The sequence below is a fragment of the Rhinoderma darwinii genome, chromosome 3 (genome assembly GCF_050947455.1).
Source record: "Rhinoderma darwinii isolate aRhiDar2 chromosome 3, aRhiDar2.hap1, whole genome shotgun sequence".
In the NCBI taxonomy this organism is placed as follows: Eukaryota; Metazoa; Chordata; class Amphibia; order Anura; family Rhinodermatidae; genus Rhinoderma; species Rhinoderma darwinii.
In genome coordinates, this window is record NC_134689.1 from 5,781,852 (window position 1) to 5,853,940 (window position 72,089).

General features: G+C 40.4%; 3 protein-coding genes across 4 annotated transcripts in view; all 3 read right to left on the bottom strand.

Annotated features, from left to right (window-relative positions):
• Positions 1 to 5,788: 5,788 nt before the first annotated feature.
• On the bottom strand, positions 5,789 to 33,876 carry TMTC1 (transmembrane O-mannosyltransferase targeting cadherins 1). Its single transcript, XM_075855755.1, has 20 exons — positions 33,652 to 33,876; positions 31,882 to 32,648; positions 29,617 to 29,794; positions 29,334 to 29,407; positions 24,133 to 24,309; positions 23,579 to 23,660; positions 19,552 to 19,655; positions 18,654 to 18,843; positions 17,258 to 17,379; positions 15,919 to 16,086; positions 15,730 to 15,843; positions 14,998 to 15,141; positions 13,878 to 13,986; positions 12,914 to 13,016; positions 12,423 to 12,558; positions 11,946 to 12,090; positions 10,897 to 11,034; positions 10,036 to 10,158; positions 9,744 to 9,821; positions 5,789 to 9,029 (listed from the first exon to the last, which is right to left on the bottom strand). The coding sequence occupies exons 2-20, from the start codon at positions 32,454 to 32,456 to the stop codon at positions 8,739 to 8,741; spliced, it is 3,051 nt and encodes a 1,016-aa protein (XP_075711870.1). The 5' UTR covers positions 32,457 to 32,648; positions 33,652 to 33,876; the 3' UTR covers positions 5,789 to 8,738.
• Positions 33,877 to 34,906: 1,030 nt separating this feature from the next.
• On the bottom strand, positions 34,907 to 44,455 carry LOC142748537 (poly(3-hydroxybutyrate) depolymerase-like). Its single transcript, XM_075855604.1, has 10 exons — positions 44,335 to 44,455; positions 44,161 to 44,280; positions 41,156 to 41,353; positions 40,080 to 40,174; positions 39,562 to 39,672; positions 38,204 to 38,312; positions 36,768 to 36,810; positions 35,579 to 35,704; positions 35,263 to 35,288; positions 34,907 to 34,974 (listed from the first exon to the last, which is right to left on the bottom strand). The coding sequence occupies exons 1-10, from the start codon at positions 44,453 to 44,455 to the stop codon at positions 34,907 to 34,909; spliced, it is 1,017 nt and encodes a 338-aa protein (XP_075711719.1).
• Positions 44,456 to 58,265: 13,810 nt separating this feature from the next.
• IPO8 (importin 8) overlaps positions 58,266 to 72,089 on the bottom strand; it is a 47,469-nt gene continuing 33,645 nt past the window's right edge. Inside the window, exons 24-34 of one of the 2 annotated variants that reach the window (XM_075855756.1) lie at positions 70,703 to 70,819; positions 64,392 to 64,511; positions 64,011 to 64,208; positions 62,913 to 63,004; positions 62,322 to 62,432; positions 62,188 to 62,220; positions 61,337 to 61,445; positions 61,149 to 61,191; positions 60,486 to 60,611; positions 59,273 to 59,298; positions 58,266 to 58,704 (exon numbers count right to left, since the gene is read on the bottom strand). In XM_075855756.1, the coding sequence (XP_075711871.1) occupies positions 58,637 to 58,704; positions 59,273 to 59,298; positions 60,486 to 60,611; positions 61,149 to 61,191; positions 61,337 to 61,445; positions 62,188 to 62,220; positions 62,322 to 62,432; positions 62,913 to 63,004; positions 64,011 to 64,208; positions 64,392 to 64,511; positions 70,703 to 70,819 (1,043 nt within the window). In that variant the 3' untranslated portion in view covers positions 58,266 to 58,636. Of the gene's footprint in view, positions 58,705 to 59,272; positions 59,299 to 60,485; positions 60,612 to 61,148; positions 61,192 to 61,336; positions 61,446 to 62,187; positions 62,221 to 62,321; positions 62,433 to 62,912; positions 63,005 to 64,010; positions 64,209 to 64,391; positions 64,512 to 67,979; positions 69,053 to 70,702; positions 70,820 to 72,089 lie in introns of those variants that run through there. The other variant, XM_075855757.1, reaches the window with a different exon arrangement.

Consider the following 72,089-nt stretch of genomic DNA (forward strand, 5'->3'; position numbering starts at 1 on the left):
TATAGGGGCAGTATTATAGCAGTTATATTCTTGTATATAGGGGCAGTATTATAGCAGTTATATTCTTGTATATAGGGGGCAGTATTATAGTAGTTATATTCTTGTATATAGGGGCAGTATTATAGTAGTTATATTCTTATATATAGGGATAGTATTATAGTAGTTATATTCTTGTATATAGGGGGCAGTATTATAGTAGTTATATTCTTGTATATAGGGGCAGTATTATAGTAGTCATATTCTTGTATATAGGAGGCAGTATTATAGTAGTTATATTCTTGTATATAGGAGCAGTATTATATTAGTTATATTCTTGTATATAGGAGCAGTATTATAGTAGATATATTCTTGTATATAGGGGGCAGTATTATAGTATTTATATTCTTGTATATAGGGGGCAGTATTATAGTAGTAATATTCTTGTATATAGGTGCAGTATTATAGTAGTTATATTCTTGTATATAGGAGCAGTATTATAGTAGTTATAGTCTTGTATATAGGAGACAGTATTATAGTAGTTATATTCTTGTATATAGGGGGCAGTATTATAGTAGTTATATTCTTGTATATAGGAGGCAGTATTATAGTAGTTATATTCTTGTATATAGGAGCAGTATTATAGTAGTTATATTCTTGTATATAGGAGGCAGTATTATAGTAGTTATATTCTTGTATATAGGGGGCAGTATTATAGTAGTTATATTCTTGTATATAGGAGCCGTATTATAGTAGTTATATTCTTGTATATAGGAGCAGTATTATAGTAGTTATAGTCTTGTATATAGGGGCAGTATTATAGTAGTTATATTCTTGTATATAGGAGCCGTATTATAGTAGTTCTATTCTTATATATAGGGGCAGTATTATAGTAGTTATATTCTTGTATATAGGGGCAGTATTATAGTAGTTATATTCTTGTATATAGGGGAGCAGTATTATAGTAGTTATATTCTTGTATATAGGGGACAGTATTATAGTCGTTATATTCTTGTATATAGGGGCAGTATTATAGTAGTTATATTCTTGTATATTGAAGCTGTATTATAGTAGTTATATTCTTGTATATAGGGGGGCAGTATTATAGTAGTTATATTCTTGTATATAGGAGCAGTATTATAGTCGTTATATTCTTGTATATAGGAGCAGTAATATAGTAGATATATTCTTGTATATAGGGGCAGTATTATAGTAGTTATATTCTTGTATATAGGAGCAGTATTATAGTAGTTATATTCTTGTATATAGGAGCAGTATTATAGTAGTTATATTCTTGTATATAGGGGGCAGTATTATAGTAGTTATATTCTTGTATATAGGGGCAGTATTATAGTAGTTATATTCTTGTATATAGGGGGCAGTATTATAGTAGTTATATTCTTGTATATAGGGGCAGTATTATAGTAGTTATATTCTTGTATATAGGAGCAGTATTATAGTAGTTATATTCTTGTATATAGGAGCAGTATTATAGTAGTTATATTCTTGTATGTAGGGGCAGTATTATAGTAGTTATATTCTTGTATGTAGGGGGCAGTATTATAGTAGTTATATTTTTGTATATAGGAACAGTATTATAGTAGTTATATTCTTGTATATAGGGGCAGTATTATAGTAGTTATATTCTTGTATATGGGCAGTATTATAGTAGTTATATTCTTGTATATAGGGGCAGTATTATAGTAGTTATATTCTTGTATATAGGGGCAGTATTATAGTAGTTATATTCTTGTATATAGGGCAGTATTATAGTAGTTATATTCTTGTATATAGGGCAGTATTATAGTAGTTATATTCTTGTATATAGGGGCAGTATTATAGTAGTTATATTATTGTATGTAGGGGCAGTATTATAGTAGTTATAGTCTTGTATATAGGGGCAGTATTATAGTAGTTATATACTTGTATATAGGGGCAGTATTATAGTAGTTATATTCTTGTATATAGGGGCAGTATTATAGTAGTTATATTCTTGTATATAGGGGGCAGTATTATAGTAGTTATATTCTTGTATATAGGGGGCAGTATTATAGTAGTTATATTCTTGTATATAGGGGCAGTATTATAGTAGTTATATTCTTGTATATAGGAGCAGTATTATAGTAGTTATATTCTTGTATATAGGAGCAGTATTATAGTAGTTATATTCTTGTATGTAGGGGCAGTATTATAGTAGTTATATTCTTGTATGTAGGGGGCAGTATTATAGTAGTTATATTTTTGTATATAGGAACAGTATTATAGTAGTTATATTCTTGTATATAGGGGCAGTATTATAGTAGTTATATTCTTGTATATAGGGCAGTATTATAGTAGTTATATTCTTGTATATAGGGGCAGTATTATAGTAGTTATATTATTGTATGTAGGGGCAGTATTATAGTAGTTATAGTCTTGTATATAGGGGCAGTATTATAGTAGTTATATTCTTGTATATAGGGGCAGTATTATAGTAGTTATATTCTTGTATATAGGGGCCGTATTATAGTAGTTATATTCTTGTATATAGGGGGCAGTATTATAGTAGTTATATTCTTGTATATAGGGGGCAGTATTATAGTAGTTATATTCTTGTATATAGGAGCAGTATTATAGTAGTTATATTCTTGTATATAGGAGCAGTATTATAGTAGTTATATTCTTGTATATAGGAGCAGTATTTTAGTAGTTATATTCTTGTATGTAGGGGCAGTATTATAGTAGTTATATTCTTATATATAGGGGGCAGTATTATAGTAGTTATATTTTTGTATATAGGAACAGTATTATAGTAGTTATATGCTTGTATATAGGGGCAGTATTATAGTAGTTATATTCTTGTATATATGGGGCAGTATTATAGTAGTTATATTCTTGTATATAGGAGCAGTATTATAGTAGTTATATTCTTGTATATAGGGGGCAGTATTATAGTAGTTATATTCTTGTATATAGGGGCAGTATTATAGTAGTTATATTCTTGTATATAGGGGCAGTATTATTGTAGTTATATTCTTGTATATGGGGGCAGTATTATAGTAGTTATATTCTGGTATATAGGGGCAGTATTATAGTAGTTATATTCTTGTATATAGGGGGCAGTATTATAGTAGTTATATTCTTGTATATAGGAGCAGTATTATAGTAGTTATATTCTTGTATATAGGGGGCAGTATTATAGTAGTTATATTCTTGTATATAGGGGCAGTATTATAGTAGTTATATTCTTGTATATAGGGAACAGTATTATAGTATTTATATTCTTGTACATAGGGGGCAGTATCATAGTAGTTATATTCTTGTATATAGGGGGCAGTATTATAGTAGTTATATTCTTGTATATAGGGGCAGTATTATAGTAGTTATATTCTTGTATATAGGGGTAGTATTATAGTAGTTATATTCTTGTATATAGGGGCCAGTATTATAGTAGTTATATTCTTGTATATAGGAGCAGTATTATAGTAGTTATATTCTTGTATATAGGGGGCAGTATTATAGTAGTTATATTCTTGTATATAGGGGCAGTATTATAGTAGGTATATTCTTGTACATAGGGGACAGTATTATAGTAGTTATATTCTTGTACATAGGGGGCAGTATTATAGTAGTTATATTCTTGTACATAGGGGGCAGTATTATAGTAGTTATATTCTTGTATATAGGAGCAGTATTATAGTAGTTATATTCTTGTATATAGGAGCAGTATTATAGTAGTTATATTCTTGTATATAGGAGCAGTATTATAGTAGTTATATTCTTGTATGTAGGGGCAGTATTATAGTAGTTATATTCTTATATATAGGGGGCAGTATTATAGTAGTTATATTTTTGTATATAGGAACAGTATTATAGTAGTTATATGCTTGTATATAGGGGCAGTATTATAGTAGTTATATTCTTGTATATATGGGGCAGTATTATAGTAGTTATATTCTTGTATATAGGAGCAGTATTATAGTAGTTATATTCTTGTATATAGGGGGCAGTATTATAGTAGTTATATTCTTGTATATAGGGGCAGTATTATAGTAGTTATATTCTTGTATATAGGGGCAGTATTATAGTAGTTATATTCTTGTATATGGGGGCAGTATTATAGTAGTTATATTCTGGTATATAGGGGCAGTATTATAGTAGTTATATTCTTGTATATAGGGGGCAGTATTATAGTAGTTATATTCTTGTATATAGGAGCAGTATTATAGTAGTTATATTCTTGTATATAGGGGGCAGTATTATAGTAGTTATATTCTTGTATATAGGGGCAGTATTATAGTAGTTATATTCTTGTATATAGGGGACAGTATTATAGTATTTATATTCTTGTACATAGGGGGCAGTATCATAGTAGTTATATTCTTGTATATAGGGGGCAGTATTATAGTAGTTCTATTCTTGTATATAGGGGCAGTATTATAGTAGTTATATTCTTGTATATAGGGGTAGTATTATAGTAGTTATATTCTTGTATATAGGGGCCAGTATTATAGTAGTTATATTCTTGTATATAGGAGCAGTATTATAGTAGTTATATTCTTGTATATAGGGGGCAGTATTATAGTAGTTATATTCTTGTATATAGGGGCAGTATTATAGTAGGTATATTCTTGTATATAGGGGACAGTATTATAGTAGTTATATTCTTGTATATAGGAGCAGTATTATAGTAGTTATATTCTTGTATATAGGAGCAGTATTATAGTAGTTATATTCTTGTATATAGGAGCAGTATTATAGTAGTTATATTCTTGTATGTAGGGGCAGTATTATAGTAGTTATATTCTTGTATATAGGGGCAGTATTATAGTATTTATATTCTTGTACATAGGGGGCAGTATCATAGTAGTTATATTCTTGTATATAGGGGGCAGTATTATAGTAGTTATATTCTTGTATATAGGGGCAGTATTATAGTAGTTATATTCTTGTATATAGGGGTAGTATTATAGTAGTTATATTCTTGTATATAGGGGCCAGTATTATAGTAGTTATATTCTTGTATATATGAGCAGTATTATAGTAGTTATATTCTTGTACATAGGGGGCAGTATTATAGTAGTTATATTCTTGTATATAGGGGCAGTATTATAGTAGTTATATTCTTGTATATGGGGGCAGTATTATAGTAGTTATATTCTGGTATATAGGGGCAGTATTATAGTAGTTATATTCTTGTATATAGGGGCAGTATTATAGTAGTTATATTCTTGTATATAGGAGCAGTATTATAGTAGTTATATTCTTGTATATAGGGGGCAGTATTATAGTAGTTATATTCTTGTATATAGGGGCAGTATTATAGTAGTTATATTCTTGTATATAGGGGACAGTATTATAGTATTTATATTCTTGTACATAGGGGGCAGTATCATAGTAGTTATATTCTTGTATATAGGGGGCAGTATTATAGTAGTTATATTCGGGCAGTATTATAGTAGTTATATTCTTGTATATAGGGGTAGTATTATAGTAGTTATATTCTTGTATATAGGGGCCAGTATTATAGTAGTTATATTCTTGTATATAGGAGCAGTATTATAGTAGTTACATTCTTGTATATAGGGGGCAGTATTATAGTAGTTATATTCTTGTATATAGGGGCAGTATTATAGTAGGTATATTCTTGTATATAGGGGACAGTATTATAGTAGTTCTATTCTTGTACATAGGGGACAGTATTATAGTAGTTATATTCTTGTACATAGGGGGCAGTATTATAGTAGTTATATTCTTGTATATAGGGGGCAGTATTCTAGTATATTCTTGTATATAGGGATTATAGTAGCTACATCACCACATTGACACGCTGTTTAGAAAGAATAAACGTTTCGCTTTATTTGGTGTAACATTGCACTATAACATATAACACAACTATATATTCACAGCCACAATATAGAACGAAAAATCCATTTAACATTCTTCTTGATCCGTACAGATTCCATACTGAACATCGACAATTCCCATGTGTATCAGAAAACGCTGCCCCCCCCCCCCCCCGATACATAAATGATATAAGACAAGCGCTATTAATACCTCATGTATTACAACCAGGCATCACCCATAGCAGCCAATCAGATCCCTCCTTTCATTCTGGAGGTGATTTGCGCTGTTTGATTGCTACACGATTTCTTCAAGGATTTCTGATTATCTCAAGCGTCTTCATATTTATTTGTTTCGGGAACATTTATCCTGATAATGGAGAAAACGCTGAAAAATATTTGGCCGATTTATCGATCTTCTGTTAAATATATAGATGTTTTACCGTAGAAAAATAGGACACTACTCCGTCGTCTTCTGCTATAAAACTCTCTATACCGCCATGGTACAATATATATATATATATATATATATATATATATATATTACATTCAATAATTTACCAGTCGAGCATAATTACTGTTAGGCTGTAGGCTCGGTCTGTGCTTTGAGAACCAATGTAAGGACATTGTGCATATATAAGAAGCGAAACGCGTTTCTTCCCGGTCTGCATGCAGCAGATTCCTTTGCATTTCTGCCCACATACAACATAGTTAAAACGTTTTACAGGATCACGACATGCAAAGATCGATGCCCAGACATACCCACGCGTTTCGCATTACCGCATTCTGATACTGCATGCATATTGCACTAATTTATAAATGAAGCCCAATGAGCGTCATTTGTCCCTGTAGCAGGAGACACTGAATAGAGCACAGCTCCTGTTCACTTCTCACTCTTGTGTGTGTATTTAGCTCTGCTTTATCATAGGAGCACCTAGGAGCTGCGATCAGTGACTCCAGCTCATCCACAATGTTCATTGTAGTCCATCGGAGTTACAACTTCTGCCTCATTTCTGATGTCAGTGGTTCAGGCTGCTGCCTCATCTTTCCCCCATACTTTACACTACAGCTCTACTTGTCCAGATTGGCTGTTTATAATATTGTATGTAAATATTTTGGATATAATGACTCCTAATAAGAGGTGGGGCCAGGCTAATACATAGAGAGAAAGAAGATAATACTATGGAAAAGCAAAGCGAGTAGTGATGATGACATGACCCACGCGCCATATTGTACTGTGCTGCTTTACTGACCGTTTATACAAAGTCAGTGAATTTGTGGGAGGGGCTTGCTGATAATTGGCAACTGCCATAGGATGACTGACAACTGCCATAGGATGACTGACAAGTGTCTAATGGTTATTTACTATTGTCTTATTGGTATATACATCTCTCATAGGATGATTGGCGACTGTTATTGGATGATTGACAGCTGCCAAAACTTGGTTGACAACTGTCATCGGATGATGGTGATTCACTACTGTCTTAGTGTGATTGATAGCTCTCATAGGATGGACAACTTTTTATATGATGATTGACAGCTGATATAACATGATGGACGACTGTCATAGGATGATCAACCGTTGATAAAATATTATGGATGACAACGGATATAAGATGATTGACGACTGCCATAGGATAATTGAGGACTGTCATAGGATGATTGACAACTGTCATAGGGTAATTGACAGCTCTCATAAGATGATTGACCACTGTCATAGTGTGATTGACAGCTCTCATAAGATGATTGACAACTGTCAGTGTGATTGACAGTTGTCTTAGGTCAATAATGTCTTAGTGTTTGACAACTGCTATAGGATGATTGATAACTTTTGATTTACTACTATCTTCACTGGCTATACACATTAGATAAAAGTCAGCTAAACTGCCCATTTCAGCAGGGTCGGATGCCGATTTAGTGTATATGGGGTCCTTCCAACTGTCCCTTGATGGCAGATGTTGGGGAAAGGAGGGATCAGCCATGTTGGAGTTCAACATGGTCGATTCTTTGTTCTTGTAGGATATAAGCCGCTGCCTGAGGTGTCCCCATTGAAATAAACATGAACAGTTCAGCCGACTGCTATCTCACATGTACGGCCAGCTTTAGGACGATGTCATAGGATGATTGACAACTGTTGTAGAGTGATTGAAAACTGACAGAGTCATTGACAACGGCCATAAGATGATTGACAACGGCCATAAGATGATTGACAACTGCCATAAGATGATTGACAACTGCCATAAGATGATTGACAACTGCCATAAGATGATTGACAACTGCCATAAGATGATTGACAACTGCCGTAAGATGATTGACAACTGCCATAAGATGATTGACAACTGCCGTAAGATGATTGACATTCTTCAGCTAACCTTACAATTCCATAAAACTATCCAATAGAAATGAGTAGACCCCGTTGCTCCTCAGTGTTATAGAATAGGAGGTTCTACACATAGGGGAGTAGTTGATGACATGTCCAGGACGTGGTCTCCTACATCTCCACCACTTTCTCCTCTTCTTTCCTTCCCACAAACCCTGTGATTGACGAGGTAGAAACAGGACAGGTTAGACGGTCGCCCGTCGCCCTGATTGCTGCCCACGTTTACAACCTCTAAACTCTCTCAGATGTAACACAGATGTATGATCACTGCCCACCTCCCCTTCCACTCGTGACCCATGGGATGGAATACCGGTGGACCTTGGACATAGAGATGTTGAGTTGCCCTACAGCCACGTTGTCACCATTTATGGATCCAGTGCCGTCCTCTGACCTAAGGATGTTGGGATATTATGTCATTTGTACAGGACTTGTAGGGTCAGTAGGAGTCCCTGGTGTCTCCAGACCGGTCATCATCTCCAGACCTTGACGTTCCTCTGGAGACTCTTCTTCTCCCCAACATCTTGTAGGTCTTCTTCTCCTTCGTACTTGTTGTCCGAATCTTATTTCTTTGGTGACATAGCTGCAGAATTTTCCATTTCTCTGATGGGTTTCTTGGAGTTTTTACTTCCTCCTCCTCCTCCGTGGAGTCTTCTAGAAGCTTTCTCTGGTCTTCCAGGGTTCCCCGCAGATTCCGGTTGGTCCATTGTTGGAAATCCTGCATCTCGCGCCTTAATTCCTTGTAACTTACTTTCTAAGCGCTGAAGTTTAGCGAGATTTTCTTTCAGTAACTTGCTGTCGGGGTCCAGCATGGCGGCCTTCTTATAATAGGTTCGGGCAGCGATATAATCCCCCTAGAAAAAATAGACAGTCAGAAGATCAACAGCAGCTTTTCTAAAAGGAAGGTGTCCTTAAGGATGATGTCTACATAACAGTTCATTTAATATTGTCCTCTATGTTGTATGGATCTTAAGTTACATTACTCCATTCACATCCAGAGCTGCATTCAAAATTCTACTGGCACCCTAAGGCTCTCAAGCAGCATGATAATCTTCCTTCCCCCCCCCCCCCCTACTTGTTCAGTGTCTGTACGCAGCATGTTTTGCTGAAGTGCATTGTGGGAGATGTATTGTTAAAGGGGTTGTAGAAGATAAGAAAAACATGGCTGCTTTCTTCGAAAACCAGCGCCACACATGGTCATAGGTTGTGTGTGGTATTGCGGCTCATCCCCATTCACTTCAATGAAGCTGAGCTGTAATACCAGACACAACCTATAGGCAGCTGCAACATAGTATATAGAAGGGAGCAGCCATGTTTTTCTGTCACTCATCTCCCACAATGCATTGCACAGAGGTAAATTGCATTGTGTGCCTTTCGGCTACATACTAAACCTGATTTTTATTCATAACCCAACGCGTTTCAGTGTTTGGTCTATTTTTCTAGGAGATATTGCCGGATGATGATAGCAGCCAATCAGGTATCCGTTTGTAGAGTTCTAAAAATCAACATATCTGATTGGTCTTAAAGGGATAGACCACAGTTTTCAGGTTAGTTTGCCCTGTGACTACCTGAATGTGCTTGATGCCTCCCATGTTCATCCAGGCCTGGGCTTGTTTGGGGCTCAGATCAGCCACACGACTGTAACTCTGGAGATAAAAGATGAAAAATGACATATGGTCCATTATATACGTGGTCGCCATTACATAAGGCTGTGTTCACATTTCGCTATTCTTCCCGTCAAAACGACGGAAACCTTGAATAAACCGCATGAATCCTATTGTAGTCAACGGGGTCTGTCGAGTTACGGGTGGTATATACATTATATGATTTCACTGATAATTATTCACAATGTTGGGGTACCTGGAAGGCCTCGTCGAGCCGGTTCAGCTCCCGCAGTTGATTCCCTTTGGTGAAATAAAGCTCCGAAATTATTTTAGGATCTTGAGGTTTCATCTGCAGAGCAACGTCAATCATGTCCAGAGCCTACAGCATAGGGGAAGATAGAGGACCATTATGACTCCCGCCGCTTATCTCTGGTGCTGCATTCAAGACAAGAGTCCGTGTCAGAAAATACAGGACGAAACAGACCGGCCCATAAAACCGTAGAATCCATACAGGAACACCGACGCATTTCGGTCTATTAAAGGGGTTTTACCATTTTATAAAGTCATTGCCTATTCCAAAGATAGGACATCATTTTTTTATCGGTGTCGGATCCAACCTCTGGGAATCCTGCCGATCCTGAGAAGGAAGGGGCCTCAGCGCCGATTTAGGAATACTCCTTTAATAGTCCGAAACGCATCAGTGTTAGATATGGTAATTTTGGAGCGTCAGTCGGTTCCTTCCTCTATATAAGTGCAAAAAGGGGTGACGAGGAATAAAAGGGGTTTTCCACTTTTAAAAATCCTTTTGTTAGAAGGATCCCTCATATTTCGCTAATCACAGGGTGTATTGCTGCTTGGATCTTTATTGATCGGCTGTGATCCGTGGAGAAACCGGATAGCAAGTATTCAATTCCCCTGCAGTGCCACCACAGGAGAAATTAAGTATTACATGGTGCCTATAGAAATCAATGGGCTGTCCATGTAATGAATGGACAGGCGGGGTCCTCCAGAGAGAGACGCACTTTGTAGACGTTCTCTGCTCTGGTCAATAAGTGGGGGTCCCCCCCCCTCTATTATCGCAGGTCATAATAACGGTTATAGGTAGGAGAGTCGTCACCTTGGAGTGGTCCTCCAGTTTGCCATAGATTGCGGAGAGCAGCCGGTAACATTCAATGCAGTCAGGAACTTCATCCGCGATGTGACGAGCGAGATCCTCGGCCTCTTGTGTCAGTCCCATCACAGCCTGGATTTGTGCCTATTGAAATCAAGAGGAAAAAATATTGAAAATCCAGAAAACAGGGGGTCTCGCTGAAGAGCATTCCCCTCCCCCACAGTAATAAAAAATTTAAAAAAAAGAAGAAAATCACCAGTAACTTTGAGGCTATGTTCACACAGAGTTTTTTGCAGGCGGAATTTCTGCCTCAAAATTCCATTTGGAAGTTTGAGGCAGATTTTCCTCTCCCTGCACGCCGATTTTCGAGGCGTTTTTCGCCCACGGCCATTGAGCGCCGCGGGCATAGAACGTTGCGAAATGCGCTTTCTCTGCCTCCCATTGAAGTCAATGCGAGGTCAGAGGCATAAACGCCCGAAGATAGGGCATGTCCCTTCTTTTTCCCGCGAGGCGGTTTTACCACTCGCGTGAAAAAGACGCCTCCGCCTCCCATTGAAATCAATGGGAGGCATTTTCAGTCCGTTTTTGACGAGTTTTTGGGCGCGGTTTCCGCGTCAAAGAACTCTGTGTGAACATAGCCTAAGACATTGGGTTGTCGTACAATCAAGATGGCCGCCATTACAGCCCCCATATGGCTGCGTCGGAGGTAGATTTGCACGCAGCGCTATTAATTTTTTCGTCAAAACAACGAAAACCTTGACAAAACCCGACGGACCCCATTATAAGTCGTGGGGGTCATCGGGTGCCAGCGCTATCTGTCATATGACGGACCCGACACTGCGTCTAAGACTTGTCACCCAGCTTTCCCTGACATCAGGATAGCCGAATATTTCAGTACATAACTAGGCTGATTTGCTGGTCAGAAGTCTAGAAAAGCTGAGTGATTTCCCTATAGGATCTGCAATGGCCGCCCTATTGATTGCCACCCAGCTTTCCCAGATACAGACATGACTTTTTAACAATTCTACAGAAGAGGACGACTGCCCACCGCTCACCAGTGACAGGCGTATCTGGACGTTATGCGGGTGCAGCGCCGTCGCCTCCTTGTATAGACGCAGGGCTTCGTCGTATTGTCCCGTGTTATAATACAGCGCTCCAAGAGGGGTGATCACGTCAATATCTCGGGATATCTGCAGAGCCCTGGTAGTGAGACACGAGAAGAGAACGTCATGGTCCCCATGACACATATTTTCCCACAGTAGCAAGTGTGACTCCTCCCCCTCGTGAAAATTCCCTTTTATGTGAACTTCTGTCTGCCTGCAGCCACCACTAGGGGGAGCTTACTGTGTTATTGAGATCATGAATAATCAGTGTTCAGTTAGTTCCCCCTAGTGGTGGCTGCAGGCAGACGGAATTTTATGATTTGGAGCTCTGCTTTTAGAAAAACGAAGCTCCGGCTTGAGACATTTATCCTCACAGAATTTTGTAATCTGGTAACGTTGATATAAGTCAATCCTCCGCTGTGTTCTTACTTCTTGTACCACGTCTCTGCCTCTGAATTTTGGTTGAGGGAACGATACAGGCGACCAAGGTTGAGCATAGCCACGTGATGATTGGGTCGCAGCCGCAGAGCAAGAAGGTAATGAGAGACGGCCTTCTGTGGAACTCCTGGAAAATAATTTATCAAAAAATGTAAGCTCTGTGGGTGAGAAATAATTAGCAGTTACATTGTGTCGTACTACAGTCACAAGCAAAGCTGCATTTACAATTCTGCTGGCTGATGCACCCTTAAGGGCTCAGCTGAGCTCCCATAATTCAGTGCACCCAGAAATGCAGCGACTTTGCCCTGATCCTGACTTACATTCTACCTTATACTCCAATCACATCCAAAGCTGCATTCAAAATTCTGACTGATGTCAATTTATGAATTATTGTGAATGATTTGGTTTGTCTTTTAAGTTTACTGCTGCTCTAACCCCACAGTAATAAATATACAATAAATAAAATAACACAATTCACTTACCCACATCCACCAGAAACACCCCATAATTATTCTGCAGGTCGGAGCTCTCAGGGCAGTTTTTGATTCCGGACAGGTAAACCTCCTCAGCTTCCTGATTTCGCTTCTGGGTAGAGAACAAGAAAGAAGTTGAAATATGTATCAGTAGAGCACGGAAACGGTCTGATTTTGAAAACTGAGGGGGGGAGCATGACACAGATTCACTGTTTTAGGTTAAGTCATGCCCCGCCCCCGAGGCCCTGTGTATCCGTTTTGCCAGAAGTGTTCTTTTAAAAGTGCATCGGGAAAGTGAAAGAAAACGGCAGAAACAACTTTACAACCACTTACTCGGGGGTGGAGTTATCGTGTGATGAACCTCTAGGGAGGTCTTATCCCCAACAAGTCCAAAAATCCTGCAATGTGATTGGATGCTGAGGACTTTCAAAAAGGTAAAGATGAATTGGCAATGGAAAGTGGAATTTTCTGATGGATAGAGTGGGAGGAGTTATGGCTCCCTCCCCGTCCCCTATATTAGGGACTTGCCTTCTTCTGGATCAACATTGTAAGACAACATTTTGAACTTGATGACACTCTGAGACATTTTCATCCTCGTGTCTCTTATCCAATACTGTTCAATAACCCTTAGGTTACAGGTACGTCTGGTAGGAAGTATATAGTGATGTCTCCTCTGCTCCTCAGGGGCGGGCAAACATTAAGCAGGAAATGTCACCACCCTGGAGGACATGAAGTGTAGGTTATAGAGTTTAACCAGTTCCTCGCTATGAAAGAAGGCGTCTTGGAGATCCTGGCCAGCTAGTGATGTCCATGGAGGTCAATGACCTTCTAGACACAATGGCTTCCAGCCTGATGGTTGTCCATCTCTGCTTCACAGGGGAAGGCCAATGATTCAATCACACTGATTAGGAGGAGCAGTCAGCACAAGATACAATGCCAAAACGGCTGAAGATGAAGTTCTTCACAATCTCACCTGATCAGCCAGCAATGACCCCAGGCTGGAATAGGCATCGGCAAAGTACGGACCATGCAGAAGAGACTCCCTCAAAACCACCTGAGCTTCTTCATTCCTGCCCCGAGTCCTGCAGAAGAAATGTATTTACATGAACTGCTGAGTTGGGTATTAACCAAAATTAATTACATTTTAACAGGGAAAAGGTCCCTCAGATAAGGGGCTCCGCGCAGGCACGAGGGTCCAGTGTTGGGCGCATTAGTGGAGTAGTCAATAGGCCTGAAAAACGTTATCATTGAGCAACATTAAGTCCTGCCACTGAACCTGTCTGATGACATCACTAACCCCAGACTAGGGGTGGGGTGCAGGTGCAATGGGAAACTTAGTACACCCCTGGGAAGGTGTCTAAACCTATCTGGATACAACTAAAAATCTGCCAGAAGAACCGTTTATAGAAGGACCTTCTTAAAAATATGAAAACCATTTTTTTCTATTCTGAAATATGAGAGGTTCAAGCTACTGACCCAAAGCCTGAGGCTGCACTACTGAGAGATTCTGACAACATATCCCCCACATGCCCAAAGCCTGAGACTGCACTACTGAGAGATTCTGACAACATATCCCCTAACAAGCCTGAGGCTACATTACTGAGAGAATCTGATGACAACATATCACCTTACAGCCCAAAGCCTGAGGCTGCACTACTGAGAGATTCAAATGACAACATATCCCCTTACCCAAGGCATGCTGTTAGTGTAGCCAGCGCACAGGACCCCAACGGAAGGGATGCCTTCTCTGCCACAATCGAGCTTGGAGCAGGAGGTAACAGTAGGGTCAAAAGAGGACAACCCCTTCTCAATCTTCAGACCCCTCCATGACTTGAGACCTCTCTGTGATCGGCTATTATGGCTTAGAGAACCGTATACTAAATGCTTTATTGTATAGGAAGTGAAGAAGCAGTGCCCGATGCCCAGGGCAGAGAGCGGCCCTTGCCACGGCTCTCTGCATTGCCAAATAGAGGGGGCTCCCAAATAGAAGCCCCTCCCCCAACATTACTTGGAAATGCCCATATAGACCCATTTTTAAAGGCCATGTCTGTCCCCGCATAGGGAAGGATATAATGAAGTGACCACTTCCTTACCTCAGCAAATTGCCCAGATTAAACAGTGCCCGGCTGTGTTGCGGGCTGATCTCTAGCGCCTTCCTGTAATATTCCTCAGCCGCCGTAATGTTGGTAGTCAAGGTGCCGAGGTTGTTAAGAGCGCTGGAGTGTTGCGGATATAACCTATGGAATAGAACGGAACCATCAGCAAAAGAGCGTATCTGATAAAATACATCACATCTTATACTCCAGTCACACCCAAAGCTGCATTCAAAATCCTGCTGGTTTCCTGTTAGCACTCAGGACAAGGAAGCTGTTTAATACATGGGCAGTATGGATTGCGGACTCTCCTCTGTTCATGGTAGGGGCAATGCTGGCTGAATGCCTGCACAAGGTATGCTCAGCAGAGGTGCATTATGGGAAATGCAATGCATAAAACGACGTTTCCTACAATTTACAGCACTGGAGTGCAGCATTGTAGAATATCAGCTAAGCTGTACTAAGGGGTGTATGATGCTGACACATTTCAGACTTTTGAATACAGCTTTGGATGTGACTGCAGTATAAAACATAATAGGTAACCAAATCAAGCTAGATTTAGCCTGAGTCGGACCCCCATTGATCAGAGTATCAGGAATGTTTATCATGGGGAACCTTCTGTATCCAATTATGAAGGAGAATTAGATTGTAAGCTCCATGGGCCGGGGGAGCAACGCAATTATATCATGTGGAATAGCGGAACACTGCAGTAATCACGGAACGTGCTTGTACCTCAGGACGGTTTTATAGTGGTTTATTGCCTCCTCCTTTCGATTCTGGTCCTTCAGAAAATTGGCGTAGTTGTAATGCACTTTGGCGTTGTGCGGCAGCGTCTGAACTCCGGATCTGTGACAGACACAAGAGACCGGTGAGCGCCATTCTATCCCGACCAGCGTTCTAGTTCGCTGATCTAGGCCGTACCTGAATAACGACTCCCGGGAGCGCCAGCACTCGCTCTGCGACATCGACTTACAGGCGAAGAGGACGAGGAGGAGGGGGAAGCAGAAGGTGATGGCAGACGATCCTCTAGGACCGACCCGGGAGGACAATCTCCTCAGTCCGTGAACGCACAGAATACAGAATCCCATGCTGAGGACAGAGAACCACAGACCATAAACCTCTCAGGAAGAGGAGACCTTCTATAGAAGCGAAACAAAAGTATTCACACCCCTGTATGGAGAGAAAACGTATGTACACCCCTGTATAATGTATGGAGACAAAAGTATTCACACCCATCTATACTGAATGTAGGAGAAAGTATTCACACCCCTGTATGGAGAGAAAACGTATGTACACCCCTGTATAATGTATGGAGACAAAAGTATTCACACCCATCTATACTGAATGTAGGAGAAAGTATTCACACCCCTGTATAATGTATGGAGACAAAAGTATTCACACCCATCTATACTGAATGTAGGAGAAAGTATTCACACCCCTGTATAATGTATGGCGAAAAAAGTATTGGCGCCTCCTCTGCTCATCAAGAGCAAAAACATGGCGCCACTCAAGCCAAACCTTAAAATTAGAAGCCCCAGTAACCGGACTGAAGCTTCATCTTGTACTGGACATACTGGGACCCATTAAGGCCGCGTTCACATGAAGTGTTTTTGTCGCAGTTTGTCCCGCGTTATTTTGTGAGCTATAAATCTGGCGTGAACTCTGCCGCCATATTGAAATCATGCAAACTGTCTTCAAGAAAAAACTTAAAATAAATCCTTTGTTCTATATTTTGGAAACCTGAGTGACAACAAATATGGCCGCCACTCCAAGGAGTTGTTACCCAGCTTTCCCAGACGCCTGAATGACAAATCTACCAAATTATCCAGCGATACAACCATTTGTTGTTCAGGGCTCTAGGGAAACCGGATGACCACCAGCTGTGGTTGCTGTAATGTAATGGCGGCTACAATGGCTGTCACCCAGCTTTCCCAGCACCAGATAATCCTCAGAAACCAGTCAATAGAAATTTTTTAACAACTTAACAAAAGAAGATGACTCAAGAATTTATATTCACCAAGGTTTTCTAATGTACGTTGTCTTTCAATTTTACACTATTTGTAAAATCCATGCTTGCTGTCAGTGAACAGAAACATGTAGGGTTAAAGCCTATTCTGACCTAGTCCTGCTCACTCAGCTGTATTATGTAATGAGGCGTGCACGTTTTCAGTTGTAAATAAAGAATGTTCCCATTCACTGACAGCAAGCAGAGTTTGCATTACTTAACTCCCTGTAATCGAAGTAGTAGAGTCAGACGTACCTGGGCATGTAGAGGATCCGTTCAGCCACCACAAAACCAACCCTGAAGAATAGATTGCTGGCCGGTATGAAGGGGAAGACTAAGAAGAGAAGACCAACAACGACTTCCCGGTGCCCCGCCCTCTGCAGGACACACAACATGGATTCCAAAAATATTATTACGTCACAGGACGCAGCGGTTACGTACGAAATAAAGAGGGGGGAGCAACACTGAGAATAATGTAATCCTTATATATATATATATATATATACACACAACACAAAAGTCTTCCACAAGGAGGCGGGGCATATGCAGATTTACACAAAGGGGCGTATCTAGATACTTGGTGGGAGGGTCTTAAAATGTTTCATGATTTGGGATGTCATGTGATACATATGGGTGTGGCCTGTGATTTAAAGAGGTTCCTCCCTCCCATTTCATAGTTATATCTGATTCTGGGAAAGCTGGGTGACCCTCCCTGTGGAAGTTGCGGTGGCTGCCATATTGGCTTCCAAATAACTTTCACTTCCCATAGCAATGATGGCCGGAAAGAATTAGTAGAAATTCTTGCAAAACAGGAGGGATGGGGGCGCCAATACTTTTGCAGCATCGCTGTTAAGCCAAACATAACAAGATTATGATGACGCGGTGACCCAGGGTCACGACTAGTAACACAAACAGCGCGGCGGCAGCGGCGTGAACGCCAATCAGATAAACTCTATGGAAGGTGTTGGAAAAAAAAAAGTTTCCAGTTAATTATTTAAGAGCCTGAGATCTGCTTCCTGCCGGGACGATAACAATCACGTACGAGAAGGAAACGGGGAGAGACGCGGATCATGGTGTCCCGTGGGGTTATTCGCTGGCCCCGGCCCCAGGGTGTGGTGATCACGAACTGTAGAGCTATGCAGCACCTAAAATAGTCTTAAAGGTACAGTAACTCAAAAAATGAACGAGAATATATATATATATATATATATATATATATATATATATATATATTTTAAAAAAACAGCCCAGGAGTGGCCTATCTGTGGGACGGTGCTTATATAAAAGGGTGGGGCTTATTATATTAGGTTTTAATGGCAAACAGAACTGATTTGGACCCGCCTCTTGTCTCAAGAATTACAATTCCCAGCATGCTTAGCCACAAAGAGGCCCAAAAAGATCCCACCAATCCAAGTCCAATTATACGGATGTTTTTGGAATACTATGGAAAGTTTCATAACGATTGTAATCAGCTGCAATAAATATTTGGACTGCTAGGTGGCAGTGTATTATTAACTGCTCACGAGCTTGAACAGCACACCCTGTGGTCAGGAGTAGTACTGCAAGTAACAATGGTTTTATTGTGAAAACATTGACATATATATGACTGTAACTGATGCACTTTACAAGACACCAAGAAATATTTAATCACCTTACTGCCAGTCAAGCAGCGCGCGCCAAGGGACAGGAGGACGGCCGCCAACAGGAGAGTGTGCACATTGCGCATGTCCCAGATGGAGTGGACGAGGGGGATGCTGCCCACCTGCCAGTCATAGCAGAGAGTGACAGGGCCGAGCAGCAGCCACGCATTGAACGCAAGGAGGTAGGAGAAGGTTAAGAATCTGCAACACAGAACAAAATATCAACCATCATTGAGGATCTATATACGATACATAGATAAATAACTAGATAGATAGATAGATATGAGATAGATAGATAGATAGATATAGATATGAGATAGATAGATATGAGATAGATAGACAGATAGATAGATAGATAGATAGATAGATAGATAGATAGATAGATAGATAGATAGATAGATAGATAGATAGATAGATAGATAGATATGAGATAGATAGATATGAGATAGATAGATAGATAGATAGATAGATAGATAGATAGATAGATATGAGATAGATAGATAGATAGATATGAGATAGATAGATAGATAGATAGATATGAGATAGATAGATATGAGATAGATATGAGATAGATAGATAGATAGATATGAGATAGATAGATATGAGATAGATAGATAGATATGAGATAGATAGATAGATATGAGATAGATAGATAGATATGAGATAGATAGATAGATATGAGATAGATAGATAGATAGATAGATATGAGATAGATAGATAGATAGAACATTCCAGATTTTCTGTTTTAGCACTGATGTACATTGAGTCTTTAGAACGTTCCGCACACCATTATACAGAGTGACATTACTAAATTACACTTCCCAGTGTTCCGTTACCAGAACCTGCAGGGACAGGACAGGAACGCTCTCACCCCACACCAAGGTACAATGCTGGAGCACGGCCACGTACCTGCTGAGGATGTAAGGAGAGAAGGAGGCCGGGTTGTCCTGCTCCGAGAACAATGGCATCGACCCTCCCATGATATAGACACGGAAATACAACACCACAATCACCTGCAAGATACAAACACCGTATACAAGCAGGAGAATGAAAGCGGCAAGGAATTCTCATCATTACTGTATGTGACTACGTCTAACCACGGACAAAAGGAAGCACCGCAAATATAAGGAGCAACTGCCCGACAACCGGCAATAACGAGCAACTCCAGTCACAGAACATGACATATAGAGGGGCACATATTCTTTCTACATAGGGGGCAGTATTATAGTAGTTATATTCTTGTATATAGGAGCAGTATTATAGTAGTTATATTCTTGTATATAGGGAGCAGTATTATAGTAGTTATATTCTTGTATATAGGGGGCAGTATTATAGTAGTTATATTCTTGTATATAGGGGCAGTATTATAGTAGTTATATTCTTGTATATAGGGAGCAGTATTATAGTAGTTATATTCTTGTATATAGGAGCAGTATTATAGTAGTTATATTCTTGTATATAGGGGCAGTATTATAGTAGTTATATTCCTGTATATAGGGGGGCAGTATTATAGTAGTTATATTCTTGTATATAAGGGGCAGTATTATAGTAGTTATATTCTTGTATATAGGGGGCAGTATTATAGTAGTTATATTCTTGTATATAAAGGGCAGTATTATAGTAGTTATAGTCTTGTATATAGGGAGCAGTATTATAGTAGTTATATTCTTGTATAAAGGAGCAGTATTATAGTAGTTATATTCTTGTATATAGGGGGCAGTATTATAGTAGTTATATTCTTGTATATAGGGGTCAGTATTATAGTAGTTATATTCTTGTATATAGTGGGCAGTATTATAGTAGTTATATTCTTGTATATAGGGGGCAGTATTATAGTAGTTATATTCTTGAATATAGGGAGCAGTATTATAGTAGTTATATTCTTGTATATAGGGGGCAGTATTATAGTAGTTATATTCTTGTATATAGGGGGCAGTATTATAGTAATTATATTCTTGTATATAGGGGGCAGTATTATAGTAGTTATATTCTTGTATATAGGGGCAGTATTATAGTAGTTATATTCTTGTATATAGGAGCAGTATTATAGTAGTTATATTCTTGTATATAGAGGGCAGTATTATAGTAGTCATATTCTTGTATATAGGGGGCAGTATTATAGTAGTTATATTCTTGTATATAGGGGCAGTATTATAGTAGTTATATTCTTGTATATAGGGGGCAGTATTATAGTAGTTATATTCTTGTATATAGGGGGCAGTATTCTAGTAGTTATATTCTTGTATATAGGGGGCAGTATTATAGTAGTTATATTCTTGTATATAGGAGCAGTATTATAGTAGTTATATTCTTGTATATAGGAGGCAGTATTATAGTAGTTATATTCTTGCATATAGGGGCAGTATTATAGTAGTTATATTCTTGTATATAGAAGCAGTATTATAGTAGTTATATTCTTGTATATAGGGGCAGTATTATAGTAGTTATATTCTTGTATATAGGGGCAGTATTATAGTAGTTATATTCTTGTATATAGGGGCAGTATTATAGTAGTTATATTCTTGTATATAGGAGCAGTATTATAGTAGTCATATTCTTGTATATAGGGGCAGTATTATAGTAGTTATATTCTTGTATATAGGGGCAGTATTATAGTAGTTATATTCTTGTATATAGGAGCAGTATTATAGTAGTTATATTCTTGTATATAGGGGCAGTATTATAGTAGTCATATTCCTGTATATAGGAGCAGTATTATAGTAGTTATATTCTTGTATATAGGAGCAGTATTATAGTAGTTATATTCTTGTATATAGAGGGCAGTATTATAGTAGTTATATTCTTGTATATAGGGGCAGTATTATAGTAGTTATATTCTTGTATATAGGAGGCAGTATTATAGTAGTTATATTCTTGTATATAGGAGGCAGTATTATAGTAGTTATATTCTTGTATATAGGGAGCAGTATTATAGTAGTTATATTCTTGTATATAGGAGCAGTATTATAGTAGTTATATTCTTGTATATAGGAGCAGTATTATAGTAGTTATATTCTTGTATATAGGAGCAGTATTATAGTAGTTATATAGTTCTACATAGGGGGCAGTATTATAGTAGTTATATTCTTGTATATAGGAGGCAGTATTATAGTAGTTATATTCTTGTATATAGGAGCAGTATTATAGTAGTTATATTCTTGTATATAGAGGGCAGTATTATAGTAGTCATATTCTTGTATATAGGGGGCAGTATTATAGTAGGTATATTCTTGTATATAGGAGCCGTATTATAGTAGTTATATTCTTGTATATAGGGGCAGTATTATAGTAGTTGTATTCTTGTATATAGGGGCAGTATTATAGTAATATTCTTGTATATAGAAGCAGTATTATAGTAGTTATATTCTTGTATATAGAAGCAGTATTATAGTAGTTATATTCTTGTATATAGGGGCAGTATTATAGTAGTTATATTCTTGTATATAGGAGCAGTATTATAGTAGTTATATTCTTGTATATAGGGGGCAGTATTATAGTAGTTATATTCTTGTATATAGGGGCAGTATTATAGTAGTTATATTCTTGTATATAGGGGCAGTATTATAGTAGTTATATTCTTGTATATAGGAGCAGTATTATAGTAGTTATATTCTTGTATATAGGAGGCAGTATTATAGTAGTTATATTCTTGCATATAGGGGCAGTATTATAGTAGTTATATTCTTGTATATAGAAGCAGTATTATAGTAGTTATATTCTTGTATATAGGGGCAGTATTATAGTAGTTATATTCTTGTATATAGAAGCAGTATTATAGTAGTTATATTCTTGTATATAGAATCAGTATTATAGTAGTTATATTCTTGTATATAGGAGCAGTATTATAGTAGTTATATTCTTGTATATAGAAGCAGTATTATAGTAGTTATATTCTTGTATATAGAAGCAGTATTATAGTAGTTATATTCTTGTATATAGGGGGCAGTATTATAGTAGTTATATTCTTGTATATAGGGGCAGTATTATAGTAGTCATATTCTTGTATACAGGGGCAGTATTATAGTAGTTATATTCTTGTATACAGGAGCAGTATTATAGTAGTTATATTTTTGTATATAGGGGCAGTATTATAGTAGTTATATTCTTGTATATAGGGGGCAGTATTATAGTAGTTATATTCTTGTATATAGGAGCAGTATTATAGTAGTTATATTCTTGTATATAGGGGCAGTATTATAGTAGTTATATTCTTGTATATAGAGGCAGTATTATAGTAGTTATATTCTTGTATATAGGGAGCAGTATTATAGTAGTTATATTCTTGTATATAGGGGGCAGTATTATAGTAGTTATATTCTTGTATACAGGAGCAGTATTATAGTAGTTATATTCTTGTATATAGGGGGCAGTATTACAGTAGTTATATTCTTATATATAGGGGCAGTATTATAGTAGTTATATTCTTGTATATAGGGGGAAGTATTATAGTAATTATATTCTTGTATATAGGGGTAGTATTATAGTAGTTATATTCTTGTATATAGGGGGCAGTATTATAGTAGTTATATTCTTGTATATAGGAGCAGTATTATAGTAGTTATATTTTTGTATATAGGGGCAGTATTATAGTAGTTATATTCTTGTATATAGGAGGCAGTATTATAGTAGTTATATTCTTGTATATAGGGGGCAGTATTATAGTAGTTATATTCTTGTATATAGGGGCAGTATTATAGTAGTTATATTCTTGTATATAGGAGCAGTATTATAGTAGTTATATTCTTGTATATAGGGGCAGTATTATAGTAGTCATATTCTTGTATATAGGGGCAGTATTATAGTAGTCCTATTCTTGTACATAGGGGCAGTAAAATAGGCTAATGATTTTTTCTATAGTAAAATCATGGACACTTGCGTTACTTTGGCTCTCAGGGGGGGCGACTGAACAGAAACCAATATTCCACCTTCCACTTACATGGCAGGAAATCAGCAGAGATCTCTTCAGGAAAGGAGCTGCCACATCCCACATATTCCTGTAGTATTCAGAAGATGAGGGCCTAGAGGTCAAGGAAACAAGGAGAGGTAACTATGGAAAGCAGCGGCTGTGAACCCTGACGATGCAGGTATAGAATAAACAGAACATTCCCCCTAAAGTGAATAATACTCCAGTAAATCAAAGTCCTTGAGTCGTCCGCTTCTATCTGTTCCGTACTTATATCTGTAGCTTGAAAAGCTGGGTTAAAATTAATATGGCCGCCACTTCCACATCCATGTAATCCAGCTTTCCTAGAGAGTAGAGTGAGGAATATATCACTGCAGTTTTGCCATTTAGGTCTCTATGAAAGCTGAGTAACAACCCCTATGAGATCTATAACGGCGGCCATATTAGTAGTTGTCAATATTGGCCAATAACGCAAATATAAATGTATTGATTCCTAATCCCCCCACCCAAGATCAGTGACGACTCCTATACATTAAAATCCAGAGATCCCGTCCCAGAAAAATACCCAAACAACTTCTCTGACAAACCTTAAAAATCTTCTTAGACACAGGATCTGGAGATCGTACACCACACAGACCCCAAACACCGTGACACCCGTTTCCTTGACCATCATAGCGCAGGTCCCCAAGAACAAACTGAGCAGCAGCAGAATGGGAGAAGTAGTACCAGGGAAACAATCAGGGGGAGGATTCACATCCACACTCCTAGAAGAAATGACAGGCACTTTTATAGTAGTTATATTCTTGTATATAGGGGGCAGTATTATAGTAGTTATATTCTTGTATATAGGGGCAGTATTATAGTAGTTATATTCTTGTATATATAGGAGCAGTATTATAGTAGTTATATTCTTGTATATAGGGGGCAGTATTATAGTAGTTATATTCTTGTATATAGGGGCAGTATTATAGTAGTTATATTCTTGTATATAGGAGCAGTATTATAGTAGTTATATTCTTGTATATAGGAGCAGTATTATAGTAGTTATATTCTTGTATATAGGAGGCAGTATTATAGTAGATATATTCTTGTATATAGGGTGCAGTATTATAGTAGTTATATTCTTGTATATAGGAGCAGTATTATAGTAGTTATATTCTTGTATATAGGGAGCAGTATTATAGTAGTTATATTCTTGTATATAGGAGGAAGTATTATAGTAGATATATTCTTGTATATAGGGTGCAGTATTATAGTAGTTATATTCTTGTATATAGGAGCAGTATTATAGTAGTTATATTCTTGTATATAGGAGCAGTATTATAGTAGTTATATTCTTGTATATAGGGGGCAGTATTATAGTAGTTATATTCTTGTATATAGGAGCAGTATTATAGTAGTTATATTCTTGTATATAGGGGGCAGTATTATAGTAGTTATATTCTTGTATATAGGGGGCAGTATTATAGTAGTTATATTCTTGTATATAGAAGCCAGTATTATAGTAGTTATATTCTTGTATATAGGGGCAGTATTATAGTAGTTATATTCTTGTATATAGGGGGCAGTATTATAGTAGTTATAGTCTTGTATATAGGGGGCAGTATTATAGTAGTTATATTCATGTATATAGGGGCAGTATTATAGTAGTTATATTCTTGTATATAGGAGCAGTATTATAGTAGTTATATTCTTGTATATAGGAGGCAGTATTATAGTAGTTATATTCTTGTATATAGGGAGCAGTATTATAGTAGTTATATTCTTGTATATAGGAGCAGTATTATAGTAGTTATATTCTTGTATATAGGAGCAGTATTATAGTAGTTATATTCTTGTATATAGGAGCAGTATTATAGTAGTTATATAGTTCTACATAGGGGGCAGTATTATAGTAGTTATATTCTTGTATATAGGAGGCAGTATTATAGTAGTTATATTCTTGTATATAGGGGGCAGTATTATAGTAGTTTATATTCTTGTATATAGGGGGCAGTATTATAGTAGTTATATTCTTGTATATAGGGGGCAGTATTATAGTACTTATATTCTTGTATATAGAAGCCAGTATTATAGTAGTTATATTCTTGTATATAGGGGCAGTATTATAGTAGTTATATTCTTGTATATAGGGGGCAGTATTATAGTAGTTATAGTCTTGTATATAGGGGGCAGTATTATAGTAGTTATATTCTTGTATATAGGGGCAGTATTATAGTAGTTATATTCTTGTATATAGGAGCAGTATTATAGTAGTTATATTCTTGTATACAGGGGGCAGTATTATAGTAGTTATATTCTTGTATATAGGAGCAGTATTATAGTAGTTATATTCTTGTATATAGGAGGCAGTATTATAGTAGTTATATTCTTGTATATAGGGGGCAGTATTATAGTAGTTATATTCTTGTATATAGGAGCAGTATTATAGTAGTTATATTCTTGTATATAGGGGACAGTATTATAGTAGTTATATTCTTGTATATAGGGGCAGTATTATAGTAGTTATATTCTTGTATATAGAGGGCAGTATTATAGTAGTTATATTCTTGTATATAGGGGCAGTATTATAGTAGTTATATTCTTGTATATAGGAGGCAGTATTAGGCCTCATGCACACGACCGTGTTTTTGCGTCCGCAATTCCCCCGCAAATCCACGGGAGAATTGCGGACCCATTCTTTTCTATGGGGCCGTGCACACGACCGTAGTTTTTGCGGTCCGTGCACGGCCCGGGAACCCGGACCGCAGAAAGTACGGACATGTCCTATTATGGTCCGGAGTTGCGGTCCGGGCTCATTGAAAACAATGGCTCGGCCATGTGCATGTGCGGGCGGCTTGCGGCTGACAGTCCGCTGACAGTCCGCAGCCGGCCGACACGAAAATCACGGGCGTGCACACGGCTACGGTCGGGCTACGGTCGTGTGCATGAGGCCTTATAGTAGTTATATTCTTGTATATAGGAGGCAGTATTATAGTAGTTATATTCTTGTATATAGGGAGCAGTATTATAGTAGTTATATTCTTGTATATAGGAGCAGTATTATAGTAGTTATATTCTTGTATATAGGAGCAGTATTATAGTAGTTATATTCTTGTATATAGGAGCAGTATTATAGTAGTTATATTCTTGTATATAGGAGCAGTATTATAGTAGTTATATAGTTCTACATAGGGGGCAGTATTATAGTAGTTATATTCTTGTATATAGGAGGCAGTATTATAGTAGTTATATTCTTGTATATAGGGGGCAGTATTATAGTAGTTTATATTCTTGTATATAGGGGGCAGTATTATAGTAGTTATATTCTTGTATATAGGGGGCAGTATTATAGTAGTTTATATTCTTGTATATAGGGGGCAGTATTATAGTAGTTATATTCTTGTATATAGGGGGCAGTATTATAGTAGTTTATATTCTTGTATATAGGGAGCAGTATTATAGTAGTTATATTCTTGTATATAGGATGCAGTATTATAGTAGTTATATTCTTGTATATAGGAGCAGTATTATAGTAGTTATATTCTTGTATATAGGAGGCAGTATTATAGTAGTTATATTCTTGTATATAGGAGGCAGTATTATAGTAGTTATATTCTTGTATATAGGAGGCAGTATTATAGTAGTTATATTCTTGTATATAGGAGGCAGTATTATAGTAGTTATATTCTTGTATATAGGAGGCAGTATTATAGTAGTTATATTCTTGTATATAGGGGGCAGTATTATAGTAGTTATATTCTTGTATATAGAAGACAGTATTATAGTAGTTATATTCTTGTATATAGGGGCAGTATTATAGTAGTTATATTCTTGTATATAGGGGCCAGTATTATAGTAGTTATATTCTTGTATATAGGGGGCAGTATTATAGTAGTTATATTCTTGTATATAGGAGCAGTATTATAGTAGTTATATTCTTGTATATAGGGAGCAGTATTACAGTAGTTATATTCTTGTATATAGAGGCAGTATTATAGTAGTTATATTCTTGTATATAGGGGCAGTATTATAGTAGTTATATTCTTGTATATAGGGGCAGTATTATAGTAGTTATAGTCTTGTATATAGGAGCAGTATTATAGTAGTTATATTCTTGTATATAGGGGGCAGTATTATAGTAGTTATATTCTTGTATATAGGGAGCAGTATTATAGTAGTTATATTCTTGTATATACGGGCAGTATTATAGTAGTTATATTCTTGTATATAGGAGCAGTATTATAGTAGTTATATCCTTGTATATAGGGGCAGTATTATAGTAGTTATATTCTTGTATATAGGGGCAGTATTATAGTAGTTATATTCTTGTATATAGGGAGCAGTATTATAGTAGTTATATTCTTGTATATAGGGGCAGTATTATAGTAGTTATATTCTTGTATATAGGAGGCAGTATTATAGTGGTTATATTCTTGTATATAGGGGGCAGTATTGCAGTAGTTATATTCTTGTATATAGGAGCAGTATTATAGTAGTTATATTCTTGTATATAGGGGCAGTATTATAGTAGTTATATTCTTGTATATAGGGAGCAGTATTATAGTAGTTATATTCTTGTATATAGGGGGCAGTATTATAGTGGTTATATTCTTGTATATAGGGGGCAGTATTGCAGTAGTTATATTCTTGTATATAGGAGCAGTATTATAGTAGTTATATTCTTGTACATAGGGGACAGTATTACAGTAGTTATATTCTTGTACATAGGGGACAGTATTACAGTAGTTATATTCTTGTATATAGGAGCAGTATTATAGTAGTTATAGTCTTGTATATAGGGGGCAGTATTATAGTAGTTATATTCTTGTATATAGGGGCAGTATTATAGTAGTTATATTCTTGTATATAGGAGGCAGTATTATAGTAGTTATATTCTTGTATATAGGGGCAGTATTATAGTAGTTATATTCTTGTATATAGGAGCAGTATTATAGTAGTTATATTCTTGTATATAGGGGGCAGTATTATAGTAGTTATATTCTTGTATATAGGGGGCAGTATTGCAGTAGTTATATTCTTGTATATAGGAGGCAGTATTATAGTGGTTATATTCTTGTATATAGGGGGCAGTATTGCAGTAGTTATATTCTTGTATATAGGGACAGTATTATAGTAGTTATATTCTTGTATATAGGGGGCAGTATTATAGTAGTTAGATTCTTGTATATAGGGGGCAGTATTGCAGTAGTTATATTCTTGTATATAGGGCAGTATTATAGTAGTTATATTCTTGTATATAGGGGGCAGTATTATAGTAGTTATATTCTTGTATATAGGGGGCAGTATTATAGTAGTTATATTCTTGTATATAGGGGGCAGTATTATAGTAGTTATATTCTTGTATATAGGGGCAGTATTATAGTAGTTATATTCCTGTATATAGGAGCAGTATTGTAGTAGTTATATTCTTGTATATAGGAGCAGTATTATAGTAGTTATATTCTTGTATATAGGGGGCAGTATTATAGTAGTTATATTCTTGTATATAGGAGCAGTATTATAGTAGTTATATTCTTGTATATAGGAGCAGTATTATAGTAGTTATATTCTTGTATATAGGGGGCAGTATTATAGTAGTTATATTCTTGTATATAAGGGGCAGTATTATAGTAGTTATATTCTTGTATATAGGGACAGTATTATAGTAGTTATATTCTTGTATATAGGGGGCAGTATTATAGTAGTTATATTGTGGTCCATAGGGGGCACTACTTTTGGTACAACATACAAAGTACATTACCCAATAGGGGGACAGTGAGAAAGCTCCTCCTAGGAGACGTCATACCTTATATAACAGAGGAATGCCAGTAGGAAGAGTAAACAAGACATGAGATCCGCTCTTCCAACAATACCTGCCACCTGTACAAAAAAATCAACACATTAATGACATTGTTGTTATATTTAATCATCATTGTAGTTTACATATTTGATATACGTGACTATTCAGGAGTCTGGGAAAGCTGGGAATGAATCCCTGTTGGACCTGTCATGGCGGCCATATAGTTTGTTACCCAACTTTTCCAAGAACAGATATAATGAGGTGGTCAGATAGCTCTTACGGTACTTACGGCCTCTGTGTGAACGGGGTGTACAGCGAAGAGCAGGGCGGAGGCCGTGGCTTGCTTCCTGTCTGTGAACGCGGCGGTGCTGCAGATATAAGCCAGCAGTGCGGTCACCATACAATGTAGCGCCACGTTCACTGCATGGAAGTAAAACGGCTCCAGGCCGGACCAGTACACGTTGATTCTGGTGGAAAGATGCAAAGAAAAGTTATTGGCTATTGGACAATGAACGAGCTGGCGTTGTGGCTCTCCTGCGATGTGATTGGCTGGGCTAAATGTCAATCAATCTGCATTTAAAGGGTCGTTCCATGACTCGTCATTCAGACATGTCATTAAAATGTGACTGGTGGGGTCTCAGCTGCTGACACTGCTATTAGTCCACCACTGCATTGGGAACCCCTTGTTCTTAGGATTAGTGGGGTTCACACCGTTATTACCTATCTGATTGAGATCTCAAGTGTTTAAATGGAGAACCCCTTTAAATATTTCCTGATTCGTGTTTTTTGGCTGACAGCTGAGGAGGCGCGGCTAAGAAAAGAGGGTGGGGCTTCATATTACTGCTCTCCTATTGCAGACAGAGCAGTGGGGGAGAGCTCCTGCAGCAACAGTTGCTTTACAGTGAAAGTCATGTCTGATCTCAGGTTTCAGGAAGGAGGAGGGGAAAAATTTCTCCTCACCTGTTCTGATAGGTTGTTACAATGTTTCAATCCGGGGTCAACAGAGGATCATCCAGCCTGGATACATTGCAACGAACCCTCAGCTGTGAGAAGAATTAGGTTTTTGTAGCCTAATGTAAACAAGAATGTTCCCATTTACTGACAGCAAGCAGAAAACTTTTCTTGATACGATGATTTATTTACTTATTTACAGGAAGGGCCGATCCGGTGACCGATACCTCGTACGAAGAGGGTGTCAGCTTTCTCAGAGTGGCGGCTGGGGGATCGTGTTACAAACTACGCAGAGCATAAAACACGACAGCATGTGAGCCACACACCGTCCGGAATAGCAGAGCAAAGCCAGTAAAACGTCTGCTGTTTATGGCAGCCTGTAGTCTGCGTCTGCTGCAGAAGACACAGGTCATATGATATAAACAATAGTAGGGAATTGCATAAAGAACAATTCCCCAACACAGCGGCCTGCAGCCTATTGTGAAACTACAAGTCCCAGCATGCTACACACCTGCTGATGGTCAGAGCATGCTGGGACATGTAGTCTCAGAACAGACCGCAGTTTAGGGTATTGCTGTTTACGCGGAGGGTTAACCGGAGGGATATTTCAGAAATGTAAGCATGGCGGACGCTGGCGTTCCATAGTGAAGGGCTCGGCCACTTCTACAAACAAACGCCACATTTCTACTAGTCGATAACTGGACTGCGCCGCCCCTTTAAGTGGTTGCAGATGTTTTGTCTTCTCATATAAACAATCTCTGTTCTCCAGCGGACAAGGTTCTGCTTCTGGCCTGGACTCCCCTCCTCCGCCTGCAGGACGGCGCCGCCCGCGGCTCTTTCACGGTTGACGTTTATAAAGATTTTATACAGAGATAAGAGATTTAAAGGGCAACGTCGCTCACTAAGAACATGTGAATCGCCGGTAAAAGGCGTTGTCCAGTCTTATGTTGCCTCTTAATTTTTCAATTTTCAACACCTCTGCTTGCTGTCTGTAAATGAAATCGGATAAAAACCCAACTTGGCATAGTCAAACTCACACAGTATGGTCTAGGCAATCTTCTGTACGTTAGACAGCCTGAACTTTAGATTGATACATTTTACCTGCGCTGATACATTGTAACAAAATATCAGGACAGAAGAGAGTTACGTGCTGTAGATGTGTTTAGCTCCCAGAGGATTGTCAAGAGTGGATACCCCAGCAGTGAGACGTATTAGATCTAGGTGTAAATAAGAATGTTGCCATTCACTAACAGCAAGCAGAGAAGGTGAAAATGAAGGTAAAATTCAAAGTCAATAGAAAGTTGCAGAACTTTCTATTACACAACGTTAAAGCTTTGTATAATGCGCCTCAACTTTTTAATCTACATTGTGTTGTAGTTCTGCAACATTTTCAAGATCTCTGCTTGCTGTCAGTGAATAAACCATTTTTATTTTTTACATCCAGGTTCTAAAAATCCCAACAAACACATAAAGTTGTCATGTAGCCCTATGACATATATGGTGGGTACAATAAAGGGATGTCCGTCAGATGCCTCCAGACCAGATGTTCTCTAGTTCCCACCATCATATTATACGGTGTGCCCACCCCACTGCCCAGAATTACCTGAAGCTCAGGACACACAGAGGTCGGTAGGACTTATGGCTCGTGTTGTCATCCATGGCCTTGCCCCAAAAGTCATTCTTAAAGATGGTGCTCAGGTTGGTCTCTCCCCGGCTGTCAGGATTATTGAGTATCGCCCAGACGTCATCATGGACAAACTCACCCATCACAGATCGTGCAAAGCATAAACCCGCCACAACAGCTGGCACAGCGAAAACCCAGGCGCCAAGATGGTCCACCACAGGAGGGTCTCTGGGCCTCCGGGACACCCCTTTGATATTGCCATTTTGAGGTGGCCCCGTACATTGGGTCTTGGATGATCCATCGGTGGTGCTTTTTGGTGTCATTCCACCATTTGAATGGGGGGTGTTGGTGAAGTCGTGCCCGTTTCCATTGCCCAGGTCCTTGGGTAATGTTCGGAGGGTCTTCTGACTTTTGTGGTTGGTGCCATTGCTGGACACTTGTCTTTGGCTGTTGGATCGTCCACCATCGGCCATGATGCCAGGTATCTCCTTGCCAACATCTTGTCCTTGGTCATAGGAGACATTTTCGAGGATGACTTGACCAACGCTTCTCATACTCTCCAATGAAGGGGGCGTCTTACATGTTGTGGGGGAAATGCCCTTCGCCCATCTTGGCTTCTTCTCATCTGTGGGTCTACTGCTCCTCTGTGGGACAGAAACCCAAACATCTCATCCTCATCAGCGCTGGAGATGTCTGGTGCCCGTCAATTCCCACATTACCCGTTACTGGCATTCCAGAATCTGTGCCTGACAAATAGAACATATCTTATTATAACGTCTCTTAAAGGGGACTTCCACATGTATTAATCTTCTGAGGTCTCGTAAGCCGGGACACCTCCCCCCATGGATTCCCAGATGTGAAGGGCTTACAGCTCGTGATAAAGTTTATGAACCCCTTCAGGTCTAGTTAGAGATTCACACATCTATTATTCTGTCTCTCCGACTACAACTTTCTAAAAGGTTGTCACAGCCCCGCCCCTTTCATATTCGCTGCTGAATAACTTGTTGTATTTAAAAAAAAAAAATCTTAAGTCAAAGGTCTCATTTATTTCCTGAGAGGTGAATTAGACTGTCAGCTTCCATGATCCCCCTCCTCCAAGTTACATTAGAGCGTCTCAAGCCCATAAGTCACCACAACCGCAGCAGTGTCATAGAGCGGCTATCTATAGAGCGGCTATCTATAGAGCGGCTATCTGTGGGGCGGCTATCTGTGGGGCGGCTATCTACGGGGCGGCAGTCTACGGGGCGGCTGTCTACGGGACGGCTATCTATCAGCAGAAATAACCTGCCTCTTTACACTGTATACAGTCAGAGTCTCTACATACACTGGTCACTCTAATCCTGTCACTCTCTGTCATTACTGTAACTGTCTCTTTAAATCAGCTGTCAGCTGTCAAACTTCCATAATACAGCCGTCTCTTCAGAGAACCAGAATATATTGTAACTGTTCTATATATACAATGTATCAGAAATACAGCGGTCTCTTGTAGCATCACCTTGACAGGTCAGCAGTCTCTCTCTCATGTGCTATCCCTGCAGTCTATAAACAGTCACTAGATCGGTGCCGTCTCTTGTATATGAGCAGTCTCTCTACATCACTATTTCTTTACATAGGTGAAGTCTCTATTGCAGTCTCTATACATCATCACTAGCTAGGCGCAGTCTCTTGTATATAAGCGGTCTCTTCCTATAGGCGCAGTCTCTCTCCCGACAGTCACCTCTCTGTACTCTCCCCCTGCACTGTCAGTACCTGCAGTCTCGGTGCAGTCAGCGGGTGTCTCGGCGCGGTCAGCGGGTGTCTCGGTGCAGTCAGCGGGTGTCTCGGCGCAGTCAGCGGGTGTCTCGGCGCAGTCAGCGGGTGTCTCGGCGCAGTCAGCGGGTGTCTCGGTGCAGTCGGGCGTCTCTTTCCTCGGCTGTTGCGTCTTTTCTGTCTCTTCTCCTCCCCGCAGCTGCAACTACAACATCAGCCGCCTCCTCCCCGAGCATGCGCACTGCAGCCGCCGAGAAACCGCGCATATACAGCAGCCGAGGGGGAACTACACGTCCCAGCATGTGCCCCTCACCCAACTACACGTCCCAGCATGTGCCCCTCACCCAACTACACGTACAAACATGTGCCCCTCACCCAACTACACGTCCCAGCATGTGCCCCTCACCCAACTACACGGCCCAGCATGTGCCCCTCACCCAACTACACGGCCCAGCATGTGCCCCTCACCCAACTACACGTCCCAGCATGTGCCCCTCACCCAACTACACGGCCCAGCATGTGCCCCTCACCCAACTACACGTCCCAGCATGTGCCCCTCACCCAACTACACGGCCCAGCATGTGCCCCTCACCCAACTACACGGCCCAGCATGTGCCCCTCACCCAACTACACGTCCCAGCATGTGCCCCTCACCCAACTACACGGCCCAGCATGTGCCCCTCACCCAACTACACGGCCCAGCATGTGCCCCTCACCCACTGACAGTAACTACAAGTCCCAATTTAGAATATTTCCTGACCTCACTAAAGTTCAAAGTCAAAGTGGTCCCAGAGGAGTGGAGGGGGGGGGGCTCTATGTAGTTATTGCCATGTGACGAGAGGTTCGCAGGTTCTTCTGGTCGGGATGTTTGGGGTGTACTTACTTTTATATGTGAACTTCTGTTATATCTGCAGCCCTCACTCTTCTATGTGAGATCCTGTATATGTCATACATGGAGGAGCTCTGGGGGCGTGGCCAGCTTATTCTGGGGTGGGGCTTAAGGTTAAAAAAAAAGTCATGCAATATTATTCTCCAGAAGTTCCTGCGACAAAAGTAAAACCAGACACAAGAACTGGCGAGTAAAGAGGTCAAATAGTTCAATCCCACAGCAGGAAGAGAAATTTATTGTAAGACTGAAGATCCCGAATATGAGAGTTATTATGGGATGACAATTACTAAAAAATCACTTTATTTACAAGTATAAATGTAACAGTCCGTTCTCCAGCCGCAGACCCCCCCTCTCCCCTCTTCTATATCAGTAGAGTCCCAGGGTCCTGAGCATCATCCTCTCCACTCCGGTCATCTGATATCCGTTCTTATTAGCTGCAAATATAAAACATGGAAATGTATAGATGAAGATTACAGATATCCGGGGAGCTGGGTGACTACTATGTGGCCGCCAGTGCAGCTCCAACAGAGGATGTCACTCAGCTGCCTACGAGGTGCCTGAATATGTGATGTCATAGGTGGGCGGAGCTTGAGCTCTAGATATATATAGTCCAAAGGACAAAAACATTTCCTCCACCTCATCAGCCAATCAGATGTAAGAATGAGAGGAAAGAAAGGACCTTTTTATATTGCAGTTTATAAAGTGTTTTATTAATGTCTTACCGTATGCGTAACTGCTGAATCCCCACCTGCAGAGGAAGAGGAGGAGGAGGAGGTATTAATAAAAGTGATAGCGCGGAATACAGTCATCTGAGACTATCATACACCAGAGGCTTAGATACACCAGCTCAGCAGACAGTATCACACATGATAGGATTAGATACATGGTTCAGCAGACAGTATAACACATGATAGGATTAGATACACAGCTCAGCAGACAGTATCACACATGATAGGATTAGATACATGGCTCAGCAGACAGTATCACACATGATAGGATTAGATACACCGGTTTAGAATTATCAGGTTCTGTACTCACCAGTCCCAGCATCCATTGGGGTTAGATAAATTAGACTTGGCTTGAGGATACAGGATGATGAAGTTATTCAGATCTGCGACCTGGTTGTATCCGGCATTCGCTGCATATTTGTCACCCAGCTTCTCCCTACAGACCGTAAAGAAATATAAATAATCGTCCGATCCTCGGAAATTCTAGGTAAATTGTAATATGACATCAGAGAAGAAGGATTGGATCCAGCGCTGGTGTAGGTAAAACGGAAACTTGTTCCAAGTTTTATTGGGTCATTTTAAAACGGGATCAATAGGATAATATCCTGGAGTGCAGGGAGAGGTTTCAACGATATGAAGAGCCTACGCGTTTCAGACACCTACGTCCTTATTCATGCCATGAATAAGCCATGAATAAGGACGCAGGAGGCGTCTGAAACGCGTAGGCTCTTCATATCGTTGAAACCTCTCCCTGCACTCCAGGATATTATCCTATTGATCCTGTTTTAAAATGACCCAATAAAACTTGGAACAAGTTTCCGTTTTACCTACACCAGCGCTGGATCCAATCCTTCTTCTCTGCTGCCTTTCCATCGTGTGCCGACACGAGGACCCGTGCGCAGTGAACAGTACAAGTCTACATACAAGGTGAGCTGGAGGTTTCCTCTTTTTCCTCTGTAATATGACATCTATGACTCGCTGGCTGGAAACTACAACTCCCAACATATCTAGACTGACAGGGGCTTAGAAGCCACAGGCTGCAGATCACCGGGCCACACTACACCTAAGGGGCCACGCCACTCAACACCGGCTTTAATATAGATCTAGCGAACTGACGATCAAATGATCGACTATCCAAAATATATCACCCCAAAAACATAAGGATCCAACAGAAAAAAAACATTTGGTAGACATTGTTGCTGATCCCATCAGTGGTTTGCACCACTATTTTCCCGGCTTCCTTCCCCCTTTTATTGAGAGCTCCGCCTCCTGGCTCTGGCCCCACCCCTAAAACATATACAGCCACATACAGAACCCGACTATCTCTTCCCATTCCCCACAAAGGATGGTGACAACACTATTAATACTCCCAGCATCCTCTGCAGGATTGTATATGATCTCCCTAGTATCACAGATCTTCCGTCCTCCTTGTGTCCCCTCTCGGGAAATGCCCTACAGGATTGAGCAGGGGCAACCACAATGTCCCGTACGGTTCTCACCTTCCTTGCTGGCAGCCGTGGAAAACGATATGAAGTTTGCAAACTGAAAAAGAGATCAATAACTTAGAAGAACGTATAGTAATAAAACAAAAACGTCAGAAGTTTGGGTATAGTTAATCTAGAGACCACCACCCGTGCTTGTCTCCTAGGATCAGAAGCGCTGGTGGGGGCCTCTAGCAGTAGAATTAGGGGACCAGTCTGATCAGGCTGTGGGCCCTTCCTGTCTCCTTGAGCCAGTCTAAAAGAAAATGAGGCCCTGGGCAACAAGGAAAGTAGTTCTTCCCCTCCCCCACTTGCCATTTTTTTACGTTATTCTCTTAATTTAAGCCCACATAATACCACCATGTAGTACAAAGCTGCCACTTACTTCAAAGACCACTAGATATTACCAGGACCACTAAAAACTGTCATTGGGCATCATATTCTGTCTGGACTACTAGATGTCCCCAGAACCACCGGAAACTTCCAAAACCGCCAGCAACTACCAGGACCACCAGATCCTGCTAGGACCAGTAGAAACTACAACGACACCAGATACTACCAAAGCCATGAGATAAAACCAAGACCATCATATACTACCAGGATCACCAGATACTGCCGTGTTTGCACCTGATAGTGCCAGGTCTACCAGATACAAACAGGGCCATGAGATATATCAGATACACCAAGGCCACCAGATACTCCCAGGGTTACCAGAAACTGCCTAGGCCAACAGATACTACCAGGGCCATAAGATAATTCCATGACTACCAGAAACTACCTGGACCAAAAGATACACCAAGGCCATTAGATACTCCCAGGAGCACCAGAAACTGACAAAGCCACCAGATAATACCAAGACCACCAGCTACCTGGACCACCAGATACTACCTGGGCCACCACATACACCAAGGCCACCAGATACTACCAGGGCCATGAGATAATACCAAGACCACCAGTTACTACCTGGACCACCAGATACTACCTGGGCCACCACATACACCAAGGCCACCAGATACTACCAGGGCCATGAGATAATACCAAGACCACCAGTTACTACAAGGACCACCACATGTAACCAGGATTACCAGATACTGCCAGGACTAGTAGAAACTACAAACGCCATCAGATACTACCAGAACTACCAGATACAGTTGGGGTACCTGATACTGCCAGGACTACCAGATACAACCAGGACCATGAGATAAGACCAAGACCACCAGATGCTACCAGGACCAATAAAAACGACCAAGGCCACCAGATACTACCAGGGCCATGAGAAAATACCAAGACCACCAGATACTACCAGGACCACAATGTGCTGCCGGGACCAGTAGAAATCACCAAGACCATCCAATACTTCCTGAACCACCAGATACAGCAAGAGACACCAGGTCTACCAGGACCAACAGGCTCTACTGGGTGGGCAGATCCTACAAGGAACACCGATCACTTACTCGCTCCACTCTGGCATGATGAAGGAACGTAGATGTATCCAGCAGTGTCCATCCCATAAGTTGAAGGAACAGCCAGTTTAAAGAATTCAGCCTGGTCAAACAATATCAGCTGAAAGACAAAACACAATACACTGAAGATGGTGAGAACTAATGAACGTCTCATGTATTCGAAGGTCCCTTAGATCTGGACCAGATATAAAAGAGGTTTTCCACCTGCATTTGTTAGTGTGGCAGGAATGGTTTAAGTCCAATCGAGACCCTTTGCCCCTTCTCTGCCCTCAGTACGGTGACAATTCTGTCTTGGAGACCTGAGAAATCTGGGACAGAGTGGTTACTAGGGACTCACTGCCTGACAACCACATAGAAAAGGCCAGTTGTTAGGCAGTGTATCTCTAGCAACCAGACCAAATTTTGTCAATTCTTTAGGACCTTTATATATGTAAATATTGCAGGACATTTAAATCAATAAAATTGTATACAATTTTTTAATCTATATTATAATTTCAAATCCTCCAGTCTTGGGCTTATTCCATTTTTTTGTAAACTTTTTTTTTTTTGTTTATTTGTTTTACTAGATTTGTGGTTAATGATTAAGAACATTTGAAGTGATCATGTTTTCTAGTCGTCCACGGCTTGAGATATGTGTCATGAATAAAGATTACTGGATGTCACTTGGGGACCATATTATCTATAGGAGATGGTCTTAAAGGGTATTTCCAACCACAGGATTCCACGGGATCCGCACCCATCTAAAAAACGGGGGTCAAACCCGTCCCACCTGGTGAGCTGAAAACTTCATCCAATAGACATTTATGTTCTGCAGTCCGGACTCCTAAGAAACAGGAAGAGTCCTTTTCCTTAGAAGTTGGGGGCAGGGCTGACTTATTTTCGACTCCTACTCTGGACTTGTATAAAGGAATGTATTAGATATAATTGTGCTCATAAGTTCAGGTTTATTTTGATGTCTTGGTGCCAAATCTCCTTTAATAGAAAAGGGGCGTGGCTGTGACAACCAATCATTTATTTAAATGAGAAAAAAGGAGTGGTTTATGTTGATAGAGAAAATAGTGAAATAAATTACTGTGAAATAAGTTCAGCAGATCTCATGAACACTTGTTCAGGGCTAGACAGATAAGCCAGGGATAAAATAAACAAGTGATAGGGGACCTAGGTATTTTGGCTGGAGTTACCCTCGAAATGAAACGTTAGATAGAAGAAGCTCCCATTACTTTCTACCTGTCCAGTGCGTCCGGCGCCGCTGCTTGGCTTCTGTGAGGAAAAAGTGCAGGAATATAAGTATTACAGCTTTGTCTTAATATATTCATTCCAATTATACAGATATCGAAGACCCGGCTCACCTGAAGCCCCCCATGGATGTGATTGAGAGCCTCATAGGCCCCATTGTAGTTACAGTTGTTGATATATTCCAGGTTGGTTGATCCGCAGGCCCCTCCATAGCTGTCAGTGGGCTGTAACGACCCATAAATACATAATAAATGGTCACACAGTGATGTAGACATTGAAAACACTAATTACATTACGCAGCAGGGGGCGACGATGAGCACAAGAGAAAGCTCCTCCCATTGTGTAAAAAGAATATGAAATCTGTGCTCCATCCTGAGGCATGATGGGAGCGACATTCAGAATAAAAAAAATGGAGGTGCCATTGGAATTGAGAATTTTTACTTTATCATTTATGCGAATCTCAGCCGTGTATGGAGTTGCTCTTTAAATTTTTGCTCTGCAGATTGGCACAAGCTACTGCTCACTCTGAGAAGAAGGCTACCGGCAGTGTTGCTCTATAGGATTCCCCCCAAATATCCAGTTAACCCACTGTGGTGTGAACTTAGATTTGGGAATATGACGTCCTCCTCACCATTCCGTGCTCGGCTGGGACGTCATACTCAGTCTTGATGGCTCCGGAATTGGTAATGTAAGATGCGTAATATTCTTCCTGCTTTTTTACGACACCTACAATGGAGAGCAAACTGGTTGGAGGACCACTGTCACCCACTGAAACCAATGGCCACCCACCAATTTGAATTTGCATCATGTGATGCTTCATCTTCAAATGAGGTTCCTCCATCCAGAACCCACCAACACCACCCAGGATCAGCTTCACTCCCGGGGACCTTCAATCTAAAAAAGGGGTTGTCAAAACCAGACAATCCCCAATAGAACAAGTTTTGTAGATATTGGATAACCAACATATTATATAGCAGGTACTACTACTTCAATATCTACTCTTCATGTTCCTAAAATTCTCATAATTCAGGAAAGATTTTGGTAGAATTTTTTTTTTTTGTAGAGAGGGTCAGGTGCATAGCTGGGGTGGGACTGGTGCTGGGTGCCAGAGGGGGTGCCATCCAGCCACTCTGCTTTGGCCTTTGATTTTCGATTCAGGGGTGGGCGCAGAAAACTGAATTTTTGCCCTGGGTGAAGGGAAGCCAAACTACGACTCTGTAGAGGGTTAGTAGGAACTCTATGCTCCGTACCCCCATGTTGAAAGAAGATAAACCTGGACTGATGTTTTTTTCAGGGGTCTATATAGACTTACATACAGGACAATCCTCGACTGTCCCCTCATGGGTGCTTCTACTATTGTAGTGGTTGGTAGGGGGCCCTGCAGCTGATGGGGCCAATCTCCACTGTAAAAGGCTTGAAAGTAAGGGATAGTTAACGAAAAAAACAGTTGACGCCGATGGTCATGGTTGACTGGGCACCATGCCAAGATTTGCTGTGGGCCCCTATGGACACTTGACATGGCCTTGAGTCCTCTGCTCACCATTAGATGAAGCCTGAGTGGTTAGACTATCGGGCAGCGTCAGGGTGTCAGGGGCCGCAGGTTAACACAACCTTTTCACTACATGTAGAAAGTAGAGCTCAATGGTTGGCCATACATGGCAGGATCCAATACACCCGTCAGAACTTGGTCTATAGTATTTAACTCACCTGGAACTACAACAGAGTCACGAGTTCCAGAAAAGATGTAGACTCTGCCACTGGCGAGATTGGATAAGGGATCGATGAGCCCACTGTTGGCGTAGCTCTGAGTCTGGGTCTTCAGGGAGGCGACATTGATGCTTGTGGGGAGTTTCATACAAGCATTAGTTGCGGTGAGCATGCTTCCTTGTGCACAGTAGTAGGGTCCTGTGGGGGCATTTAAAGAGAATGTATTATCAGTAAATTACCTACTATTTGGATCAGGATCATACCATTGACAATAGGTGATGGGGGACAGCTCAGCTCCTCCTCCCTGCACAGTGACCTTTGCACAAGTCACAGAGCATGCTCACTACAGTCTCCCATAAAAATCAGAACCTCTTATTATTAATTTGGATTAAATATGTATTTTTATTAAAGAAAAAGAATTGTGTAGTCATTTAAGGTAGAATTTTATTTAATAACTTCTGCAATGAATTCACATTTCTATAGATGGAATGAATTTTGGGGACAATAAATCCCAAAATTAAATTTCTGAAAAATATGAATCTAAAACAGTTTTTCTCTGAAATATGAATTTATACCAAATTCATTTAATTCAGTAATAATATAGTGTTTAAAAATTTTGGTAAAATTTTTTTTCTTCTATTTCATGTTTTGGTTTTTCGTATGATTATTATCTTCGAGGGAGATATTATTTTAGTTTCAAAAGGTATTTATTGGAATAAAATGAAGCAGAAAACGTAGATACATAACATGGGACATCCCTACGCAGGGGGACAAAATAATAGACAATGAAAATGGTAAAAATACATGGGAGCGGGGATGAGGGGGGACATAGGAGAGGATAATACAGATTAAATGACAAAAAAGGAAGAAAGCGAGCCGTGGTAATGACGGTCTACATACAGTCACGTATTCAGAGAAAGTAAAATACATCATCACACAAAAATGTATACAGAATCAAAAGTTGATATCAAAATAAAATATCACAAAGGAAATCGGGTGCGTGGGAGGAGGGAAGCCATGGGTCCGAGACCTCACGGTAAAGATCCATAGAGTCTGCTCTAAGGGTAAGTTCACACGGCAAACCAAAAACGGGCGTAAAATATGGAGCTGGTTTTTTTAAGCAACTTGCGTTTTTTGATGCGTTTTTTACGGCCGTTTTTGGAGCTGTTTTTCTACTGAGTCAATGAAAAAGGTGCGGCTCCCAAGAGACATATGGGCAGGCGGGCTGGGACCTTAAACCGAGAAATGTCAGGAATCAAAGAACAGACACTTTTCCAAATAGCCGCCATGTGTCAGCAGACGTCCCTGGTAAGAAGGGTATGTACCCCAGTAAGCTTCTTAGACGACCACCAGCCAAAATTAGTACCCGGTAACCCCGGGGGGAAACATGGGTTACCTAAAATACAAGTCACTGGTGAGTGACGAGACTGAAGACCGTGCTTCAACCGAACCTTACGCCAGAGGAGTAACGAGTGATGTGGCAGTAGGGATAGGTTTTTTCAAGGAGGGTGGCAGGGGTGACGTCATCCACATCAAAGCCCCCCAGGAGTAAGGAGAAAACTGGGCCAATTCGAGAGAGACCCATAACGGTGCATTGCGTTGCAATAGAGGGTTCAGACCTAGACTGGTTTATGGAGACCACGAAGAAGGAATTCAAAGCTTTCAACAAATTTCGGAGGGAGGTTAGAGGTTCAAGGGTGAGGACCAAATCATCTGCAAAAAGATTCCATTTATATTCACGATTTCCAACATGCCAGATATATTAGGATTTCCCCGGATGAAAATGACCGGGGGCTTCATTGCTATTTTAGCTTTATAAAGTAATTATTTTATGTAATAATTGATTTAATAAATATTTCAATTAAGTTATTAAGTAATAAAAAAAAGTGTATATTATTGCCTATATATATATTTCACATATTAAAAAAAATAGTCATTTACCAAAAAATTATAATGTATTTTATAATTAATAATCTAATGTATAATGTAATATAACAATACTTGTCCATACTAATATGTTTTATACTAATTCTAATATTTGTAATTAATCATATAATAATTTTAAAAATAATAATAAAAAATAATTAAATAAAAAATATTCTGGAGTGATTACAGGAGATTTAAAATGGTATAATTTCATATCATTTAAAGATGAAGTCACTTTTACTCCATTTATATCGAAATAAATTGGAAATTGTGCCTTAAATTCAAGTGAATCCAATGTATAACCAGTATGCAGTAAGCTCCTGAGCTCCCCCTAGTGGTTACGGCAGGTAAATAGAACTTTATCATGTAACTATGTAAAATACTTTTTTTTTTAATTATGTTTTTGTGTCGCTCTATGTGAGGGCTTGTTTTTTCCGGAATGAGTTGAAGTTTTCATTGGTACCATTTTAGGTTACATATGATTTTACAATCGCATTCTAGTTCATTTTTTCGGCTGGCAGGATTAGCAAAAAACAGCAATTCTGGCATTGTTTTTTTACGCCATTCACTGTGCTGGTGACCATTTTATAGCTCAGATCATTACAGACACGGCAATACCAATTATGTATAATTTTTGTAATAATTTTTCAACGTTTTATTTTTAAAAAAAAATTATGTTTTTTTCAGTCCCAGTAGGGGACTCGACAATCCAATCGCGTAACACCGCCATTATTAGGCCCCCTGCTCTTCATAATAACCCAATGTCACCACAAGATGGAGTTGGGTGGGCTGATGGGGTGACAGAGGGAGCTGCTCCCTCTGTCTAACCACTTAGATGTCGTGGTCGCAGTTGACCACGGCATCTAGGAGGTTAGACATGGGTTTAAGATAGTTCCCATCCTGTATGTTACAGCTGACACCCCGCTGATGATGGCTCGGGATCAGCTCCTGAGCCTGCGCCATCACTGCGCTATAAATGTACGTAAGTTTGGGTAGTTAACCCACCAGCTGCACCTGTTTATTGCACATTTGTGGTGCAGGGCTTAAAGCTATTACAGAAGCAAAGTAATTCTATTTACCTCCGGCAAAGAGGCCGGCTCCGATGATCCTCTTAGACTGGGCAACATGGAACTGGTTAGCCATGTATGATCCTGAGGACAGTCCGGAGACAGACACAGCACTTTCAAGATTGTATTTGCCTGTAAGGAAGAAATATTGCTTTTAGGATAAATTTTGCATTAGATCCAATTCACTGGTGTTGAACATCACAATGGATTTTTCCTTTTTGCTAAACATGAGGAAATGTATCCCACCAAGCTTAGACTGTCCATAGCAGAAGCCAACCAAGGAAAGCAAGACGATGAGAGCCTTCATGTTTCCTTCAAGAGCTTTAGGATACTATGAGGAGAATGTCCTGACTAGCATGGTAGGTATAAGGTTTTATATAACGGTATAAACAAGTCTCAACCTTGTTTGGATAAGGGCCTGATTTGAAGGCCTTGAAAAACATCTGCGTGAACAGCTTTAGCTTTAAAAATAGGGTGAGTCTAAATATTAAAAAAAGATTAAGCAAAGCAAACAAATATTCCGCATTCATTAAAGGCACATTAATCTTCTGTCAGGGGGATGATAGATTGATTCCGAGAGTGGAGGAACCATAAAATTCCACTTTTACTTAGACAAAATATTTTGAGTTCTTGGCTGGTTGTATTAGACTATGTGACTTTGCCAATACATTTTCTGAATTAATCCTTCTTAATGTCACATTATATCCACTTAAGCACCATAAAACCACACAAAAGCTGTTCAGAAATTGGATTTTATTCATAATTGGCAATAGAGTCTTGTTATAAGGATTTGTTGTACACATAAAGTGGTTTGATTTGTTATTTAGCTGTCATTTTGTCGTTTTAGCAGAACAGGCATGTGGTCTGATCCCACTGCGGTTCCCTTTTAGCATTTCATAACTAATATTTATTAATACATAATGTCTATAGGAAAAAGCTCATTACAATCCAATTTTAAATTATCTATAACCACATACATTATGTTATATTATATATATGAAAGTCTTCGCAGGATTGATTATATTTTTATAGTGCTATCTTAGTAGCACAACATGCTTTTCTAGTCTTGTTTGGTCAGACTATGGAATTTTGTTATTTTCAATGGTGGATTAATGTACCAATGAATGTTTTACCCACCACATTGTGATTCTTTTCCCTTGAGTGTAATTTTTGCTGGAAAGTCATTGTTTTTTAATGTTGTTGATATACTTTATGCATATAAAGTCTCCAGTCATGAACTCAATATCCCTAAGCTATGATCTTCACCGTGGAGCTTTCCTACTTTGGCTGCCCTTACATATAGGGCTCGTGAAGCCCCTTTTATGCTAGTCGATCGAATCAACTGCCAATACAACACAGTCCATTAATAGCTACTCAACCTTGTGTCTAAAAATACAACACATTATATAGTGCATTATATACTCAACACAGATATCAACATCACGGGGGACAAATATATCTTTGGTGACAAATTAACTAGTCTCACCAACACACAGAGAATTATCTGATCGCCATATTTCCTAAAATAGCCATGATACGCTTGATTAAAAACGACGTATAATTATAACCATGCCTAGCAGAAAAGAGGAGCCAGACAGGCACTCGGGTTGGGTGTATAGTACTCGTCTTTCCTCTGCCAACACTTTTGACACCTGTTATGAGTTTTAATTTGAGATTTTTAGGTCTTAAGGTATGTTCACACGGCATATTTTCGACCGTTTTTTAGGCCGTAAACGGCCGAAAAATCGGAAGCTGAACGCCTCAAACATCTGCCCATTGATTTCAATGGGAAAAACAGCTTTCAGTTCCGACGGGCCACGTTAAAAAACGCCCGCGAAAAAGAAGTCCATGTAATTTCTTGAGCCGTTTTTGGAGCCGTTTTTCATTGACTCTATAGACAAAAATGCCCGTTAAAAACGCTGCGAAAAATGGCAGTTGCTAAAAAAAACGGCTGAAAATCAGGTGCTGTTTTCCTTTGAAAACAGCTCCATATTTTCAGAAGTTTTTTTAGTAAGCTTGTGAACATAGTTACTGTTTTTGTCAATTTTTGGAACTTCCTCATTACTTTTGACTACTGTTCACATTTTGACTGCAGCTTTCAGTGTCTATGTTGCACTATTATAAAGGGGTCTGTACTTTATTACAGCCTTGAGGTGTCTTAGTGGCCGATAATGTTGTATGACTCAACCATACATACCTATATGGACATTATGTACACATATAGACATAACATGAACGCTTCATGCAGAAGTCCAGGGGGTGAGGGGTACATACTAAGACCCTTGCTTTGGGTACCAAGAGAGCTTGTCCCATCTTGTGTGGGTATATGTGTCGCCACTCTACATGCAGGATGTTATGACCAGCAGGTTGTGGACGCACTGGGCTACTCCACCAGTTTGGCTTAGGGCCACTTCTATAGGCGTTATCTATGTAGCCTCCTTGATCTTCACACTTTAACCCCTTCGCTGCGGGGAGGCTACCAGGTCGCTGCCTCTTGAGGTGGTCTTGGCGGAGGAGCTGCTGACCAAGCGGAATAGAAACTGGCACGGGCAGATGGTACCTTGATGGATGTAAGCTGATAGCGGGTCACTGGACACAGGCAGGTAGCGGACAGCTGGACACAGGCAGGGAGGGGATAGCTGGACACAGGCAGGGAGGGGATAGCTGGACACAGGCAGGTAGCGGGTAGCTGGACACAGGCAGGTAGCGGATAGCTGGACACAGGCAGGTAGCGGGTAGCTGGACACAGGCAGGTAGCAGATAGCTGGACACAGGCAGGTAGCGGGTAGTTGGACATAGGCAGGTAGCGGGTAGCTCTACACGGGCAGGTAGCGGGTAGCTGGACACAGGCAGGTAGCTGGTAGCTGGACATAGCCAGGTAGCGGGTAGCTGGATACAGGCGGGTAGCTGGACAAAGGCAGGTAGCGGGTAGCTGGACACAGGCAGGGAGGGGATAGCTGTACACAGGCAGGTAGCGGGTAGCTGGACACAGGCAGGGAGGGGATAGCTGTACACAGGCAGGTAGCGGGTAGCTGGACATAGCCAGGTAGCGGGTAGCTGGACACAGGCAGGTAGCTGGTAGCTGGACATAGCCAGGTAGCGGGTAGCTGGACACAGGCGGGTAGCTGGACACAGGCAGGGAGAGGATAGCTGGACACAGGCAGGTAGCGTATAGCTGGACACAGGCAGGTAGCGGGTAGCTGGACACAGGCAGGGAGAGGATAGCTGGACACAGGCAGGTAGCTGGACACAGGCAGGGAGAGGATAGCTGGACACAGGCAGGTAGCTGGACACAGGCAGGGAGAGGATAGCTGGACACAGGCAGGTAGCGGGTAGCTGGACATAGGCAGGGAGAGGATAGCTGGACACAGGCAGGTAGTGGGTAGCTGGATACCACACCCAATTATAAAGATTTTGACAACTTTCTACATTTCATATTTTTACATTCGGTGGTTTAGGGGTTAGTGATAGAGTGGATTAGGAGATAAAACATGCAGGATGTTATGACCAGCAGGTTGTGGACCCACTGGGCTACTCCACCAGTTTGGCTTAGGGCCACTTCTATAGGCGTTATCTATGTAGCCTCCTTGATCTTCACACTTTAACCCCTATACAGGGATCTGGACTTCGCTGCAGGGAGGCTACCAGGTCGCTGCCTCTTGAGGTGGTCTTGGCGGAGGAGCTGCTGACCAAGCGGAATAGAAACTGGCACGGGCAGATGGTACCTTGATGGATGTAAGCTGATAGCGGGTCACTGGACACAGGCAGGTAGCGGACAGTTGGACACAGGCAGGGAGGGGATAGCTGGACACAGGCAGGGAGGGGATAGCTGGACACAGGCAGGTAGCGGGTAGCTGGACACAGGCAGGTAGCGGATAGCTGGACACAGGCAGGTAGAGGGTAGCTGGACACAGGCAGGTAGCGGATAGCTGGACACAGGCAGGTAGCGGGTAGCTGGACACAGGCAGGTAGCAGATAGCTGGACACAGGCAGGTAGCGGGTAGTTGGACATAGGCAGGTAGCGGGTAGCTCTACACGGGCAGGTAGTGGGTAGCTGGACACAGGCAGGTAGCTGGTAGCTGGACATAGCCAGGTAGCGGGTAGCTGGATACAGGCGGGTAGCTGGACACAGGCAGGTAGCGGGTAGCTGGACACAGGCAGGGAGGGGATAGCTGTACACAGGCAGGTAGCGGGTAGCTGGACATAGGCAGATAGCGGGTAGCTGGACACGGGCAGGTAGCTGGTAGCTGGACATAGCCAGGTAGCGGGTAGCTGGACACAGGCGGGTAGCTGGACACAGGCAGGGAGAGGATAGCTGGACACAGGCAGGTAGCGTATAGCTGGACACAGGCAGGTAGCTGGACACAGGCAGGGAGAGTTTAGCTGGACACAGGCAGGTAGCTGGACACAGGCAGGGAGAGGATAGCTGGACACAGGCAGGTATCGGGTAGCTGGACACAGGCAGGTAGCGGATAGCTGGACACAGGCAGGTAGCGGGTAGCTGGACACAGGCAGGTAGCGGGTAGTTGGACATAGGCAGGTAGCGGGTAGCTCTACACGGGCAGGTAGCGGGTAGCTGGACACAGGCAGGTAGCTGGTAGCTGGACATAGCCAGGTAGCGGGTAGCTGGATACAGGCGGGTAGCGGGTAGCTGGACACAGGCAGGTAGCGGGTAGCTGGACACAGGCAGGGAGGGGATAGCTGTACACAGGCAGGTAGCGGGTAGCTGGACATAGGCAGGTAGCGGGTAGCTGGACACGGGCAGGTAGCGGGTAGCTGGACACAGGCTGGTAGCTGGACATAGCCAGGTAGCGGGTAGCTGGATACAGGCGGGTAGCGGGTAGCTGGACACAGGCAGGTAGCGGGTAGCTGGACACAGGCAGGGAGGGGATAGCTGTACACAGGCAGGTAGCGGGTAGCTGGACATAGGCAGGTAGCGGGTAGCTGGAGACAGGCGGGTAGCTGGAAACAGGCAGGTAGCGGGTAGCTGGACACAGGCAGGGAGAGGATAGCTGGACACAGGCAGGTAGCTGGACACAGGCAGGGAGAGGATAGCTGGACACAGGCAGGTAGCGGGTAGCTGGACATAGGCAGGGAGAGGATAGCTGGACACAGGCAGGTAGCGGGTAGCTGGATACCAGACCCAATTATAAAGATTTTGACAACTTTCTACATTTCATATTTTTACATTCGGTGGTTTAGGGGTTAGTGATAGAGTCGATTAGGAGATAAAACCTGGTATCACCGGGGGTCTAGGCTGGTAAAGGGCTTAGTATCTAATATCCCCGGAGGTCTAGGTTGAGGAAGTGGTTAATGCTAATATTGATATCTACTATCCATGGTGGTCTACCAGGTTTGCAAACGGTTCGTAAAATTTACGGACAGCCTGCAAAAAAACCTGTGTTTTTTCCCGTCCATCAGAAAAAACCACCGTCCAGGATTTATCCTCCAACCCCTGAAACGTTGCATTGCGAATGCGCCAAAATATATGTGCAGATGGAGCCAAGTGAATGACGGACTGAGTGAGGATGGTGCCGGGAGTGGACCAGTCCAGTCTGTGACGTAAGGTCAGGTGACACAGGTCAGGTAACTGGACAGGTCCTCTCCCGGGCTGGCACTGACCTCATTCAGACTGCCGTCGCATCATTCACATAGTTCCCAACAATCCCGAATTTACAGAGACAGTCCCGGCAACTTCCATATTCAATTGTATCTGCCTCCTCAGGATACAGATACAATTGAATACTATGGCAGGGAAGGAAACCATCCGTTCCTGGCTCTGCCATTCACTTCTCGAGCGGAATTCCCGGCCAGAGCCAAAGGGAGCCCCAATGGCGCTATCTACAGGCGGGGGTCACTATCTAGAGCACTGTGGCATTATCTACAGAGGGCACTGTGGCAGTACCTATAGAGGGCACTGTGGCATTATCTAGAGGGGCTGTGACACTATCTACAGTGGTGTGTGGCACTATCTACTGGGGCAGTGTGGTGGAGTGAGTGGTGAGTGAGTCGGACTCACCAATCACAGCCCTGCTTGGAGCTTTCCCGCACTAAGCTAGCGCGGGAAAGCTACAAGCGGGGCTGTGGTTGGTGAGTCACTCCTAGCACACTGCACAGGCAAATGATTTTGTAATGTGTCTGTAAAAATTTTAATCTGTCTGTGATTTTTAGCTCAGTCGTCCAGAAATGACTGATGTGGAGGTTGGTAACCCTGTGGTCTACAATGGTTATGGGTCACTATCTAATGTACCCGGTGGTCTAGAGTGGCTTAGCGTTTAATACCTAGTATCTCTAGCGGTCTAGGCTGGTGAACTGGTTAATATTGATATCTATTATCCATGGTGGTCTAGGATGCTTATGGGTAATATCTTGTATTCCTGGTGGCCTAGGATTATTTAGTGGTTAACATAATATAATTGTATGGTTGTTAATATTATATGCTCAAGGATGGTGAAGGGGTTAATGGTGGCCCAGAATTCTTATAGTGGTCATGATACAATTCTGTCTGCCTGAAGCCACCACTAGAGGGAGCTCAGTGCATAGCGATTTATACAGCTTCCATTGAGCTCAATAAATCAGTATGCAGTGAGCTCCCCCTAATGGCGATGAAAAGTTTTAATTTAACTCACGCTTTCTCCTGAACTGCACAGAGGTGGAAAGGCGGTTTCTAGGTCCTATGAACCCTAGCCCTAAGTTTATTCTTAGCAGGTGTAGACTGACCATTGAAGAACATATCCAATGGAGAACCAATACTTTGCATTATCCCAGAGCCTAGAAGCCTCAGTAGTGGAGATGCCCTTTAAATCTTAGAATTTAGCCGAGTGCTATACAAATATTCCCATGTGAATAATTCCATAGACGAGCAAATAAAGAGCAGGTGTAACGAGGCCTCCATACATTATAACTAATCTGCACAATCCAGCCTTGACGGCCTCATTAATGAGATACCAACTCCATAAACAGATTATAGGAGTCAAGATTGTTTTGGTTCTTTTTTCTGGGAGTACGTGATGAATAAAAAAACCTTATCTCCAAAAATTACAGGGGAGGAAAAGATAAAGAAATTCCATTCGAAACAGCTGTAGAGAGCGGAGTCGTGACCGAAATATCCAACAGTGATTGGACGAAGGCCGACAATCCCAATACAGACCTCGAGCATTTCTGAAAAACATCCCATAATGCTAAAAAAAAAAAACCTATGTGGGAAATTAAACCATTACATTTTCAGTCAACGACCCTAATTTTGAGGGTCCCTGTTTTGTCCTATCAGCAAATTGTCCTTCGTTAAGCCTTTTGACACCAACTTTTTGTATATGTATTGCTCGGTCTGGCAGGCTGCTGTACATGGTGGAACCCCATTCTCTATCACGGTAGCTGGCAGCGAAATGTTAGTTTCTCAGCTGTCAGTACAGGTCCAGAAAGAGCCTGGCACTGATGTAGGTGTGTCAGGTTTCTCACCCGGAAACCCTTGTGCCCCAGGCACTAATTCGTCGTATTGAGCCACTGGTGCTGTAGGCAGCTCCAGTGCTGGATTTAATGTCTAGCTTCTCATAAATCCTTGCCTTGATTTGTCTCACCATTGTGGCTCTTATATCAGTTTGGACCTGGCAGTACCTCCTTGCTAGACTATTGAGCTTCCTGCTTTTGGTCTAGTTCCTCTCTGCCTCATGTAACTATCTATTGTTTAACTGTGTACCAAACTAGGATTGTTTCCTGACCACGGCTCTGCCTCACGTAACTATTGTTTACCTGTGTACTGAACTAGGATTGTTTCCTGACCACGTATCTGCCTCACGTAACTTCATATTGCTGTTTTTCTGCGTACCAAACCTAGACCATTACTGGATTACTCATGCTGCTTGCACCCTCCTGCTTGATTGTTTCAGCCACTGGACTCAATCTGCCACAGTCGATGACAAGTTGTTGGTGTTGTGGCACTGGAACGCTGTGCCGCAAAACTGATAGGAGGGTAGAGAGCAGCTTAAAAAAGGCAGTAGTTTGGTGCCAAGGCATTGAGTGTGGATGGTACACATGTGGTGCCTGAAAGACCTGTGATTGGCCTATGTAATTCTTAGACCTGGGGGTAGTCCATCAATGGTGTGTCAGTGAGCTGGAGGCCAGACCGGCTTGCTCATCGTGGGAGTTTCAGGTGCAGTGGCGTAACTACCACTGTATCAGCTATAGCGGCTGCTACGGGGCCCGCGGCATGAGGGGGGGCCCATGCCGCCCACCACCACGGTTAGGGGATACATGTGTGATCGCTGGGACCCCCAGCGATAAGGAGAACGGGGGACCTAAAATCCCCCGAAGTTCTCCATGAGAGACCTCAGACTTCCAGGGTCTGTGTCCAGCAGCCCCATAGAAATGAATGGAGCACCAGTCGCCCTTGTGCGCATGTGTGATCGGCGCTCCTTTTATTTTTAGTAAGCTGCCGGACACAGACCCCGGAAGTCCAAGGTTTCTCATGTATATATAACTACAATAATACTGCTCCCCTATATACAAGATTATAACTACTATAATACTGCCCCTATATACAAGAATATAACTACTATAATACTGCTCTCTATATACAAGAATATAACTACTATAATACTGCCTCCTATATACAAGAATATAACTACTATAATACTGCCTCTATATACAAGAATATAACTACTATAATGCTGCCCCCTATATACAAGAATATAACTACTATAATACTGCCCCCTATATACAAGAATATAACTACTATAATACTGCCCCTATATACAAGAATATAACTACTATAATACTGCTCCTATATAGAAGAATATAACTACTATAATACTGCCCCCTATATACAAGAATATAACTACTATAATACTGGCCTCTATATACAAGAATATAACTACTATAATACTGCTCCTATATACAAGAATATAACTACTATAATACTGCCTCCTATATACAGGAATATAACTACTATAATACTGCCCCCTATATACAAGAATATAACTACTATAATACTGCCCCCTATATACAAGAATATAACTACTATAATACTGCTTCTATATACAAGTATATAACTACTATAATACTGCCTCTATATACAAGTATATAACTACTATAATACTGCCTCCTATATACAAGAATATAACTACTATAACACTGCCTCTATATACAAGAATATAACTACTATAATGCTGCCCCCTATATACAAGAATATAACTACTATAATACTGCTCCTATATACAAGAATATAACTAATATAATACTGCCCCTATATACAAGAATATAACTACTATAATACTGCCCCTATATACAAGAATATAACTACTATAATACTGCTCCTATATAGAAGAATATAACTACTATAATACTGCCCCCTATATACAAGAATATAACTACTATAATACTGGCCTCTATATACAAGAATATAACTACTATAATACTGCTCCTATATACAAGAATATAACTACTATAATACTGCTCCTATATACAAGAATATAACTACAATAATACTGCCTCCTATATACAGGAATATAACTACTATAATACTGCTTCTATATACAAGTATATAACTACTATAATACTGCCTCTATATACAAGTATATAACTACTATAATACTGCCTCCTATATACAAGAATATAACTACTATAACACTGCCTCTATATACAAGAATATAACTACTATAATGCTGCCCCCTATATACAAGAATATAACTACTATAATACTGCTCCTATATACAAGAATATAACTAATATAATACTGCCCCTATATACAAGAATATAACTACTATAATACTGCCCCTATATACAAGAATATAACTACTATAATACTGCTCCTATATAGAAGAATATAACTACTATAATACTGCCCCCTATATACAAGAATATAACTACTATAATACTGGCCTCTATATACAAGAATATAACTACTATAATACTGCTCCTATATACAAGAATATAACTACTATAATACTGCTCCTATATACAAGAATATAACTACAATAATACTGCCTCCTATATACAGGAATATAACTACTATAATACTGCCCCCTATATACAAGAATATAACAACTATAATACTGCCCCCTATATACAAGAATATAACTACTATAATACTGCTCCTATATACAGGAATATAACTACTATAATACTGCTCCTACATACAAGAATAGAACTACTATAATACTGCTCCTACATACAAGAATATAACTACTATAATACTGCCCCTATATACAAGAATATAACTACTATAATACTGCCCCTATATACAAGAATATAACTACTATAATACTGCCCCCTATATACAAGAATATAACTACTATAATACTGCCTCTATATACAAGAATATAACTACTATAATACTTCCCCCTATATACAAGAATATAACTACTATAATACTTCCCCCTATATACAAGAATATAACTACTATAATACTGCCCCCTATATACAAGAATATAACTACTATAATACTGGCCTCTATATACAAGAATATAACTACTAAAATACTGCCCCCTATATACAAGAATATAACTACTATAATACTGCCCCCTATATACAAGAATATAACTACTATAATACTGCCCCCTATATACAAGAATATAACTACTATAATACTGCCCCTATATACAAAAATATAACTACTATAATACTGCCCCTATATACAAGAATATAACTACTATAATACTGCCCCTATATACAAGAATATAACAACTATAATACTGCCCCCTATATACAAGAATATAACTACTATAATACTGCCTCCTATATACAAGAATATAACTACTATAATACTCCCCCCTATGTATAAGAATATAACTACTATAATACTGCCCCTATATACAAGAATATAACAACTATAATACTGCCCCCCTATATACAGGAATATAACGACTATAATACTGCCCCCTATATACAAGAATATAACTACTATAATGCTGCCTCCTATATGCAAGAATATAACTACTATAATACTGCTCCTATATACAAGTATATAACGACTATAATACTGCTCCTATATACAAGAATATAACTACTATAATACTGCCCCTATATACAAGAATATAACTACTATAATACTGCCCCCTATATACAAGAATATAACTACTATAATACTGCCTCTATATACAAGAATATAACTACTATAATACTTCCCCCTATATACAAGAATATAACTACTATAATACTTCCCCCTATATACAAGAATATAACTACTATAATACTGCCCCCTATATACAAGAATATAACTACTATAATACTTCCCCCTATATACAAGAATATAACTACTATAATACTGCCCCCTATATACAAGAATATAACTACTATAATGCTGCCTCCTATATACAAGAATAGAACTACTATAATACTGCTCCTATATACAAGAATATAACTACTATAATACTGCCCCTATATACAAGAATATAACAACTATAATACTGCCCCCCTATATACAGGAATATAACGACTATAATACTGCCCCCTATATACAAGAATATAACTACTATAATGCTGCCTCCTATATGCAAGAATATAACTACTATAATACTGCTCCTATATACAAGTATATAACGACTATAATACTGCTCCTATATACAAGAATATAACTACTATAATACTGCCCCTATATACAAGAATATAACTACTATAATACTGCCCCCTATATACAAGAATATAACTACTATAATACTGCCTCTATATACAAGAATATAACTACTATAATACTTCCCCCTATATACAAGAATATAACTACTATAATACTGCCCCCTATATACAAGAATATAACTACTATAATACTTCCCCCTATATACAAGAATATAACTACTATAATACTGCCCCCTATATACAAGAATATAACTACTATAATGCTGCCTCCTATATACAAGAATAGAACTACTATAATACTGCTCCTATATACAAGAATACAACTACTATAATACTGACCCCTATATACAAGTATATAACGACTATAATACTGCTCCTATATACAAGAATATAACTACTATAATACTGCTCCTATAAACAAGAATATAACTACTATAATACTGCCCCTATATACAAGAATATAACTACTATAATACTGCTCCTATATACAAGAATATAACTACTATAATACTGCCTCCTATATACAAGAATATAACTACAACAATACTCCCCCCTATGTATAAGAATATAACTACTATAATACTGCTCCCTATATACAAGAATATAACTACTATAATACTGCCCCCTATATACAAGAATATAACTACTATAATACTGCTCCCTATATACAAGAATATAACTACTATAATACTGCCCCCTATATACAAGAATATAACTACTATAATACTGCCCCCTATATACAAGTATATAACGACTATAATACTGCTCCTATATACAAGAATATAACTACTATAATACTGCCCCCTATATACAAGAATATAACTACTATAATGCTGCCTCCTATATACAAGAATATAACTACTATAATACTGCTCCTATATACAAGAATATAACTACTATAATACCGCCCCCTATATACAAGAATATAACTACTATAATACTGCCCCCTATATACAAGAATATAACTACTATAATGCTGCCCCCTATATACAAGAATATAACTACTATAATGCTGCCTCCTATATACAAGAATATAACTGCTATAATACTGCTCCTATATACAAGAATATAACTACTATAATACTGCCCCCTATATACAAGAATATAACTACTATAATGCTGCCTCCTATATACAAGAATATAACGACTATAATACTGCTCCTATATACAAGAATATAACTACTATAATACTGCCCCCTATATACAAGAATATAACTACTATAATACTGCCCCCTATATACAAGAATAGAACTACTATAATGCTGCCTCCTATATACAAGAATAGAACTACTATAATACTGCCCCCCTATATACAAGAATATAACTACTATAATACTGCCCCTATATACAAGAATATAACTACTATAATACTGCCTCCTATATACAAGAATATAACTACTATAATACTGCTCCTATATACAAGAATATAACTACTATAATACTGCCCCCTATATACAAGAATATAACTACTATAATGCTGCCTCCTATATACAAGAATATAACTACTATAATACTGCTCCTATATACAAGAATATAACTACTATAATACTGCCCCCTATATACAAGAATATAACTACTATAATGCTGCCTCCTATATACAAGAATAGAACTACTATAATACTGCCCCCTATATACAAGAATATAACTACTATAATACTGCCTCCTATATACAAGAATATAACTACTATAATACTGCCCCTATATACAAGAATATAACTACTATAATACTGCCCCTATATACAAGAATATAACTATTATAATACTGCCCCTATATACAAGAATATAACTACTATAATACTGCCCCCTATATACAAGAATATAACTACTATAATACTGCCCCCTATATACAAGAATATAACTACTATAATACTGCCCCCTATATACAAGAATATAACTACTATAATACTGCCCCCTATATACAAGAATATAACTACTATAATACTGCCCCCTATATACAAGAATATAACTACTATAATACTGCCCCCTATATACAAAAATATAACTACTATAATACTGCTCCTATACACAAGAATATAACTACTATAATACTGCTCCTATATACAAGAATATAACTACTATAATACTGCCCCCTATATACAAGAATATAACTACTATAATACTGCTCCTATATACAAGAATATAACTACTATAATACTGCTCCTATATACAAGTATATAACGACTATAATACTGCTCCTATATACAAGAATATAACTACTATAATACTGCCCCTATATACAAGTATAACACGACTATAATACCGCCCCCCATGTAGAAGAATATAATGTGGGGTATAAACATACAGGCAGTAAATTAAAATGTTCTTTATTGCCTTCTGTGGTCAAAAAGTGTACTGCAATTTGTTACGTATTGCTCAACACAAACCTGACCATTGGTCCTGATGAAGATACAATAGATCAGTTTCTTTATTTTAATGATCTCATCCACTACGGTGACATTTTTGAGAACCTCTTGTTGTTTCATTTATTTCAGAATTAACTCAGATTAATCCGTGTTTGATTATTTTATTGTGGTTTGGTGTTTATACTGGAGATAAATAAATGCTACAATGCAGTCATAGAACGGGTCGGGATTAGGAATATGCATTGAATAACAATATTACAGTATTAATTGTACACAGAGAACAAAGAAAACAAATGAAATGACAAAAACAGGTTACAAATTTTATTATCAACTCTATAAAACTATTTTACAACGGGGAAGATGAAATCCCCTTCAGCAGGGTCAACTTACGAGTCCTAAACAGAAGGATCCTATTATTGAGGAATTGATATTTAAGCGATTCCCTAATATATTTTTTAAAGTAGCTTTAAAGGGCAAGTACAGAATCCTTATAGACATATTACACGTAGACGTCACGGTTGGATCATAGTCAGTGGTCTTCTTCCTCCGGGGATCCCTTAGTATTGCCCCATAGATCTCAGCATCATTCTCTGCACCCCGCTCACCTGGAAGGAGTTCTTGGTAGCTGAAAAACGTAGATCAATTATTTAACATACTCATATGGCTACAATTATTAGCTAAAATATTCTCAATTTTACTCCAAACCAAAAAAATTTAACCCAGAGGGGGATCAGATCTTTCAAATAAGTTTGATTGTAGGAGTGATATAACTGGCGCCAAGGCATTATAATCCAAGAGCTGTGCAGCTTAATAGGACTAAGCTTTGGGCTTTAGATAAAGTGATGATATATTGATCCGGGACAAGCTTATGTCATGGGGGGGTGTTTAGTATTCGCTGTACAATCCTCTCGAGGTCGCTGGGACACCCCCGGAACGGCGCTTCTTCCTGCCATTGTGTATCGGGGTTAGTAAGGTCTTGACTGGTCTAAGTATTCTCATGGAAGTCCCTCCAACTATTGAGGTCGTGTCCCGAGAGAATACCTTGGTGAAGTTGGCATGTGTAGGGCAGGAGGACGCGCCAAACCATGCCAATCAAAAATGAGCCCCTATGATCAGAACTAAAAAATTTTGGTAAATTGATTTTTACATTGCATCTTGTTTAAATACCAAAAAATAGTGAGAAGTCATCTTACCGTAGGCCAGACCCGTGTATCCCCACCTGAAAAAAGGCGTAAAGGATTTTAGTAATGATTCATTCTCAGCTCCAACACCAGCAACTTCCGTAAGACGGGTACCAAGATTGTACCGATCTCTAGAGCAGGGGCCAGCAACCGCCAGCTGTTGTGAAACTATAACTCCCAGCATGCCCTGAGAGACTTGACAGGAATAATAAAGCGTTGGACTGTCAGGGCATGCTGGGAGTCGTAGTTTTACAACAGCTGGCGTGTAGTAGGTTGCTGACTCCTGCTCTAGACTCTATGTGATATGTTAAATGAAAAGAGTTCAGAAATGCAGTAATAATAAAATAAAAATATGGAAAAGGAGGAAGAAGGAAAGAAAAGAAGGAAAGAAAAGAAGGAAAAGAAAAGAAAGAAGGAAAAGAAAAGAAAAGAAAGAAGGAAAAGAAAAGAAAGAAGGAAAAGAAGGACAAGAAAAGAAAGCAGAAAAGAAAGAAGGAAAAGAAAAGAAAGAAGGAAAAGGACAAGAAAAGAAAGCAGAAAAGAAAGAAGGAAAGAAAAGAAAGCAGAAAAGAAAGAAGGAAAAGAAAAGAAAAGAAGGAAAGAAAAGAAGGAAAGCGAAAAAAAAACAACAACAAGGAGGCAGAGACAAAAAAGGTGAGAGACAGATGAAGGCAACGATGAGGAGGACGATGACGTCATGAGAAGGAGAAAAGAAAAAAGAGAAAGAAAGAAAGGAGATGGAAAAGACAAAAGAAGATGACCGTTAAGAAGAAAAAAAGATGAAAATGGAGGAGACAGAGACTAAGACAAGAAAGAGGAAGAGTGGAAAAAAATGAAAAAAGAAGAAGACAAAGTAGAAACAAAAACACAAAAGACAGAGAAGAAGAAAAGTGAAAAGAAATACAACAAAAATGGAGGAGACAGAAGCGAACTAAGAAGAAAATGGTGAGCCAGAAGATCCTCAAGGGGCAAGGACAAGTGACCTCCACCTCACTGAATCTTATGGTGACCCCTCCTGGTGTCTGTCTTGATTGAACCCTGGGGGGTCCTTGGACAGCAAAGTCTAAGTTTGGCTCTCCAGAAGGGGGACACAGGGATGGAGGGGATAATAAACCTTAGGGCCACTTACCCTTCCCCCAAACCATTAGATGAAACATCCCAAAGCGGCTCCACGCCCTGTAAAGTCCTTGTGATAAAGCGAACGTTCCGCATAAATTGTAATTACCAGTCCCAGCATCCATTGGGGTTGGTCATGATGGTTCTGGCTTGAGGGTACAGGATGATAAAGTTATTGAGATCGGCCACCTGGTTGTATCCGGCATATCTGGCAAACTTGTCGCCCACTTTTTCCCTGCGAAACAAAGGAAGAGAGTCAAGAGAGCTCCGGATGAAGTGACCAGAGAATGGCCGCCGGTTTTGATTGGTTTAGAACTTCTTGTAATTTTTTCTCAACCATCTCAATTATACGCTGGGATCTCAACAGTTAATCAGTAAGTAGGACAAGTCTTCCAGAGGGACAAATTTTTTTGGGGTGTCTGCCCCTTTAAGAAATAGTGCCCTCCCCCCCAATATCAGAATACTGGTTATATTAGGGTAACGTTGATACGACTTGGTGTCAACTTAAAGGGGCTCTCCAATTTTTCCTCTTCTTAAACTTGTGGACGCAGCCATGTAACTAACTGTGCAGGGACTTCCTGTCATGTGACCTCCATTTGTGAAGGTGCTCTTAAGAGAAAAGGTCACATGACAGGAAGTCCATGCACAGAAGTCTATTGGTGTTACCATGGCAACCCAGAGTCTTTAATTAAAAGCTAAACCGGTCGTATCTCTTTGTGCACGCCCCACCCCCATTCCCAAGAGGTTCTGCGCATAGAGAGGGTATTATTACCTGCCCTGGAGACAGCCGTGGAACGCAATATGGAGTCTGCACCCTGCAATGAATATCACACGAGGGTTGTAAAAGTCTCAGTAAATTACAGCGATTTTTTTTTATTCAACAATGGAATTTTCAGAATCCCTTTACTTTTAGGGTCACTGTCCCTTTAATTTAATGCGTTATCTGACCACAGCACTTACTCGCTCCATTGGCACAAGCTGTGGGAACATAAACGTATCCCGCTGTATCCATCCCGTAAGTAACAGCAGGGGCCAAATTGAAGTATTCCGATTGGTCAAAAAAAATCAGCTGAGAATAAAACAGAAAATAGAGTCACGAACTTGAGCTGGATCGTCTTTTAAGTAGCACTTCCCCTTTAAAAAAAAAAAAAAAGTTACAAATTCTATTCAGCTATTAGTTGTGTATGTTCCTGGGATAGCGGAGTGACAACCAATATGGCCGTCATTATAGCTCCGATAGGGGTTGTGATCCAGCTTCCTCTCAAACCAAATTGATATTCTATCAGTTGCTCTTCACTTGCTCCGTAGCAGCGGATAACATACTAATACTTTTTCCGTCTCCGCTTGCTGTCAGTGAATGGGAACATTCATAGTTTACATCCAGAGAGGCTGACAACCTGTGCGAATAGTGTTCAACTGACATCCTCTGGATAAAAACAATGAAGGTTCTGTTCACTGACAGCAAACAGAGATCTTGAAAATGAACCCATATCAAACAGGCTCTTGGCTCTAGCGGACCACAGGAGAAATCAATAGTCCGCAGACTTGTATTAATTTCCCGGCAGCTCTGCCATGTTTTGTATTTCTCGCAGCCACATCCTCGACGAGCCAGCGATCTGAGATCGCTTGCCCACCTGCATTTGTAAGCCACACCCCCTTTCAAGGCACCATTTGACAACATTTTGTACCCCGCCCTTTTTGCGGTTTGGCTTCCGAAATGTCTGAATAAACTTTGAAATGTCAGCTTAGAAAAACAATAGAGGAATTAAGGATTGAGGGTGGAGTTCCCCTTTAAATCCAAAGAATCGTACCTGTCCAGATTGTCCTGCGCTGCTGCTTGGTTTCTGAAAAAAAAACAAAAAAACAATAAAATAAAATTGAACCCCAGCGCTTTCGTTAAATGTGTAAAACAATTCCAGCATCTCCCCTCCCTCGTAGCTCTTACCTGCAGACCCCCGTAGATGTGGTTCAGGGCCTCATAGGCCCCGTTATAGTTGCAGTTGTTAATATAATCATTGTTTAATGTTCCGCAGGCTCCGCCGTAGCTGTCAGTGGGCTATAAAAAGATACGTCATTGATTTAAGCACATGTATCACTGATTAACCAATTAGAATCTTTCATTGCTCCTCATGGGCGGAGACTTAAAAATCATGTGATTCAATGGAGTAATAAAAACAGGACTGTAAAGTTTATGGAAAACTCCACTTTTGAACACTACTATGCAAATACTTGGCTTTTCTTCTACTCATCTAATGTTATACTCCAGTCACATCTAAAGCTTTATTCTGAAACCTGCTGGTTACTGGAGCACTCAGTGCTGTGGAGGTTCAGGTGAAAGTTACAATAAATCTATGCTGTGAGATCACATGGCTGCCAATAAGGGAACACCGCAGAGCCTTTTCAAGGGCAGTCAGCAACATTTTGAACACAGCTCTGGATGGGACTGGAGTATAAGATATAAATTAAGATTAAGTGAAGCAAAGTATATGGAAAGTAGCTCAATGTTATATGCAGATTGTGAAGAAGCTCAACTCACCATACTGTGCTCTGCCGCAACATTAAATACGGTTTTAATCGCTCCAGAAGTTAAATATGAGGCGTAAAACTCCTGCAGTTTTTGGGATACACCTAAAATACAAAAAAAGCAAAGAATAAAATGAAAAAAAACTGCAGTAATGACACAAATTAATCCATTGTGTTCTCAACACAAAGTTTCACACATAATAGGATTAGATACACAGCTCAGCAGACAGTATCACACATGATAGGATTAGATACACAGCTCAGCAGACAGTATCACACATGATAGGATTAGATACACGGCTCAGCAGACCGTATCACACATAATAGGATTAGATACAGTGGCTCAGCAGACAGTATCACACATGATAGGATTAGATACACGGCTCAGCAGACAGTATCACACATGATAGGATTAGATACACAGCTCAACAGAAAGTTTCACACATGATAGGATTAGATACAGAGGCTCAGGAGACAGTATCACACATGATAGGATTAGATACACCTGATCAGCAGACAGTATCACACATGATAGGATTAGATACACGGCTCAGCAGACAGTATCACACATAAAAGGATTAGATACACAGCTCAGCAGACAGTATCACACATGATAGGATTAGATACATCAGCTCAGCAGACAGTACCACACATGATAGCATGAGATACACAGCTCAGCAGACAGTACCACACATGATGGGATTAGATACACCACTCAGCAGACAGTACCACACATGAAAGGATTAGATACACAGCTCTGCAGACAGTACCACACATGATGGGATTAGATATGCAGCTCAGCAGATCGTATCACACACCATAGGATTAGATACACAGCTCAGCACAGTATCACACACACCATAGGATTAGATACACAGCTCAGCACAGTACCACACATGATGGGATTACATACGCAGCTCAGCAGACGGTATCACACACACACAATAGGATTAGATACACAGCTCAGCAGATCGTATCACACATGATAGGCTTACATACAGCGATTCAGCCGTCAGTATCGCACGTGGTAAGCTTAGATACACGCTCAGCAGACAGCATCACACGTGATAGGCTTAGATACCCCGGCTGAGATTATGGGTTTGTATCTCACCCTGAACCACGACAGAGTCTTTAGTTCCAGAGAAGATAAACACTCGACCACGCGCCAGATTTGACAAAGGATCTATTAACCCTGTATTGGCGCAGGTCTGGGTATAGACTTTTAGGGCCATAACGCTGATACTGGAAGGATATTTCATACAAGCGCCGGTTGCGGTCAACATGTTCCCAATGGCGCAGTAATAAGGACCTGCAAGAAAAGATGAACGGGCCGGTCATGGTGTATACAGTTCAGGGCTGTGGTGTAGACAGGCGACGGGAAGGGTCGCGTAAAAACGCAAACATATTGGAAATAGACGGTGTCATGTTCTACACTGTTAAAAATGACGCACATGATACGAGACTCGCCGCGTCGCCGTGAACCCCCCATTACCTCCTGCAAACATCGCAGCTCCCACAACTCTGCCGGAATGGGAGACATGGAACTGGTTGGCCATGTAAGCCCCGGAGGATATGCCCGAAACCGACACGGAACTGTCCAGATTGTAGGAGCCTGAGGACGAGACTCAGTAACAGTAAAACTAGAAATAACAATAAAATTATGAAAATAAAATAGTAACAAAATGAATCATAAAAAACAGCAACAAATAATAATAATAGTAAAAAACAATAACAAATACTAAAAATGTAATAACAAAAAAGAACAAATATCAATAACATTTATAAGAAAAATTATAACGCAAATACAACAATAAAAATATGAATAAGAATAAAAGGTTAATAATAATGGAAATATATTACAACTAATAGTAAAAAAAGAAACAAAAATATAAATAATAACACAATATTTAAAAAAAAAGTGCTACTAGTAATAGAGAGTAGCAAATTAGTCAAATTATATATTGTCGGCTTCTCGCTGTTGCGCAAATTTTCTATTATGGAGCTGCATTTGCCACATTGTCTGGCAGGAGACGCTTAACGCAGACGTAAATTCTGGTAGATCTTTATTCCGGCAATTCAGCCTCCATTGGTTTATACGGTTCTGGAATAGAAAATCCGCACAACGAAATGTGGTGAATTTTCACTGATTCACTCATCTCTAATAATAATAATAATAATAATAATAATAAATAAATAAAAAAAAATAATAATAATATTATATAAAAATAATAAAAACATCTAAAAATAAAAATAGTACAAATATATTAAAAAATAATAGTAAAATTATATAAAAAATTAAAATATTTACAAATAATATTAATAGTAAAAAAATCTATAAAAATAACAATAGTAAAAACATATAATAATAAAATAAAAATAATATTCGTAAAAATCTATAAAAAGAATAATAAAAATATATAAAAATAATAATACAATTTGATCCTGGGATAACAAAGTTTGGGCCCCTGAGTTTTGAGTAAGGACCACAGGTTGAGAGATTTACAGGCATTTCTTCCATAGAATGTGTTCATCCCATACAGCGGCCGGCACAAAAGAAGTAGGTGAACCCTCCCTGCACCTCAGGCAGAGGGACCAGTGCTCTGGGATCAAATGTTCTTTGATTGATATTCACAATAAGCTCCTATTTCATAACATACAAAACAGAATATCACTTTGCAACACAACGTAAAGTGAGAGGCGCTATGTTCCCACCGAGTCGCGACTGTCCACTGCAGAAGCCGATCAAGGCCAGTAGGAAAAAATACCGCTCCATTGTTGCTAGAAGAAGGTTCCCTGGTAGAAGCGTCCCGGGTCCTATCCCGCAGGACCCTGGTTTTATACTCTCACAAATACACATTGTAATCTCTCCGAGCAGCTGGTTACAGGACCTTGTGAAAACCAAGAGCGCAGCAGCTTTTCTGGTTTGAGGTAATGATTGATCACGATCAACCTTCATTATATGTCAATTAGATAAAGTCCTCCAATGTGCAAACGATCCATGCGGACCCTCTGCGAAACACAAATCAAAGGGGGGGGTCAAGGATTAGAAAAACATGGCGGCTCTATTGACAAAACCGCGCCAGACCGGTCGTTGGGGGTGCATCTTTTTCGAAACTGCAATTCCACAAACAACCTGTGGACAGATGTGGCGCTGTTTAGAAAGCAGCCATCGATTTTGGGCAATCCTGCTTTTCCACCGGGACTGGACAGTGGCCCCTTTCAGCTTTGGTTGAGGGCAGGTAAGGGACGGGCTGTACACTTTTTGCAGGATGGGAGGTGGATGTCGAGCGCTCAACTACAGTCTTTGTCGGACCCGGTCCCTTTCTCGGCGTGGCAGGTTACCCAGTTGCGACACTTCCTGGCGTCATTAGAACATCCAACGGCGCAAACGCGAGATTGCTCCCCGTTTGAACTCCTGTGTACAGGCACGGGCACGATCAGTCACTCGTTGTCCAGACTTTATACTCTCTTGATCTCACCCTCCAATCTGCCCCCACCTTCTTACCTGCTTAGCTGGGAGAGGGACTTGGGCGTGACGTTTACCCCTGAACAAAAGGAGCGCCTGTTCACCATGACGCATAAATCCTCTATGGCCAGCAGATTTCAGGAGGCCGGGTTCAAGATTCTGTCCCGTTGGTATAGGGGGCCTTCCAGATTGCATGCAATGATCCCGGCGGCCTCGCCACTATGCTGGAGATGTGGGGACCATGTGGGTACAATCATGCATATTTTTTGGGACTGCACACTCCTGGCTGACTTCTGGTCTGAGGTGTGGCGCATTTCCTCGAAATGTACAGATTTCCCCCTCCCACGATCCCCGGGCCTTTTCCTGCTCCATCTGTGTGAGGTCCCTCCGTCTACGTATAGACGCTCGGTAGTTCGCCATTTGGTGAACGCGGCTAGGGCGTGTGTTCCCGCGTTGTGGAGACAGTCCTGTCCCAAAAGTGTGAAGCAAGGACAGGCTGGATTATAGGGAGGGCACGTGGGGCATTTTGCCCTGGACTTCACCACCCACCAGGTGTTTTGTAGGCGGCAGGTGCAGACTAATTTGAGTACCAAGCGCCCTCATTACACTCAGGCGGACGTGATCACGCCCAATTGCATGGCGCCGTAATGGCGGTTTCAATGTGTGGCACTATTTGCTCATATCTGGGACCCCCACTTCCCTGTTTTCACAGAGATCTCCCAATGGCCATTCAGCATCCTATCCAGCTGGAAAGAGGAGGTCACTCAGGTCCGTGGCTCTCTCTTTTGAAGCCTAAGGGTATGTTCACACTGCTTATTTTCAGCCGCAAACGCCCTGAAAAACGGATGAAAATACGGAGGCTGAACGTTTCCAAACATCTGCCCATTGATTTTAGTGGGAAAAACGGCGTTCCGTTCCTACGGGGCGTTTTTTTACGCGGCTGTTTTTAAAAATGGCGCGTAAAAAAAACGCCCAGTAAAAAATAAGTGCATGTTACTTCTCGAGCCGTTTTTCATGGGGTCAATAGAGAAATAGCTCCAAAAATGTCCGTAAAAAACACGCGACCACAAGGGTTTTTACCGTCCGCAAATACGGATGCACAGCCGCAGCCGTCCGCAATTGCGGAAGCGCCCATAGTCTTGTCGTCTGCAATTGCGGAAGCGCCCATAGTCTTGTCGTCTGCAATTGCGGACAGGAATAAGACAAGTTCTATATTACGCGGATCATTCCCGCGGTCCGGACACATATCCGTAAGTAACCCGATAGGTGTCCGTGGCCTGTAGAAATGAATGGGTCTGCAATTTCCGGATCCGGAATTACGGATGACAACTACGGCCGTGTGCATGGGGGGCCCTAGGGGGTTGCTGGATAGGATGTTTCCTATAGACTTCAGTGGAGAGGTCCACCTAGAGGAGAGAGGGGGTCATTGGGCTTCCACCCTAGACATTCTCAGTACTCTTAATATTGAAATGTGTTTGACAATTATAAGGACATACATTAGTTTATTAAAATATAAAAATAAAAAAAATGCAAATTTAAAAATGCTAAATTCTATTTAAAAAAAAAATTACGGTAAATTAAAAAATAATATATTTTTTTTCTAAAATTGTAAGATAAAACATTGCGGTCCCAGGTATGAGGACTCCATCAGGGGCGTATGGGAGATGGAAGACATCATTGCCCCATAAGTAGGACAGTCCTGGATTTGGCGACGTTTACTTCCGATGTGATCAGTTTGATCCCTTCTGTAGGGCAGAAGAGTACGTTTATATCGGAGGTGCCGGATTGGCCGATCATATGCGACTTCCTCCTAGTGGAGAGCGGCTCGGGAACATGGAGGGGCAAGTAGCTGGCTTCTGTATGACGTGGCCAGCAGGACACTACACGGGGTCTCAGATAAGGAGTTTGTGGCTGGCCCTGCCCATACCTGACAATGGGTATTATAGAGGACACTAAATAATGCAGGCAAGTGCCCAAGACGTCCACGAACCCCCCCAATAAAATTTTCTGTATGTCCCTGTATTCCACTGCTCATCATCTTCTGGATCAGAGGAGTGCTTTATGACTATTATATTACTACACAGTGTATATTTTTGTTAATTTTTTTTATTTTTAAGGCCGGTATGACCCAGATCTGCAGGGCGTAGGGTTTGTGCTGCAAATAAACACATTTCTTTAAAGTCGAAGATGGAAAAGGCTGGCCTTCAGCGTTACATCAGTAATTCAGGATAGACATTCTGTCATAGACCTGAAAGACTCGTCATGCAGTCCATTCTCCTGCTCCTCGGGGGCGGGGCCAGCAGCACAGGAGTTATCAAGAGCCAGAGTTGCAGTGTTTCAGTCCGTCACAGCTCAGTGGCAAACACGAGTAACGAGTAAAAGGGTAAAGACCGTAAAAGCCGAGATTCCAGCATTATCCCGACAATTGGTCTGTGGCACAGTTACCCAACCCTGAACCCCCTCCCCCCAGTTCTTTAGAACTACAAACGCATAGTCCGGAGCGTGGCAGGTAATCTCCTCGTGTCATAGGTCCACTGCCGTGTCCATCCCCTGCAAGGTCAATGAACTTTACAAAATATGTAAATATAGACGTCCCAGAGTCCTTTGCAACGTCCCGATTCACTGGCCTACAACATGGGCAGCGCAGACGGTTTGCGTTGACAGCTGCTGTTCAAGCTTCCGTGACGCTAAGGGGGGAGATATAAGATCATTAGCATCAGCGTATCCCATACCAAGTCACCTTACAATGTGAATGGGACTATTCTCGTAGCTGAAATCCCCTACAGACCTAATACTTCTCACAGCTGAGGGTTTGTTACAATTGCATCCAGTCTAGACACTTCTCTGTGAGCCTGACAGTCTGGACTATGGACTGATATGTTGTATCCAGACTGCTTCCCTCACAGAGGATTGTCTAGACTGGATACAAATGTCTCAGGCTGCCGGACACTACTGCTCTCCGCTTCTTCAGAGCATGCTCCGCTGTGCTGCATTGTGGGAGATGTAGTGTGTACACCAAGCACCCTACAGTAGTGTGATGTGTCCCCCCCAGCATGCATTGCAGCACTCTACAGGATCTCAGCTGAGCTGTTAGTGAAAGGTCAGATTTATGAGGTATCATGAATTGGTGGCCCTTTAAACATGAACGTCTATAAGATGACCTTAGAGGCGTGAGCCAGCGGGTGTGCAGCCCCTTGTATCGGGATTTTGGGGTGCTTCAGCCATCCTACCATCATTGGCTCTCTGCCAATTAGAGAGTACTGAGCTGCTTTTAAGGCAGAGGTAATACAGCACCCCATACACCAGTTAAAGGGAATGTGACACAAAAAAAAAAAAAAGTTAAACAATTATTATTTAAATGATTACACATTGTTTTAATTGTAAAAAAAATTTTCACAAGTCAGGAAATATTATAAATTAGATTCTAATTTATAACATTTCCATGTGCTGGCCACTAGAGGGAGCAATTCCAAAATTGCAGCATGGTCAATGTGGAAAAGCAACCTCCTTGCTATATCTTGCAAATTTGGGGTATACACTCTCTCTAGTGTCCTCACACAATCCCCCCTCCTTTATCCTGGCCAGTGCCAGGAGAAGGAGGGGTTTGAATTTTCAAACCTACTACACTGTGTGCCGCCATTTTCTGAGCGAATGAACAGTGTAGGAGGATTAGATACAGGGCTCAGCAGACAGTATAACACGAACATAAATTACCTGCTCCTGCCGCCTCCGCTGATCTACGCTCCTATTCCTTGCGCCTTTGCTTCCTTGAACATATGGCCGGAAGCCGCGGCCGGAGGTCGTCCTCTTACTGTCCGGCAGCGGCTTCCGGGCCACATGAAAATGGCACTAGATTTCGCTCTACGAACGAGCTTAGTTTTGGTCTGTGTGGGAACGGCGTACGCTGCCGAGAATGGAACGGCTCCCGTTCGCATTGTCTATGGGGTTGTTTGTGCCGTATTCCATCTCTGTATGGGTCGTTAATCGACACATACCGAGATGAAAAAAAAAATGGCAGCCTCCATAGAGAAGTAAAAGTAAAAATACATTAAAAAGTAAAAAATGAGAACACAATGAAATAAAATTTTTGTTATTATATTAAAAGCAATATAATAAAAAAATAAATAAAAATAAAAACAATCATGACACCTTCCCTTTAAAGGAACGCTCCATGCGCATCTTACAGACGTCCTTGTTTAAAGTTCCTGTCTGAGAACTGCTGCCTGTGGCGCTCAATGTCATGAGAAATATTGGCCTCGTTGCTCTTTACATTTCTATGGGTAACAAGGAGACGCCGCAGGAAATTCATCCGGTCATGGTCACCGCGCGTCACTCACCGGCTGCGCTCCTTCTCTGCTCTGACAACGTGTAGATCTCCTGCAGCTGTTTCTTCTGGTCGTTGCTGAGCGTCGCTGTCAGAGAGTGATACCAGGCCGGGTCTCTGCTCTGTACACCTGTGAAAGTGATTAGAATATGTTTAAAAGATAACATTTTGCATGGACTCCATCTTGTATGGTAGGCGTCGATTTTGGATCATTGGAATCCATCTTTTGGCCTAAAGGAGCCATCTTGAGATTAATAAGTAAAAAGTAATATGTCAGCAGATGTCCTGAAGCAATTCTATGTTATGTGTTCTTGAATGTTTTATTACTCTTGTGAGGAGCAGATCAATTGTCTTTGGGACAATGACATTGTTTACCATGAGGGAGGGGGTCAGCCTTGAGGAAGGGCTCTGGTTAAAGGATTTAATGTTGTGCCATCTTATCTGCAGTCTCCATTCTCTAGTGAGATAAGTAGAGACACATTAAAGGAACAGTGTCGTCACAAATAATTTTTTTATATGTTAAAGATGTTAGTGCCTTAATATAAACGTTTATTTTCATTTGTGTGTTTGTGTTTTACTGTTTCTTATTTTTACACTTTTTCTTCCCTATGGGGGCTGCCATTTTTTGTTCCATTTCTGTGTGTGTCGATTAACGACACACACAGACATGGAATACGGCAGCCACAGTCCCATAGGGACTGCGAACGGCTCCCGTCCCATTGACTGCCGTGTACGGCGTCTGTGTGGGAACTGCGCATGCGCCGCTCCCACACAGTCCTATTCGAAATTGGCGCCGTCCGGCGCCATTTTCCTGTGGACCGGAAGTCGCGGCCGGACAGTAATATTACTACTTCCGGTCGCGGCTTCCCGACTTGTGCACATGGAACAGCGGCAGCAAAGGGAGCGGACGGGCCGGAGGGAGCTGCGGCGGCAGGAGCAGGTAAGAGATTTCAATGTATGTTCGTGTTTGTGTGTGTTTACTACTGTATGTAAACCTACTACACTGTGTGTTAGCTCAAAAAATGGCGACACACAGCATAGGAGGTTACACCGTTCAAACCCCTCGTTTATCCCGGCACTAGCCAGGATAAAGGAGGGGGGGATGCTGAGAGCTCACTAGAGCGAGGGCTTTTAACCCAATGTTGCAATGCTGCAATTTTGGGAACTAGCTCCATCTAGTGACCAAAAATGGGTAGTATTATAAATTAGAAAAAATTTATAATATTTCCTGACTCGCGAAAAAAATAAAAAAAATTTGAACAATGTTTAATCACCCACACACTAAATGTTTAATTTTTAAAAAAAAAACATGTTTTTCTGGCAACACATTCCCTTTAACTTGTATGAACCTGGGGGGGGGGTGTGAAGAATTATTATAATGCATTGAAATATTCTCATTG

What these genes read in the sequence shown, in the direction of transcription:
- LOC142748537 (XM_075855604.1), bottom strand. Translation starts at nt 44,455, where the DNA reads ATGAAGGCTCTCATCGTCTTGCTTTCCTTGGTTGGCTTCTGCTATGGA. An exon ending in ACATCCATGGGGGGCTTCAG is followed by an intron (nt 38,313 to 39,561) that starts GTGAGCCGGGTC and finishes TTTGTCTTTCAG; the next exon opens with CTGATATTGTTTGACCAGGC. An exon ending in ATTCAGCAGTTACGCATACG is followed by an intron (nt 34,975 to 35,262) that starts GTAAGACATTAA and finishes TTATATTTGCAG; the next exon opens with CTAATAAGAACGGATATCAG.
- TMTC1 (XM_075855755.1), bottom strand. Translation starts at nt 32,456, where the DNA reads ATGAGAAGCGTTGGTCAAGTCATCCTCGAAAATGTCTCCTATGACCAA. An exon ending in TCCCGGGAGTCGTTATTCAG is followed by an intron (nt 15,844 to 15,918) that starts GTACGGCCTAGA and finishes TGTCTGTCACAG; the next exon opens with ATCCGGAGTTCAGACGCTGC. An exon ending in GAGGCATCAAGCACATTCAG is followed by an intron (nt 9,030 to 9,743) that starts GTAGTCACAGGG and finishes TATTTTTTCTAG; the next exon opens with GGGGATTATATCGCTGCCCG.